Source organism: Zingiber officinale, chromosome 9B (assembly GCF_018446385.1).
Source record: "Zingiber officinale cultivar Zhangliang chromosome 9B, Zo_v1.1, whole genome shotgun sequence".
NCBI classification, from domain to species: Eukaryota; Viridiplantae; Streptophyta; class Magnoliopsida; order Zingiberales; family Zingiberaceae; genus Zingiber; species Zingiber officinale.
Window position 1 is genome coordinate 101,578,164 of NC_056003.1, and position 72,089 is coordinate 101,650,252.

Sequence of the window (72,089 nt, forward strand, 5' to 3'; positions counted from 1 at the left end):
TCAAGAGGCGGATCAAAGGCAAGAAGAGAAGCTAGGGTTAGGGTTTTCTGTACTCATTGTAAGCTTTGCGCTTGTATTTTATTTCCCTTTCCTTTCTTCTTGTACTGAGAGTCTTGTAGGGCTTCTCCGCCCTCGGTAGTTACTGAAAAGGAGTGTTTTCATAGTGGAGGGTGCGTGCGTGGTGTGGATCCTTGGACTAGTCACCTCTTGTGAGGTGGATACCAAGTAAACCAACCGTGTTAGCGTTGTGTGATTTGTTTCTGTATTTTTCGCTACACATCTTAGAAGAAACAAGCAACGTCGAGCAACGAGCGAGCGACGAGCTATTCACCCCCCCCCCCTCTAGCTACTTTTGGTCCTAACAAGTGGTATCAGAGCGAGGCCGCTCTTCACCGGAATCATCGCCGGAAGGGTCAAGCATATCAAGAAAAGCTAGAGGGTGAAGAAGTTGGAGCAAATTCTTCAAGTTCAAGACTTTATCAAGCTCAACTTCAAGATGCAATTCCAAGATGGGCTTGGATTTGACACAAGGGTGGCTCCACCATACACTTCTACGAGTTTCGATTCTTGGAAATCAAGAATCGAAAATTTTCTTATGATGGAGATAGAGCAATGGTTTGCTCTAATGGAAGGCTTCAAGGCTCCAAGAAATTCAAAGGGCAAAGTTCTAAAGAAAAGCAAATGGAGCCCGGAGCAAGTCCAAAGGTGCGAGGCCAATGACAAAGTGACCAAGCTTTTGGTCAATTTATTGCCAAGCACCATCCTTTGCAAAATTGGAGAGTTTGAAGATGCAAAGGAGCTATGGAGCAAATTGGCCAAGCTTCATGAAGAGATCCCTCCACTGTACAAGATCATGAAGAATCCAGAGGGTGACTCTTTGGAGCAAGACCAAGAGGAGGACTCGAGGTTGAGAGATGCTCAACCTCAAGAAGAGGAAATCCAAGAAGCTTCATCCTCAAGGGAATGCAACGAAGGAACAAGGAGGAGCATACTCCTTGTTTCATGTTCAAGATGATGAAGCCTCCACCTCTAGGATTGAGGGGGAGCAATCCTTGGTGACGCCGGATCAAGAAGAAGGAGAAGCTTCTACATCCGGGTCAAGTGAAGAAGAAGAAGATGGTGCCACCTCCGAAATTCAAGAAATAGCAAATGGAGGAGCAAGTGCCATCCCTACACAAGAAGGTATAAATGTTTCAATTAAAAATAAAAATTATATAATATGTTTTGAGTGTAGGGAAAGTGGGCACTACAAGAGCAAGTGTCCCAACTTGGCCAAGAAGAAGGGTCAAGTAACGCAAAAGGGCAAGGAGAAGCCCGAGGAGACCATTCCCGGAACAAAGAAGAGCAAGGAGCATATCATATGCTTCTCTTGCAATCAAAAGGGGCATTACCGGAGTCAATGCCTCAAGGGGAAGAAGATGGTCAAGGCTCAAGGAGGCATTAGTCAAGGGGGAGCCTCCAAGGTAAAGAAGAAGGTAACATTTATTGAGCCTACTCCTTTACATTATGGTAAAAAACATGATAGTTCTAATTTTTATCATTTTAATGCGATTTACCATAAGAATAGGAAGCATGAGGGCTTTAAGGAAAAGCATGTGGCCCTACATGCCAAAACTACTACACCTAAGGCTAGGAATGTAGGTAAAAGTCTAGGCAAGAACTCTAAGGATTGTAGCTACAAGCCTAGAAACAAAAATGCTCATGGACTTAATGGAAAACCAAAAACTAAGGACTTAGTGATGGAAAATCAAGTCTTGAGGTCAAGACTTGATAAAATGGAAAAGACCCTAAGAAGGATGGAAAATATCCTATTAGGCCAAAATGAGCATAGCCTAGGTCTAGGAGCACAAAGGTCATCCAATGGTCATAGAGGTTTGAGATACAAACCCAAAGCTAAAAAGGATGTGCCTAGTTATCATAGGGTTTCATATAGCTATGGAAAAAACCCTAAGTCTAGAGGTCAAGTCCAAGATACAAGGGAAGATATCCCTAGAAGTATCTTTGCAACCAAAGTGACTAAGACTTCTAAGAAGTCTAAGAAAGTCACTAACAAGGTCACAAGAGAGGCTATCCCTAGAGTTGACCTAGAAAATGTGACCAAGGCTTCTAAGAAGCTCAACAAGGTCACTAGGAAGGTATCTAGGGAAGTTATCCCTAGTGAGTACCTAGAGCATCCAAGGAGCACCAATAGGTGTTGGGTTCCTAGGAGCATCTTCTCTACCCCATAGATGGGTTAGAGAGTGTCAACTCCGATTAGAAGGGTAGTTAACCCAACTTTGAGGAAATTGACACTCAAGGAGCATTTTCAAGGGTTTTGTTAACCTTTGAAAATGAAATGGAATTATTATTTACTCCTTGAAAGAGTAAAATGTGCCTAATGGTGGAAAATTGATTTTATCTTAAAAAGGCATAAATTGGGAAAACCTAGAGAAATACCAAGTTGGGATTTTGGTATTCTCTTAGAAATTTTAAGGCACTCCGGGCCTTGATTTAAGTGCTACTCTTGTGGAAAAATGAAATATGCCAACATTTGAGGATATGCTTAATTTCGACTGGCATAAATTAATCAAGGGAATTAAAAATGTCAATTTAGGCTTTGGCATTTTCTTGAAGCACTTTAGGGCAATCTAGGTTTAAGTTGTAAGTTTAGCTAAGGTTTTAAGGATACTTAGATAGTTAATCTAGGTATATTTTATTTATGCTAAATCTTGCCATGATTGTTTGCCCATCATATGTCATGACATCATGTCTATTTTTGCGTTCATGTTTTGTTATGAAAAATCCAAAAATACCATGTCATGACATTCATACATCATGTAGTTATAGGAATCTTTCTTTTGAAAGTTATTTTATTTTGATGTATGCCACAACATTATCATGCATTAGTTTATTTCCTTGTAATTAAGGACTAATGGCGTTTAACAACACTTATTAACAAGTGACATCCTAGGTGGATGTCTAATATCTTTAAAATGCCTAGATAGACATGCATGATCCCCAGATTAGGGCAAAACCAAAATCTACATCTCACAAAGACTATAAGGTGACTTGTATGTGCTTTAGTGCACATTAGATACAAGTGAGATGTTAGGAAGATGAACAAAACTCAAGATGTTGATTTAGTGCATTCTTTTGAGTTTTAGGTTCATCAAAACACATAGTTATGTGGTTTCCCATCATTGGGAAAGCTAATGCACAAGTCATGTGCATTATGTCCAAGGAATATGATGGGATATTGGTTTTAAAAATGTTTTTAAAATGCTTTTGGAAAACCATGGTGAAGGCTATCTTTTGATAGTAATCACCATTGAATAGTTAGACACAAACTTGAAGAAAACGCTAAAGTTTTTGCAAGTTTTCAAGTTTGTGTCAATCTTTGAAAATATGATGTATTTTCATAGAAAGCTATTTTTCCATGATTAAGTATGCCCTAAATAATGTCTACACGAAATTTCATGATTTTTGGATTTTTGTAGAATTTTCTAGGGGTTTCTGAAGTTGACTGAAATGGAATTTCAGCAACTATTAGAGCTCCGATCGATCCATGGATCGATTGGAGTGCCCGAATCGATCCGTGGATCGATTCAGAAGGCAATTCTCCCGCGAGCAGAAGCTCGCTGGATCGATCAGCCGATCGATCCAAGTAGACTGAATCGATCAGTGAATCGATTCAGAAATGTTCAATCGATTGGAACCCAACTCCAATCGATCCAGGACGCTGATTTTGGCTGGGAAGGTCTGATTTCAGCACTCTAAACCTATTTTAGTCTAGGTAACCATTCCAAACCCCTAAAAATACATTTGTATACATAAAACGGGTGTTTTCGTGTGGAAAACAAGGATGGATTGGTTAAGGAAGGCTAAGTTGAAGTTTAGGTTGAGGTTTGTTTCAAATTTTGAATATTTGAACCTCAAAACTTCTAAATTTGGGTTTCCTAAAGGGTTAGGGATTCCAAGTCATTGTTGGTGCAATGACAGAAGTTATCACCATGTCTTTAGGGGGAGGGACTCTTTAAAGACATGAAAAATTATTTTTCATGAACCTTGGAAGGTGGTTAACCTTTTTTTTTAAGGAAAATGCTCATGTATGAGCTTTTGAACTTGAAATGGGGAGTGGATATCCTCATTATTTCAAGTGGGAACTCACGTGGTTATAAAATACTCAAGGTTGAGTATTTGTCTACAATGAGGGAGAAGTAAAGGATAAATGAAGGGTATGGGACCTTTTTTATCGTGTTGATCACAACGAGTGATGTTGTGAACAACGATGAGCAACTCTTCAGGGGGAGAGTCGTCAACAAATGGATTTGTTGATGTGTATCCAAAATTGGGGCATGAGTTGATGTATGGCCGAAGATGGGTTGATGTGTGCCAATAGGGGGAGAATGAAAGGACCTGTGAATGGGTGTAAGTTAGGCTTTCATTACCTAGAGGGAGTGTGCCCTCTTAGGGGGAGAATGAAGAGCTTAATTTATATGTTCATTACCCAGTGGCATGAAGATTGAGGCTATAGGATTAGCCTAACTTACATGTGGTATTGTAAGTGTTATTGTGGTATTGTCAAACATCAAAAAGGGGGAGATTGTTGGTGCAACATCCCTCAGGTCAAGGTTGACCTGGTTGACCAAGCTGAGTCTTGGTTTGAGTTTAGATGTTTGACAATAAGAAATTGATTGAAGATGAGTCAAGTAGGTCAAGGTTGACCGGATACTTGACTGGGAAGTCCTAACTGGGATGTTAGGTAGAATGGAAGTCCTGGTGAGTGAAGCCAGGCAGAAGGAAAGCCCTAGTGAGTGAAGCTAGGTGAAAGTCCTGGTGAGTGAAGCCAGGTGAAAGCCCTAGTGAGTGAAGCTAGGCAGATGGAAAATCCTAGTGAGTGAAGCTAGGTGAAAGTCCTGGTGAGTGAAACCAGGTGAAAGCCCTAGTGAGTGAAGCTAGGCAGATGGAAAACCCTAGTGAGTGAAGCTAGGTGAAAGTCCTGGTGAGTGAAGCCAGGCAAGGGAAAATCCAGATGGATCAAGGATGATCGGACATCTGGTGTTGGGAAGTCCAAGTAGGTCAAAGGATTGACTGGATACTTGGCACGAGGAAATACAGATAGGTCAAAGGGATTAACCAGATATCTGATGGAAGTCCAAGTAGGTCAAGGGAGTGATCAGATACTTGGCATGAATAGAAAAGTCCAAGTGGGTCAAAGGGATTGACCAGACACTTGGTGGGAAGTCCTAGTAAGTCAAAGGAGTGACCAGATGCTAGGCATGATGTACCAACAGGTCAAGGTTGACCGGATGTTGGTTTGAGAGGCTTGGGACTTGGTTTTGGGCAAAAACCAAGTGCTGGATCGATCAGTGGATCGATCCAGGAGATGGATCGATCAGTGGATCGATCCAGGCCTTTTCTAGCGAACAGAGAGCCTCTGGATCGATCCGTGGATCGATCTAGATGTCTCAATCGATCAGTGAATCGATCGGGACGATGCTGCTTCGCGCGATAAGCGCTGGATCGATCCGTGGATCGATCCAGGCGTTTTTCCCAGAGCACAGAGGCGCTCTGGATCGATCCGTGGATCGATCCAAAGCCTCCCCGATCGATTGGGAACATTCGAATCGATCGGGATCCGACCGTTGCGTCGGGTTTATAGCCGCAGGCGAACGTTGTCTTCGGTATCCCTTCACCGATTCACTCCAGATCTCTCGCCAACTCCTCCACAGCGCTCTCAAAGATCAGATTGCCAGTTCTTGAAGGATCTTGGAAGCTTTCCAAGTCAAGAGGCGGATCAAAGGCAAGAAGAGAAGCTAGGGTTAGGGTTTTCTGTACTCATTGTAAGCTTTGCGCTTGTATTTTGTTTCCCTTTCCTTTCTTCTTGTACTGAGAGTCTTGTAGGGCTTCTCCGCCCTCGGTAGTTACCGAAAAGGAGTGTTTTCATAGTGGAGGGTGCGTGCGTGGTGTGGATCCTTGGACTAGTCACCTCTTGTGAGGTGGATACCAAGTAAACCAACCGTGTTAGCGTTGTGTGATTTGTTTCTGTATTTTCCGCTGCACATCTTAGAAGAAACAAGCAACGTCGAGCAACGAGCGAGCGACGAGCTATTCACCCCCCTCTAGCTACTTTTGGTCCTAACATATGGATCCTAACCAGTTAGACCAAAGTTTTGTACTAAGTCTAGTGGATAGGACTATTTGGAAAACATCGAAGGCATAGTTACTCTAATGATGTCCAAGTGACTCACCATAACCCAGAAGTTTATCGAGAGAATGTCTAATTGTTGGACCCAAAGCTAAACTTGAATCTAATATAAAGTTAAACCAAACTCTAAAACTGAACCTAATTCATCTCACAAATTATAGGATTCCCTGATTGAAAACATATATCGGGTAAGATGACTAAGGACTTAATTAATATTAAATTAAAATTAAATTGAAATAAATTAAATTAATTTAAATTAATCAAAATTAACTTTACAAATTATTTTAAAAACTCTTTTAAAACTTTAAAAATTATTTTAAAAACATTAAAAATGATTTATTTTAAAAAACTTTAAAAATTATTCTAAAAACTCTTTTAAAACTTTAAAAATTATTTTCAAAATTCTTTTAAAAACTTAAAAAATTCTTTTAAAAACTTTAAAAATTCTTCAAAAAACTCTTTTAAAACTTTAAAAATAATTTTAAAAATTCTTTTAAAAACTTTAAAAATTATTTTAAAATTTCTTTTAAAACTTTAAAAACTATTTTAAAAATTCTTTTAAAAACTTTAAAAATTATTTCAACAATTATTTTAAAAACTTTAATTTTTTTTTTTAAATTTCTTTTAAAAACTTTAAAAATTATTTTAAAAACTCTTTTAAAACTTTAAAAATTATTTTAAATATTCTTTTAAAAACTTTAAAAATTATTTTAAAAACTATAAAAATTATTTTAAAATTTCTTTTAAAAAACTTTAAAAATTATTTTTAAAACTCTTTTTAAAATTTAAAAATTATTTTAAAAACTCTTTTAAAACTTTAAAAATTATTTTGAAATTTTTTTTAAAAACTTTAAAATTATTTTAAAAATTCTTTTAAAAACTCTTTTAAAACTTTAAAAATTATTTTTAAAACTCTTTTAAAACTTTAAAAATTCTTTAAAAAATTCTTTTAAAAACATTAAAATTTATTTTAAAAATTCTTTTAAAAACTTTAAAAATTATTTAAAAATTTTTTTTAAAAACTTGAAAAATTATTTTAAAAACTCTTTTAAAACTTAAATATTCTTTTAAAATCATTAAAAATTCTTTTAAAATCATTAAAAATTCTTTTAAAAACTTTAAAAATTATTTTAAAATTTCTTTTAAAAACCCTTTTAAAAATTTAAAAATTATTTTCAAAACTCTTTTAAAACTTTAAAAATTCTTTTAAAAACTTTAAAACTTCTTTTAAAACATTGAAAATTATTTTAAAAACTTAAAAATTATTTTAAAACTCTTTAAAAACTTTAAAAATTATTTTAAAAACTTTAGAAATTATTTTAAAAACTTTAAAAATTATTTTAAAAAATTTTTAAAAATTCTTTTAAAAAATTTTAAAAATTATTTTAAAAATAAAAAAATCTCTTAACTTAAAACTAATTTTGAAACTAACTTAAAAATTTATTAACACAAAATATGTTAACTTAAATTAACTTATGGTTTACGTTAAAACTAACCTTAAAATTTTATCAGCCTAAACTTAGACTAATTCTAGTTCCTACCTGTTGTAGGAAATCAACTGGATTTTGGACAGTGGTTGCTCTAAACATATGACTGGAGATCTTACCAAATTCACCCAACTTACTTACAAAAGCTTTGGGGTAGTTGCCTTTGGAAACAATAGTAAACTCAAGGTAATTGGTATAGGTAACATTGAGCTAAAATCTGACTTCATTATTACAAATGTCTTACTTGTTGAAAATATCAAGTATAATCTCCTAACTATCAGTCAATTGTGTGACACTAGGTATAAGGTTAGATTCTTATCTTCAGAATGTCTAATCAAGCACCTAGATAACCCTAAAATAAGTCTAAAAAGGTTTAGAAAAGACAACATCTATGCAATTAACCTAACCACTTCTTCAATTAAGTGTTATTTAACACAAAAAGAAGAAACGTGGTTATGACATAGAAGAATGTCACACACCAATTTCAGAAATATTAGCAAATTAAATGGATTAGTTAGAGGCTTACCAAAATTTCCTAACTTAGACTCAACCATATGTAATGCTTGTCAACAAGGCAAACAAACAAAATCTACCCACAAACTAATTAATCAATCTGAAACTAATTCAATACTAGAACTTTTACGTCTAAACCTGTTTGACTCCCATGGGGTCAAATCAATAAACGGTAGTTTATATTGTCTAGTAATAATAGATGACTACTCCAGGTTCACTTGGGTAAAATTCTTAAAAAATAAGGATGAAACCTTTGAAATTTTTACAAACTTTTGTAAACAAGTTGGAAACAAAAAAGATATTAAAATTAAAAGAATTAGATGTGATAATGGGGGAGAATTTAAAAATCATAACTTTAATAAATTGTGTCTTGCAAATGACTATCATCACAAATTTTCGTGCCCTAAAACTCCTCAACGAAATGGGATTATAGAAAGAAAAAATAGAACTTTACTTGAAGCCTCTAGAACTATGTTAAATGAATATAATCTTCCCAAATATTTTTGGGCAGAAGCTGTTATTACATCTTGCTACGTGCAAAATAGAGCAACCCTAAATAAAGTACATAATAAAGCCTTTTTCGAAGTTTATTATAATAAATAACCCAATATAAAATATCTTAAAGTATTTGGGTGCCCAACTTTCATCTTAAATACAAGGAAACATTTAGGAAAATTTACCTCTAAAGTAGAAAATGGAATTTTTGTGGGGTATTCACTCAACAGTAGGGGATACAGAATATATAATAAAGTTACATTAAGAATTGAAGCAACCACCAATGTAAAATTTGAGGAATCCAAACCAAACTTAGATCAAACCCAACTTCAACCAATTGAGTTCATTCAAAGTAGTAGTAATCAAGAAGGAACCAATCAAGTCTTAAATCTTGAAGTGGAAGAAAGAACTCAAGAAAATCAACCTCTTAGAACCATAAGAGTCAACCCAAATCATCTAATTGACCAGATAATTGGTGATTCAGACCTAAGGGTCCAGACTAGGTCATCCTTTAGGAGCCTAAGTCAAATTTCTTTAATTTCAAAAATCGAGCCTAAAACCATAGCTGAATCTCTACTTGACCCAGACTGGGTCATAGTCATGCAGGAGGAACTAGCTCAATTTGAGCGAAATTAAGTTTGGGACTTAGTGCCACCACCCAAAAACAAAAAAGTAATAGAAACAAAATGGGGTTTTAGAAATAAACTAAGTGAAACTGGGAAAATTATTAGAAATAAGGCTAGGCTAGTCGCCAAGGGGTTTAGTCAAGTTAAAGGACTTGACTATGATGAAACTTATGCCCCAGTAGCTAGACTAGAGTCCATTAGAATATTGCTCGGCTATGCAACCCATAAAGGGTTTAGACTATATCAAATGGACGTCAAATCAACCTTTCTAAATGGATTAATAAAAGAAGAAGTCTATGTAGGACAACCACCTAGGTTTGAAAATATAGAACATCCTGACTATGTATTTAAATTAAAGAAAGTTTTATATGGACTTAAGAAAGCACCTAGGGCATGACATGAAAGGCTAACTTCTTACTTAATATCCAAAGGGTTCAACCAAGGTCAAATTGACCCAACCCTATTTGTTAAGTTAATACAAGAGGATATTTTTCTAGCCTAGATCTATGTAGATGATATAATTTTTTGTTAAACTAATTCAGAATTTTTAGATGAATTTACAACTCTAATGGAACAAGAATTTGAAATGAGTCTAGTAGGAAAACTAACTTACTTTTTAGGATTACAAATCAAACAGACAAATGAAGGTAATTATATTTATCAAAAAAAATACACTAAAGAATTAATTAAAAATTTGGAATGGAAAATACTAAAGAAATAAAAATATCTATGGGAGTCAACACAATCCTAGATGAAGATGCCAATAGAAAACCAGTTGACGTAAAATACTACAGGAGTGCCATAGGTAGCCTACTGTACTTAACTACAAGTCGACCCGATATCTTATTTGCAGTTAGTATGTGTGCTAGATACCAAACCTATGCTAAAAAATCACATTTGACTCAAGTCAAAAGAATCTTTAGATACCTTAAAGGGACAACAAATGTAGGTATTTGGTATCCTAGAACTAATAATTTTGAATTAATAGGGTATTCTGACTCAGATTATGCTGGATGTAAATTAGACCGCAAGAGCGCAAGCGGTGGATGTCAACTACTAGGTCCATCACTTGTTAGCTGGTTTAGTAGAAAGCAACACTGTGTTACTCTATCTACAACTGAGTCAGAATATATAACCATAGGAGAATGCGTTGCAGAACTATTATGGATAATGCATACTTTAAAAGATTTTAACTTAAAACTTACAAATGCAAAAGTATTAATTGACAATATTAGTTCAATTAATTTAACAAAAAATCCAGTGCATCATTTCAGAACCAAACACATTGAAATTAGACATCACTTTATCAGGGATCATGTCACTAAAGGAGACATTGAACTCAAGTACATTGAGTCAAAGTCTAATTTAGCTGACATATTTACTAAACCCCTTCCTGAAAGTGAGTTTAGCAATCTATGTAGAAAATTAGGGATGCGTCTAATAGATTAGGAACTTTAAAATTGTTTTAAAAAATGGTTGTTTTCAAAATTCTAAGGTAAAATGCGTTTATGTTTCCAAAATTTCCTATTTTTAGAATTTCAAAAACAGTTTTAGCCTTAGACTAGGACAATCCCTTAGAAAACATGTTCCCCTAGGGCTAGTACTTGAGCATCTCGCCAACACCTTAGGATTCCCTTGTTTGTGATTATAAAATATAGAAATGGGTGAGATGAGTAGGCAAATTACCTGGACTTAAGATGCTTATGTCAGTGCATCGATATAAGTCTAGGCGTTAAATACCAAACAGATATTAATTAAGTTAAGTCATTCAGTTTAGTCAAACACTACCTGATGCTTAGACTTAACTTGACTAACCAAGTGAAAGCTGCTATCCTCTAATAGTCAGTAAGTAACTAACTGGTTAGATAGATTTTTGTAATGTCAGGTTCAGGAGGAGCTTAATCATTTTTTTTGAAAAATACTTTTGTTAATCAAACCTAAGTGTTTTAAAAATTTCTTTAGATTTTTCAAAATTAGTTTTGAAAGTTAAAAATCACTTTTGAAAATTAGATTTATGCTTTTAAACTTTTCAAAGGCAATTTTGAAAATGACAACTTTGAAACTTGGTTTTGAAAATTGATTTTAAAAGTTCGATCTTACTTAGTGTTGAAAATTGGATTTTACAAGTTCAAATTTATTTTGAAAATAATGAACTTATACACTTATGCTTGAAAATTAGAATTTCTAAACTTAGCTTTTATGAAGTTAGCTTTAATAAACTTATACTTGAAAATTAGCTTTTATAAATTTGTGGTTGTAAAAATTATCTTTTGAAAATTAATCTGCAAAAATTACTAAGTTATTTTGCTAAATCAGCTATTTTTTCAAAACTTAGCTATTTTACAAAGGTTAATAGGTAAATGGAAAATTGTCTATGTTTTTAAATTTAAACTTCCTCAAGACAATCAGACTTACATTTCTAGATTATTTTTACTTTGCATTTTTTCTATGTTAATCTTTTGATGAATGCCAAAGGGGGAGGGTTAGGAGGTTAAGTTAGTTAAACAAAACAAACAGCAAAAATAATAAAATTTAACTTAACAACCTTATGCTTATTTTACTTGCATACTTTTTCACTAACTTAATCAGGTTGTCATTGCATCAAAAAAGGGGAGATTGTTGGTGCGGTTAACACTAACGGTCTAACTCAAGTTTTGATGAATGGCAAAATAGGTTAAGTTAGTTTCATTGTTATCTAACACTCTGACCGAGTGTGCAGGAGAAGCCCAGACAAGTCGATGGGCTGATCTGATGTCTAACACGAAGCACGGCTAGGTCGACGGGCCGATCGGATAGCTGGCACGAAGTCCAAAAGGGTCGACGGGCTGACTGGACGTTTGGCACGAAGTCTAGCTAGGTCGACGGGTTGACTGGATAGTTGGCGCGAATCCCAGACGGGTCGAAGGGCTGACCGGACGTCTGATAGGTAAGTGAAGGTAAGTCACTGGAGGAGAGTGACTGTGAGAGCATGTTCCCGGGAGGGAAACTTAGGCGCCGATCCGACTTAGAACCATTTCGGAACTCTAAGTCGAGATCTTCACTAGATTCCGGTCTCGGAGAGACGAAATCTAAGTAATATTCTGCTTAATTTTAAATTGTGCTAATACTCTGTGTTGCAGGATATATTTTATATGCCTCCGGTGTAACACCCCACCCTCCTCACTACTGGTCTGTGAGGGCGGAGGGCTACTGGACTACTAACTTTACTTAACTATCCTTGTTCACATGTTGATAGAAATTCCTAAAATTCTCGGAGAACTCAAAACATACAATTAACTAGCAGCGGAAGACTAAATGACTCATCTAATACATTATACTCAACTCTTTGTTAATAAATTCTTATGCTAAATCCCAAGGCTTCAATAGTCCAGGCATCACACATCCATCCGCACCTCCTTGTCGCCTTCCTTTACTATAGCCTTTCCTTTCCTTTATCTGCAGTAAGAGGAAATGCATCTATAAGCAAAATTGCTTAGTAAGCGCTATCTAACTCACAAAACTCGAGTATGCATGTAAGCTGAAAGAAATCTAGAAACTGAATGCTCATCTAATAGCAAACGAAACATAGCATACTGAAATACTAAACATGTAAGAAAATCTAAACAACATGTCAGTATATAAGAAAGCTAAACTTGCTGAATTTTAAACTTATGTGAAGCTTATTTCTTTTGTTTGAAAACTTATACTTTAATACTTCAAAATAATAATCAACTTTCTTCTTGGACCCGACAACTGTAGTTGCTATGCGCGCATCCCTAACTAGACCCGAGATAGCTGGTCCCGAATCTAGTAGGGTTTACTAGGTTATCTAAACCTAGGGACAACTATGGGAGTCCAGCCCAAGGACAACTGAGAGTCCTGCATACTAGGTTATCTAAACCTAGGGACGACTAAGGGAGACCAACCCAAGGACAACTGAGAGTCCAGTACAGTGCCACTGATAAAAGTAAAATACTTGTTATCTTTTAATACTTCTAATATATAATGCCTCGGCATTTTAATAAGCACCTTGTATGCCAAAATCCTTAAAGTCTTGACTTTGGGATCTACTTAAGGCCTTGGCATTTTTCTTTCTTTTCTTTATCTTTCTTATACTTGTTAATACTTCTAATAAAAGAATGCTTCTTTAAAAATTGAAATGTTTAAACAAATTCTAACTTTGAAATACATAAACAAAAATCTGCATACTATACTAATCAAAATTCTGTATACTATTCAAATAAAGATTCTGCATTCGATGCTACACTATTTCTGCATACTATGCAAACATAAATTTTGCACTATAGTACTTAACCAAACTGCACTATAATCTTTTTCTTTAAAAACTGCATTATAAGTTCCACCAAAAATCTGCACTATAAACTTTAAAGAAATCTGCACCATAAGCTCTTAAGAATTCTGCACTACAAGCTCTAAAGAAATCTGCTCTAAAGAAATCTGTATTTTAAGCTCTAAGAAATCTGCACTACAAGCTTAATTAAAATCTGCACTATAAGCTTACATAAAAATCTGCACTATAAGCTTGATTGAAATCTGCACTATAGGCTTAATTAAAATCTGCACCTATAAACTTAATTAAAATCTGCACTATAAGCTTAATTAAAAATCTGCACTATAAGCTTAATTAAAATCTGCACTATGAGCTTAATTAAAATATGCACTATAAGCTTACATAAAAATTTGCATTATAAGTTTAATTAAAATCTGTACTATAGGCTTAATTAAAAATATGCACTATAAGCTTAATTAAAATCTCTAATATAAGCTCTACATAAAAATCTACATTATAAGCTTAATTAAAATCTGCATTATAGGCTTAATTAAAAATCTGCACTATAAGCGCTTAATTAAAATCTGCAATATGAGCTCTACATAAAAATCTGTATTATAAGCTTAATTAAAATATGCACTATAGGCTTAATTAAAAATCTGCACTATAAGCGCTTCTTATGCTTCGAATTCAAGAAGAACAAAGGTCCGAAACTACTCCTACTGCAGGTGAGAAACACTTACCTTGATTCTTGGACTCACAACCGAACAAAAAGGGCTTCTAGGACCTTGGCCGACCGCCGGAGATGATGCCCTAACTCCCTTTCATTTTCTGCCCGAGCTCCGCCATCGTACGCAGAAGAGAAGGGGAGAATGGTTTAAGTCACGGGAAAACAGAGCATCAACTTATCCCTTTTTATAACTTAATATTTCTGTTAACTCCTTAAATAAATTTGCTACATTTTCTAAACAGACAAGTCCAACATCAACTTATCACTTTTATAATTCAATATTCTGCTAACTATCTTAAATAAATTCGCTATCTTTTCTAAACAGACAAATCCAACATCAACTTATCCCTTTTATAATATTCTATTAACTATCTTAAATAAATTCGCTACCTTTTCTAAACAGACAAATCCAAGATCAACTTATTCCTTTTATAATCCAATATTCTGTTAACTATCTTAAATAAATTCGCTACCTTTTCTAAATAGAAAAATCCGTTTGCCCACCTGGTCAGCCGGGTTTTGACCGAGTCAAAGGTCGTGGGTTTAATTCTCGGCTTGGACATTTTTTTGTCAAAACTTCCTTCGTTTAGTAAAAATACCAAACGACCTCCAAAAATTACATAAAAATACTCTAAAAATTTCTAAAAATCTCTAGAATATTTCTAAAATATTTCTAAATATTTTTAAGAACTTTTAGAACTCCTTATGAGGAAAATTAGGGCGTTACAATCCCCCATACCTAATAAAAAGTTCGTCCTCGAACTTAGAATAATTCTATAGCATGTTCTCTACCTTGTACATGCATTAGTTAGCGTCCATAATCTAATGTACTAAGGAAAACCATATCAAAGGTATCTTAGGACCTCCTAACCTATTTTCAATGAACATAAGCATAAGCAGTGACATAAGCATGATAACATAAACGTAAGCATGGTAGATGAACTAAACATAATGATAGACTCGATCACAAGCATGTCCATATGCATAAGCAAGAACATAACATGAACATAACGTGGACCTAAACATAAACGTAAATATAAATATAACATGACTTGAACATACTTGCATGCATACTTATAAACATACTATTGTGGTGGCCTAGTTGCACTTAGTAGTACCGTAACATAAGTTGTTGATCAGACAACTACCCTAGTGCTAGGTTGGCAAGATCCGAACTTAGGACCGGAGTTCCCCTTTATTCTGGCGCGCTCACCGGGCTTAGGTCCCCGGATCATACCACCATCCCAGAACATATCTTGTTTGATTTTGGCGTGCTCACTAGGCTTAGGTCCCCAGATCATACCACCATCCCAGAACATATCTTGTTTGATTCTGGCGCGCTCATCGGGCTTAGGTCCCCGGATCATACCACCATCCCAGAACACATCTTGTTTGATTCTGGCGTGCTCACCGGGCTTAGGTCCCCGGATCATACCACCATCCCAGAACACATCTTGTTATGTAAAAGAAACTAAGCAGAATTCTTAACTTTATAAGCACTTCTAAACATCTCCCTATTCTGTACATATAATCTAATACTTCTAAGGATTTCTCTTTACTGTAAAGAATAAAAAAAGCATACTAAAAATTAAATACTTTCTTACTTGAAGACGGCAAGGTTGGTGTTGATGTGTGATGTTGGAGAATAGGAACTGCTCTGATACCAACTTGTAACACCCCACCCTCCTCACTAATGGTCTGTGAGGGCGGAGGGCTACTGGACTACTAACTTTACTTAACTATCCTTGTTCACATGTTGATAGAAATTCCTAAAACTCTCGGAGAACTCAAAACATACAATTAACAAGCAGCGGAAGACTAAATGACTCATATAATACATTCTACTCAACTCTTTGTTAATAAATTCTTATGCTAAATCCCAAGGCTTCTATAGTCCAGACATCACACATCCATCCGCACCTCCTTGTCGCCTTCCTTTACTATAGCTTTTCCTTTCCTTTATCTGCAGTAAGAGGAAATGCATCTATAAGCAAAATTACTTAGTAAGCGCTATCTAACTCACAAAACTCGAGTATGCATGTAAGCTGAAAGAAATCTAAAAACTGAATACTCATCTAATAGCAAACGAAACATAGCATACTGAAATACTAAACATGTAAGCAAATCTAAACAACATGTCAGTATATAAGAAAGCTAAACTTGCTGAATTTTAAACTTATGTGAAGCTTATTTCTTTTGTTTGAAAACTTATACTTTAATACTTCAAAATAATAATCAACTTTCTTCTTGGGCCCGGCAACTGTAGTTGCTATGCGCGCATCCCTAATTAGACCCGAGATAGCTGGTCCCGAATCTAGTAGGGTTTACTAGGTTATCTAAACCTAGGGACGACTATGGGAGTCCAACCCAAGGACAACTGAGAGTCCTGCATACTAGGTTATCTAAACCTAGGGACGACTATGGGAGCCCAACCCAAGGACAACTGAGAGTCCTGTACAGTGCCACTGTTAAAAGTAAAATACTTGTTATTTTTTAATACTTCTAATATATAATGCCTCGGCATTTTAATAAGCACCTTGTGTGCCAAAATCCCTAAAGTCTTGAATTTGGGATCAACTTAAGGCCTTGGCATTTTTCTTTCTTTTCTTTATCTTTCTTATACTTGTTAATACTTCTAATAAAAGAATGCTTCTTTAAAAACTGAAATGTTTAAACAAATTCTAACTTTGAAATGCATAAATAAAAATCTGCATACTATGCTAATCAAAATTCTGCATACTATTCTAATCAAGATTCTGCATTCTATGCTACACTATTTCTGCATACTATGCAAACATAAATTCTGCACTATAGTACTTAACCAAACTGCACTATAATCTTTTTCTTTCAAAATTGCATTATAAGTTCCATAAAAAATCTGCACTATAAACTTTAAAGAAATCTGCACCATAAGCTCTTAAGAAATCTGCACTACAAGCTCTAAAGAAATCTGCTCTAAAGAAATCTGTATTTTAAGCTCTAAGAAATCTACACTACAAGCTTAATTAAAATTTGCACTATAAGCTTACATAAAAATCTGCACTATAAGTTTGATTGAAATCTGCACTATAGGCTTATTTAAAATCTGCACCTATAAACTTAATTAAAATCTGCACTATAAGCTTAATTAAAAATCTGCACTATAAACTTAATTAAAATCTGCACTATAGGCTTAATTAAAATATGTACTATAAGCTTACATAAAAATCTGCATTATAAGTTTAATTAAAATCTGTACTATAGGCTTAATTAAAAATCTGCACTATAAGCTTAATTAAAATCTCTAATATAAGCTCTACATAAAAATCTACATTATAAGCTTAATTAAAATATGCATTATAGGCTTAATTAAAAATCTGCACTATAAGCGCTTAATTAAAATCTGCAATATAAGCTCTACATAAAAATCTGTATTATAAGCTTAATTAAAATCTGCACTATAAGCACTTCTTATGCTTCGAATTCAAGAAGAACAAAGGTCCGAAACTACTCCTACTGCAGGTGAGAAGCACTTACCTTGATTCTTGGACTCACAACCGAACAAAAAGGGCTTCTAGGACCTTGGCCGACTGCCAGAGATGATGCCCTAACTCCCTTTCATTTTCTGCCCGATCTCCGCCATCGTACGCAGAAGAGAAGGAGAGAATGGTTTAAGTCACGGGAAAACAGAGCATCAACTTATCCCTTTTTATAACTTAATATTTCTGTTAACTCTTTAAATAAATTTGCTACCTTTTCTAAACAGACAAGTCCAACATCAACTTATCCCTTTTATAATCCAATATTCTGCTAACTATCTTAAATAAATTCGCTATCTTTTCTAAACAGACAAATCCAACATCAACTTATCCATTTTATAATATTCTGTTAACTATCTTAAATAAATTCGCTACCTTTTCTAAACAGACAAATCCAAGATCAACTTATCCCTTTTATAATCCAATATTCTGTTAACTATCTTAAATAAATTCGCTACCTTTTCTAAATAGAAAAATCCTTTTGCCCACCTGGTCAGCTAGGTTTTGACCGAGTCAAAGGTCGTGGGTTCAATTCTCGGCTTGGACATTTTTTTGTCGAAACTTCCTTCGTTTAGTAAAAATACCAAACGACCTCCAAAAATTACATAAAAATACTCTAAAAATTTCTAAAAATCTCTAGAATATTTCTAAAATATTTCTAAATATTTTTAAGAACTTTTAGAACTCCTAATGAGGAAAATTAGGGCGTTACAATCCCCCATACCTTATAAAAAGTTCATCCTCGAACTTAGAATAATTCTATAGCATGTTCTCTACCTTGTACATGCATTAGTTAGCATCCATAATCTAATGTACTAAGGAAAACCACATCAAAGGTATCTTAGGACCTCCTAACCTACTTTCAATGAACATAAGCATAAGCAGTGACATAAGCATGATAACATAAACGTAAGCATGGTAGATAAACTAAACATAATGATAGACTCGATCACAAGCATGTCCATATGCATAGGCAAGAACATAACATGAACATAACGTGGAGCTAAACATAAACGTAAATATAAATATAACATGACTTGAACATACTTGCATGCATACTTATAAACATACTATTGTGGTGGCCTAGTTGCACTTAGTTGTACCGTAACATAAGTTGTTGATCAGACAACTACCCTAGTGCTAGGTTGGTAGGAGTCCGAACTTAGGACCGGAGTTCCCCTTTATTCTGGCGCGCTCACCGGGCTTAGGTTCCCGGATCATACCACCATCCCAGAACATATCTTGTTTGATTTTGGCGCGCTCACTAGGCTTAGGTCCCCAGATCATACCACTATCCCAGAACATATCTTGTTTGATTCTGGCGCGCTCATCTGGCTTAGGTCCCCGGATCATACCACCATCCCAGAACACATCTTGTTTGATTCTGGCGCGCTCACCGGGCTTAGGTCCCCGGATCATACCACCATCCCAGAACACATCTTGTTTGATTCTGGCGCGCTCACCGGGCTTAGGTCCCCGGATCATACCACCATCCCAGAACACATCTTGTTATGTAAAAGAAACTAAGCAGAATTCTTAACTTTATAAGCACTTCTAAACATCTCCCTATTCTGTACATATAATCTAATACGTCTAAGGATTTCTCTTTACTATAAAGAATAAAGAAAAGCATACTAAAAATTAAATACTTTCTTACTTGAAGACGACAAGGTTGGTGCTGATGTGTGATGTTGGAGAATAGGAACTGCTCTGATACCAACTTGTAACACCCCACCCTCCTCACTACTGGTCTGTGAGGGCGGAGAGTTACTGGACTACTAACTTTACTTAACTATCCTTGTTCACATGTTGATAGAAATTCCTAAAACTCTCGGAGAACTCAAAACATACAATTAACTAGCAGCGGAAGACTAAATGACTCATCTAATACATTCTACTCAACTCTTTGTTAATAAATTCTTATGCTAAATCCTAAGGCTTCTATAGTCCAGGCATCACACATCCATCTGCACCTCCTTGTCGCCTTCCTTTACTATAGCTTTTCCTTTCCTTTATCTGCAGTAAGAGGAAATGGATCTATAAGCAAAATTGCTTAGTAAGCGCTATCTAACTCAGAAAACTCGAGTATGCATGTAAGCTGAAAGAAATCTAGAAACTGAATGCTCATCTAATAGCAAACGAAACATAGCATACTGAAATACTAAACATGTAAGCAAATCTAAACAGCATGTCAGTATATAAGAAAGCTAAACTTGCTGAATTTTAAACTTATGTGAAGCTTATTTCTTTTGTTTGAAAACTTATACTTTAATACTTCAAAATAATAATCAACTTGTTGGTGCAACCTTAAGTCAAGGTTGACCTGGTTGACCTGACTCGAGTTGACCTGACTCGAGTTGTGTTTTGATGTTTGACGATGTTTGACGAGAAGAGAGTTGTATTCTTGATGTTTGACAAGAATAGGTGTTTGGGAGATTGTAGGTGCAACCTTAGGTTAAGGTTGACCTGGTTGACCTGATTCGGGAAAAGTCCAAGCAGGGAGCTTGGCACGCGAAAAGTCCAAGTATGGAGACTTGGCACTGGAAAAGTCCAAGTACGGAGACTTGGCACGGGAAAAAGTCCAAGCAGGTAGCTTGGCACGCGGAAAGTCCAAGTATGGAGACTTGGCACGGGGAAAGTCCAAACAGGGAGTTTGGCACGGGGAAAAGTCCTGGTGAGTGAAGCCAGGCAGTCGGAGAAGTCCTGGTGAGTGAAGCCAGGCAGTCGGGAAATCCTGGTGAGTGAAGTCAGGTGAAAATCCTAGTGAGTGAAGCCAGGCATTCGGTGAAAGTGGAAGTCCTGGTGAGTGAAGCCAGGCATTCGGGAAAGTCCTGGTGAGTGAAGCCAGGCAGATTGGAAATCCTGGTGAGTGAAGCCAGGTGAAAACCCTAGTGAGTGAAGCTAGGTGAAAGTCCTGGTGAGTGAAGCCGGGCAAGGGAAAATCCAGATGGATCAAGGGTGATCGGACATCTGGTGTTGAGAAGGTCAAGTAGGTCAAGGGAGTGACCGGATACTTGACACGAAGAGAAAAGTCCAAGTGGGTCAAAGGGATTGACAGGACACTTGGTGGAGAGTCTTAGCGGGTCAAGGGAGTGACCGGATGCTAAGCATGATGTACCAACAGGTCAAGGTTGACCGGATGTTGGTTTGGGAGACTTGGGACTTGGTTTGGGCAAAAACCAAGCTCTGGATCGCAGACCGATCAGAACTTCTCTCGATCGGTCCGGTGACCGATCGATAACAAACGAAGGCAAAGCGCATCGGTTACGTGAGCTTACTCGCGGGGACCGATCAGCATGAAGCCTGATCGGTCTCCACGACCGATCCGGACCCTCCCTGACCGATCAGAACGTTCCAACTTTCTGTGAAGCATTCTGATCGGTCTAGGGACCGATCAGCCCAGGGCCTGATCGGTCCCCAGACCGATCAGAAGGGTCCTGGACCGATCAGGGTGGAGCCTGATCGGTCCACGTTCGACCGTTGAGTCACAACGGGTTGCTCCGTCTTCTCCGCTGGCTTCTGTCTTCGCTGTGCAGGTTCGCAGGTTATAAAAGGAGATTAAGGCTTTGGTGCTAACTCCTCCCTTTTCCTTCTTCCTGTCCCTAAGTGCTGCTGTGCTTGAGCTTTGTTGAGCTTCTCCAAAGCTTCGCGTGAGCTTCCGGCTGGATCATCTGCTGTTGTAGGCGCTTGGAGCTGTTGCTTCTTCCAGTCGACGAGAAGGCAAGATTGTTTTTACACTTGTATTGTCTTCTACTTTCTTGTATTTCTTGTACATTCATCTTGCTGTTGCAAGAGTATTGTGGCGAGGTTTCTCCACCCATAAGGAGTTATTTTTAGCCGGTTTTCCGGGGACTCATCCACCGACGGATTGACTGGACTCGTCCACCTTACGGACACGCCGAGGAGTAGGAGCCCTAATCTCCGAACCTCGTTACATCGGTTTATTTGAGGTTTGTCTTCTTTTCCTTCGTTTCTACGTGTTATTTTCCGCTGCGCTAACCTAGTTTGTAGAAATGCGACGATTTGGTGTCGGCTATTCACACCCCCCTCTCTAGCCTCCGTACGAAGGATCCTAACACAACTTTGTTCTTGGGCCCGGCAACTGTACTTGCTATGCGCGCATCCCTAACTAGACCCGAGATAGCTAGTCCCGAATCTAGTAGGGTTTACTAGGTTATCTAAACCTAGGGACGACTATGGGAGTCCAACCCAAGGACAACTGAGAGTCCTGCATACTAGGTTATCTAAACCTAGGGACGACTATGAGAGCCCAACCCAAGGACAACTGAGAGTCCTGTACAGTGCCACTGATAAAAGTAAAATACTTGTTATCTTTTAATACTTCTAATATATAATGCCTCGGCATTTTAATAAGCACCTTGTGTGCCAAAATCCCTAAAGTCTTGACTTTGGGATCTACTTAAGGCCTTGACATTTTTCTTTCTTTTCTTTATTTTTCTTATACTTGTTAATACTTCTAATAAAAGAATGCTTCTTTAAAAACTGAAATGTTTAAACAAATTCTAACTTTGAAATGCATGAACAAAAATCTGCATACTATGCTAATCAAAATTCTGCATACTATTCTAATCAAGATTCTGCATTCTATGCTACACTATTTCTGCATACTATGCAAACATAAATTCTGCACTATAGTACTTAACCAAAGTGCACTATAATCTTTTTCTTTAAAAACTGCATTATAAGTTCCACAAAAAATCTGCACTATAAACTTTAAAGAAATCTACACCATAAGCTCTTAAGAAATCTGCACTACAAGCTCTAAAGAAATCTGTATTTTAAGCTCTAAGAATTTACACTACAAGCTTAATTAAAATCTGCACTATAAGCTTACATAAAAATCTGCAATATAAACTTGATTGAAATCTGCACTATAGGCTTAATTAAAATCAGCACATATAAATTTAATTAAAATCTGCACTATAAGCTTAATTAAAAATCTGCACTATAAACTTAATTAAAATTTGCACTATAGGCTTAATTAAAATATGCACTATAAGCTTACATAAAAATCTGCATTATAAGTTTAATTAAAATCTGTACTATAGGCTTAATTAAAAATTTGCACTATAAGCTTAATTAAAATCTGCAATATAAGCTCTACATAAAAATCTGCATTATAAGCTTAATTAAAATATGCATTATAGGCATAATTAAAAATCTGCACTATAAGCGCTTAATTAAAATCTGCAATATAAGCTCTACAGAAAAATCTGCATTATAAGTTTAATTAAAATCTGCACTATAGGCTTAATTAACAATCTACACTATAAGCACTTTTTATGCTTCGAATTCAAGAAGAACAAAGGTCCGAAACTACTCCTACTGCAGGTGAGAAGCACTTACCTTGATTCTTGGACTCACAACCGAACAAAAAGGGCTTCTAGGACCTTGGCCGACCGCCGGAGATGATGCCCTAACTCCCTTTCGTTTTCTGCCCGAGCTCCGCCATCGTACGCAGAAGAGAAGGAGAGAATGGTTTAAGTCACGGGAAAACAGAGCATCAACTTATCCCTTTTTATAACTTAATATTTCTGTTAACTCTTTAAATAAATTTGCTACATTTTCTAAACAGACAAGTCTAACATCAACTTATCCCTTTTATAATCCAATATTCTGCTAAGTATCTTAAATAAATTTGCTATCTTTTCTAAACAGACAAATCCAACATCAACTTATCCGTTTTATAATATTCTGTTAACTATCTTAAATAAATTCGCTACCTTTTCTAAACAGACAAATCCAAGATCAACTTATCCCTTTTATAATCCAATATTCTGTTAACTATCTTAAATAAATTCACTACCTTTTCTAAACAGAAAAATCCGTTTGCTCACCTGGTCAGCCGAGTTTTGACCGAGTCAAAGGTCGTGGGTTCAATTCTCGGCTTGGACATTTTTTTTTCGAAACTTCCTTCATTTAGTAAAAATACCAAACGACCTCCAAAAATTACATAAAAATACTCTAAAAATTTCTAAAAATCTCTAGAATATTTCTAAAATATTTATAAATATTTTTAAGAACTTTTAGAACTCCTAATGAGGAAAATTCGGGCGTTACATCCGGACTAACATTTGCTTGCAGGAAGGAATCTCCGGAAAACTAAGTGTCCGGACACCCGGGATGATTCCGGGCGCCCGGAGGTCAGGGCGCCCAGGAGGGATCCCGGGCGCTAGGAGGTGAAAATTTATCCTTAACATCATTTCGCCACGTGGAGCTCCCTGGTTGGCTCGACTACGTCATAATCAGGGCGCCCTGAAGGTTGCAGGCACCCCGAACCTCCTATATAAAGAGGGTCAAGGCTGAAGCTTCAAAAAACAACTGACAATCTGCTCTCCTGTGCTCCTGCCACGCTGTGAAGCTACTCCGACCACGCGCTGTTCTTTTGTTTTCTTCCTTTTGTCGGTATTGCTTTTCTATTAGCATTCCTGTAATTTAGTTTGTTATCAAATATTCGAATTGCTAGTGGATTACCCATCGAAAGCACCATTGTGTGCGGGCCTTGGAGTAGGTGTCGACAAAGGCTCCGAACCAAGTAAAAAATGACTCGTGTTATCATTGCTTTATCCTTTTGCATTTACTTTTCCGCTACGTACTCTTTCGATAATTTTTAATCGATATTCACCCCCCTCTTGCGAACTCTACAATCCAACAGCTTACTCGAGAAGAAGACCAAAAAATAGATCTGGGTGAGCCATATTTCGGATGATCACGATCACCCAGGCGATCGGAATAGCAGAAGAGCGAAAAGATGCTAGAATTGCTGCTGGAGGTGCCTTCAAAGTGAATTGAAGGCACCCCCGCACCTTCACCGTGGAAGGCGTCGTCCATGCCTGGAAGACGCCTTTGATAAACAGTATGAAGGTGCCTTCCAGCCCTATGGAAGACACCTTCGACCAGGCTAATTTTACCGTTGCCAAGGGATAAAGCTTTATCCTTTGGCGCCTCACTGGAGGCGTCTTTCAACCTGTTGGAGGCGTTTTCTAACTTGTTGGAGGCGCCTTCCACTCACAGATAGGATTTTTCAGGAGCTATAAAAAGACCTCTGGAGTTAGGAAATAGATAACAACTTTAGTATCAACTCCTATATTCTTTTCCTAGCAACTGTATGAGCGTCTAACAATTGTAAGAGGTTTCTCTGCCTACACGAATGAGATCTTTTAGAGCTTTTTATTGTCCTTGAATTAACAATCGCCAAGGTTATAACTAAATAAATAGTGTGTTTCATTTTTTTAGTTGTTAATTTAAGTTATTATTATTATTACTTTTAATTTGAGTTGAAAGAATAAGAAAGGTATTATTTTCTTTTCAAATTATTCACATCTCCCTTTTACCGGCCTACAAGAGTCCTAACACTTTAGAAATCAAAACGATTTGTATACTAAGTCAATTAACTATTTTGCTTTACTCTCAAGATAAACTTTTTCTTATTATTTTTATGACATCGATGTTTTGATAACCTAAGCTTATCTAAATGTTCATATATTGTGTATGATGCATATAAACTTTGCATAGAAATTTGGCATAGCATGTTTTCTATATCCAAGTCTGTGGGTACTACATAGATTCAGTTAGTGATGCTTGTCAATTAGGCATAGGACCCTCCCAAACAATGGGGAAGGGAATACCAGTGTGATCGAATTCACCATTGTACAGTTAGAAGAGACTATATGGAAGTAATTTCGTCTAATATTTGCATATGGATTTCTGTACGGTTTCATTGTTAAAAAAAAAAGCATGAAAATATGTGAAATCAAAGAATATTGTATTTACGGTAGGTTATAAGTTTATTTTGTTTTTGGTTGGAGAAATGAAGCAACTATATCAAAGCCACAGTGTACTTCATTAACAGTAGTTGTGCCTTGTTTTTTAGGAAAAGGTTACTTACTATGACATAGCTACTGACAAAAGAGCTGAATTTGAAAAGGCTATAGCTGCATATATCAAGGGAGAGGTTTCTCATCATTTATCTTTAGTCTCTTAGAAAATTGCATAACCTTAATAATCTTTCTTTTTTTGTTAAACTTGGCAAGAAAACGGAGAGTTCTCTAATGAATATGATGACTTTGAGTGATTGGTAAGGTTATCGGATATGTCTCTACTGTTTGTAAATTATATCAGTGCATTTAGGATTAGAGATTGCCCTTTATCTTCTTTCAATAGGATATTTCTATGACCATCTCCAAACTGACTTTAATGCAACATCATTATATGCATTATATGGAAACATAAGAACTTGTTTTTTCTAAACTTTAAACAAAGTCAAACATTAGCTCTAAACAAAATACTGAAATAGTCAAAATATAAGCTGCTTCATCATAATGTATTGATTATTGATTATATAGATGTTGCATCTATTATTAATTTATTGTCTTTGTTAAATATGTTCATTGGATTTAATGTATTGATTATATAAGTTGCTTCATCATAATGATAATATAATAATTTTCTTTCTCACAGATGAACGTGGAAAGAAATTGAACGTGGATACTTATATTTTCTGAGAAGATGTAATATTACCGATAAGATTCAATCCAAGAAGAATTTTTTACTTTTGTATAGACTTAACATAGATCCAAAATATATAAATTATATATACATATTTTATGTTTGAATTGTATGACATATTTCTGATTTGGTCAATTGTATTATACTTTAATGGTATTTTAATTGATCAATTATATTTTTATGGCATTTTAATTGACGTTATTTATAAGAGTTTAATTTTGTTGTGTAAATATAATAAACAACGATTTTATAAATAAATTTATATTTTATTTAAAAATTGTATTTTAAATAAGACAATGTGTTTTTATGCATTTAAAAAATGTTGCCTTTACTAAAAAAAGACAATGTTTTTTAAGCATTGTAAAAGTATTATCTTTGCAAAAAAAATATATTTTTTAAGTATTATAAAATCATTGCTTTTATTAAAAAAATAACAATGCTTTTTAAACATTGTTTTTAAACGAATTTTTAACAACGTTGCTTTTAACAATACCTTTTTAGCTATGTAGACAATGTATAAAAAATATTATCTTTCAACTTTTTCCTTGTAATACCTTGTGCCTTATATGGTGAAGAGAAGAGAAGTCAAAAGAAGAGAGAGAAAAGCGATAGAGAAAAAAAATTAGGATGACGTTTTTCTTCTAAAGAAAAAAAAAGAGGTTGCATGCATAAGAGAGAGGTAAAAAAGAAGAGAAAAAGAAAAAAGAACAAAGAAAAAATCATATTTAGCAAAGGGGTAAAAGAAAAAAAAGATGCATCATTTGGACATTTTCACAATTTAGTATTAGTTGATTAACGAATAATTTTACAAAGATTTTTCCATAAACATGTACATAATTTTAAAATATTGCATCTAACTTTGATCTTTATTGAAAAAATAGATTTATTTTAAAAATAATTTTAAAATTTAAATATTCATTTTAATTTTTTTTTCATATATAGTTAGCTTGTGATATGTTAAATGGGCATTAAACAAATGCTCAAATTCATGTCAAATATTTGTTTTTCCATAATAAATGCTTACAAGTCATAAACACGTGAATATGGCAGAGCATAAACAATTGACAACTCCACTTTAATATACACACACACAAAAATCGTAATAAATGATACATAAAATGATAATCACATAACTTATAAATTAGTATATGAAAAAAAATCGTAAATACATGCCCCATCCACAAATAAAAAAAATCCCCAATTAAAAAAAATATTCGTTTCTAGGAATCAAATTTACTTGGTTGTTATTTTCGCACACTCCCCTAAGCACAAGTGCTCAACCCTACTTAATTGTTGTTTATCTCCCCCCGCAAAACAAAAAAGCTAACGGCACTCTCTTGACGACCACCCAAATCTCCGTCTCGCGGGCCCAACAGTGGCGTCCGAGTCAGCGTCATTCGGGTAAACAAACGAGTGTTGCCGCAGAAATACAATATATTTATATCTAAACACGAAGGTGAATTCCTACGCCAGGATGACGCCACGTGTCTCAATCTTAGAAACGGGTTTTGGAGCCGAGTCGAGCCGGCTCTCCTTTAAAATCTCATACCCACCCCAGTGGAAGACACACATACTGGACACTCCCCATCGGCTGCTGCTCCGCCATGGCGTCGCCTCCTTCGGCTCTGCTCGTCGCCATCGTCGCTTGCTCCCTTCTTGCCTGTGCTGTCGCCTACATCCGTCCGCCGCCAAGTCGCCCCCTCTACGTCCCCCACGCTAACAGCATAGACTATCTCCTTCCCGAGCAGGTACATCATTCGCGCGCTAGCTATAGCTCGAACCATTTCGTAGAAATTTGGGTCGGTTAATTGTCACGACTGTTCTCGTCCAGGTCCATATATCTCTTGTGGGGGCAGACAGAATGAGGATAAAATGGACCACCGAGGACGACGGCCCATCGGTGGTGGAATACGGCAGCCAGTATTCTCTCAAGGCCACCGGCTCTTCCGACGACTACTCCTACCTACTATTCTACCGCTCCCCCCACATCCATGACGTCGTCATCGGCCCATTGAGTCCCAGCACGGTGTACGACTACCGATTGGGCATGAACTCCGCTCGCAACTTTTCATTGAAGACCCCACCGAACTCCTTGCCCTTCAATTTCGCCGTCGTCGGTGCGCGCCTTCTTTCAATTCCCACCTCTTGCTGTGGTTTTTTTGGTATGAAAATGGAGTATGTTGAGTTCGTCGGTGTGAAACAGGGGATTTGGGTCAGACCGTGTCGTCGGGCTCGACCCTGGACCACTTGGCTGCGGCGGACTACGACGTGCTGTTGCTCCCCGGCGACCTCTCCTACGCAGGCGTAGAACAGCCGCTGTGGGACTCATTCGGCCGGCTGGTGGAGCCGCTGGCGAGCTCCCGGCCGTGGATGGTGACGCAAGGAGAGTACGAGACAGAGAGGATCCCCCTCATCCACCCGAAAAAGTTTGTCGCGTACAATATGCGATGGCGCATGCCGTACGACGCCGACCCGGCCACCTCCTCCGGCTCCAACCTCTTTTACTCCTTCGACGTCGCCGGCGGAGCCATCCACGTGATCATGCTCGGCTCCTACGCCGATTACGACACGGGGTCCCCGCAGCAGTCGTGGCTGGCGGCTGACCTAGCGAGGATGGAGCAGCAGCGGCCGCAGTGGGCGGTGGCGGTTATGCACGCGCCGTGGTACAACACGAACGACGCGCACCACCTGGAGTTCGAGGAGATGCGGGTGGCGTTGGAGGCGATGCTGTACGAGGCGCGGGTGGACGTGGTGTTCTCCGGGCACGTGCACGCTTACGAACGGTTCGCGCGCGTTTTCAATGGCAGTTCCGACCTGTGCGGGCCGGTGCACATCACCATCGGCGACGGCGGGAACGTAGAAGGGCTGGTGACCGACTTCCTGCTGCCTCATCCGGCGATCTCGCTTTTCAGGGAGGCCAGCTTCGGGCACGGCCGGTTCGAGGTGGCGAACGCGACGCACGCGCTGTGGACGTGGCACCGGAACGACGACAACGTGGCGGTGGCGGCGGACCAGGTGTGGATCACCAGCTTGGCATCCGATCCGAACTGTCAAAGGAAACGGTGAAACCCCATCGATCCTCCAAAAAAAACTAATGGAATTGAAATTAATTAGTAGTTGTAATTCTTTAATAATTGAAAATCCATCTCGTTATCGGCTGAATCCGGAGATGTATTAGAATAATACGTTCCTAAGTTGTTGGAAAGTTCATTCATAATCGATTCTGAAGTAGCATCTGTTTGATCTGCTCAAATTTGTAATTGAAGTTGACATATAGAAGAGTCTATAATAATTATTATCTTCTTATTTTCTCTTCTTAATTGCCACGTGTATTAGATAATTTATTATACCTTCAATATATATAATATGTGTATTGTATATATAGACTGATACGGTAAGGAGAAGGGAAGGGCATTTCGGATATTTGACATTGGTTTAAGTGGAAGTACTGTTCACCCTTGAAAAAAAAGGAGAGGCGGGTTCCTTTGGAGAGGGCGGTCATGAAACAGGAGGGGGGAAAGGTTTTGGGATGCCGCCGCCGAGCACGAAGGAAACTTGGGGGGTTTTTTCCGCCGCCGCAAAGAGGAGAGGCTTCTGCCTCGTCCTCGCGCCTCTCGCCAGCATCCTCACGACCCCTCCCCGTTTTTCCTCCCTCGCCGAAGGCCACGATCTAAGGCACTGCCGAAGTCACCGCCGCTCCTCTCCTATCTGATCTTCTCCGCCGCCTTGCGCACAGGGGGTGCTTCTGCTGTCTACTACCACCACCATGGACAGAAGCCAAGGCTTCTTCTGGATACCTCGTTACTACCGCCGGAGAGATCCGTCGGCGATGAGGGGCCACCTCCTCCCTTCTCCTCCGTCCTCGGTGCCTCCCGCCGTGCCGACGGCATTGGATGCCGTCGCCGACGCCTCCAGCAGGCGTCTACACCTCCTCGCACCATAGCCACCGCTGAGAGCACGCCATAGCCGCCTCCGGTAGCCAGCGCTGCCACCTCTGGCAGCCACCGCCACAGCCGCCTTTGACAGCCAGTGTCTCCGGTGTTCAATGCTGTCACCTCTGGCAGCCACAACCGTAACCACCGACACCTCCTAGTAGCCGTCGTCACCCGTCGAGCAGCCGTCGTCCGAGGGCTCAGGTATCGTACTATGCCCTATATTCCGGCCTGCGAATCGAGAGTGTGTTCAGCCTTCGTGTCGTTATTGTATCCCGGCCTGTGAGCCGATAGAGCATTCGACCATTGTGCCATTGCTGCATATCGGCCTGCGAGCCGAGGCTGTAGTCGTACTGTGCGTCGCTTTACAGATCCATATCGTACCTGGCTTCGAGCCACCAAAGCCAGTCACTCGCCTGGTGGACATTTATCTACTATTCAGGGTCACGATGCCTCAATCAGCTCACCCATCTATCCGAGCCCCCCCGGGGGCCAGGGTACGTTCTTGCACTCCTTATTTGCGCATTTATTTCTCTATTATTATTTGGCTGCTCATATATTTGCGGGACCCACCTCGAACATCGAGGTTCCAGGGATCGGAGTAATCCGGTCGTTGGCTGCAGGTGTTGTTGACCAGAGGACTCCGGACGACTTAGTCAACATAGAGGACAGCTCACCATCTGGGTCATGGAGATGCAGTCAACCTTCTAGACACATCATTCCAGCATCCCCGTCTTCCCAGATTCCGGACAGGATCATAGATCAATTTGCCACGTGTCTAGTGTATATAGAGAAACCCTTAGCTGAAAAATATAGAAAGTTTACCACAATGATACAAGGAAAAGGTGCCTTCTCAATTTACTATATATATATATATATATATATATATATATATATATATATATATATATATATATATATATATATATATAAAAAAGAATCAAGTTTCCTCTTAAATAAATTAACGGATTATTTTTTTTATAATAGATGGTTAATCTAAGAATATTAAATTGAGGAATCGTTTACTATAAATACTTTCTAATTTATCCGGATAGTTGATAAAAAATTTTCGTAGAACCTGATAATTGATTTCAATACTTTATTTTGTCTTCTTTCATTCACAAGAATCTTTCATGATATTGGAGATGTCATCGCCACCAACATCTATGATTTTTTCTTCAACATCATCAATCACTGAGCCAAATCCCGATATGAATCATCAAACTCCAATTTCTATTTCTCTACTAATTTTTGTCATTTTGTCTAATCTCAATCCCCTTCCAATAGAGATCAGATTCTTTGGTTTGCAATCATTAGTCCTCTCCTAGTCCTTTCCTAAATTTGTAAGTCGGATTACGGTCGAAATCCGATCATAATTATCTACGATCTCCTTTAGATTCATCTTCTCACCTAGGTTATACTTTGGGTTGAGGTAGGAAAGCCGGAGGTCACCGATGGTGGATGGGCCACCCTTAGTCGGCACCATACAATCCACTCAACCATCAGCGGCCTCCAGCCACTTGCCTCTGGCCGTTTGTCTCAACTCAAATAATAACTTAGATGAGAAGGTGAATCCAAGGGAAATCGCAGTCAATTTTGATTGGATTCCAGTCACGATTTGATGTGCAAATTGAGAAAGGAACCAAGAGAGAACTAGAGATTGTGAATCAGAGAATCTGAACTCCTTCCAACACTTCCTTCCATGAATCAATCCCTTTCTGTTAAGATGGACCAAAATAACTATTTGATTTGGAAAAAATAACTCCTTAATGTAGGGATTGCTAATGGCTTAGAAGAGTTTATAGATCGTGCTCGTACGTTCTTGTCCTCTTAAATTCCTTGATCTCAACCATCTGATTGTTAATCCTAAATGCACCTCTTAGCAACGCTAAAATATAATAAGTTGAGGTTCACCCGGGGCGGTGTAGAGATTAAGGCATGTGATATTGTCATATAAAATCTTGGGGGTTAGAACTCGACATGTCCGAGCACACCTCTCCTCTCTTGTCTTACCTTCTGCACTAATGGCTAGTAGTGACTCATAATTTACCTCCTATGTATTGGCCTTGGAACGGGTTGACAAGAGTGTTGGGGGCAAGTGTATCGACTTTTGCCACATAAAATATAATAAGTTGGATTTATTCATCCTTAACTGAAGGACTCATAACTCAAATCGTTGGGTATTTAGCAGCATGCGGTCGGAGGTCGGAGGTCGTTGGTGGTTGGTGGACCGTCCCTTAGTCAGCACCATACAGTCTGCCCAACCACCTGCGGCCTCCGACTACCTATGTCAATCCAAACTATAACGTAGATAGAAAGGTAAATTCAAGGGAGATCACAGTCAATTTTGACTGGATTCCAACCACGATCTGACGTACAAATTGAGAAAGGAACTAAGAGAGAACTAGAGATTACGAATCAAAGAATCTGAACTCCTTCCAACACTTCCTTCCATGAATCAATCCCTTTTTGTTGTAACGACCCGACCCCTCAGTCCCTTGGGCAGCCACACTAGTGGCCCAACTGGCGGCCCCTTGGCGTTTCTTTGGGCGGCCACAATGGCAGCCCAAATTGGCGACCCCTTATGCCGTCAACCGACGACCCTCGGTCGTATCGTTACTCACTAGGTCTTTTCACCCCTGGCCAGTGAATTTTTGCCTTCCCCAGGATTCAACGGAGGTATGAATAATCTCTATTGTAACTATAGTTACCCTGCCATTTCACTTCCTCGTTTCTTCTACATCGGCAGTGTTTGACTTGAGCGTCGGAGGACCATCGCCGGGGAACCACTCCCTGGCTCGGCACTGACGTTGTTGTGGTTGTAGGCTTCACTAACGGGGAGTCCACCAACGGTCAACGAGAATGTCATATCCCAACATTCATCGCCTCGACTCTTGGATAGGATCACGTAACTTATTGTTGAGCTATGAATACAAATTAGAAAGGCAAGAAACTGCTTAATTGACTTTCCTTTAAAACAATATTGTTTGTTTGTCAATGACTAAAAACCACCCTCAACCAAGATAGTATCAATTTCTACACCATCAATCTTTCCAAAAACTCCTCAATCAAAATCCGTTATACCCTACTCCTCTCAAAATGGTCTTGTTGACAACCCTCCGACTATATAGTTTTACAACCAGTGGAAATCTCCACAGAATAAGACCACTCAGACCTCAAAACCATACTACTAAATTTATCTCAAACTCAGACACACTGTAAATATTTGTTATCATAGACCAAATCTTCATTACATAATAATTTTATTATTACGGATATGTCTTCCTCTGCCACTAGTTCTACTATGTTTGGTTTCATTGCTACAGCTAATACAATAAGTGATCCTAATTGGTATATGGATTCAAGAATAACTGGCCACTTTATTCCTCATTTGAATATGTTGGATTCTGTCATTTTTTTTATTAGCATTGAGCGTGTAATAGGATTACACTGGTGGTGGTAAGAACATTTTAATATATTAATAATAATTTTACCTATCTATTTTAAATCTATCAAGTTATCCAATATTTATCATACTCCAGCCATATTTAAAAATCTCATTAATGTTTTTAGTTTCATTATAATAAAGTTTATGTTGATTTTCATTCCATATTTTTCTTGGTTAATGATCAGGTCACATACGGTAATTATTGGTGAATCCTTGATCATGGTCTTTATTGAATCTAGGCTCCATCACTGTCGCCCGTTTCATCTCCTACATTGTCTTTATGTCTTTTCAAAGGTCATGTTCTTGTTTCCTCCGATCCAAATCTCTGGCACATGGCATCTTGGTCATCCATCTTTTGAAGTTGGTAATCAAATTTAAGTCTTGTAATGTGTATGTGAACAAGTCGACTTTTCTTGATTTTTGTAATTCATAAACTTCAATATGTTTTATCAAACTATCGAGCACTAATAAATTTGAATTTGTTGACCTATAGGTTCTTGATGATTATTGATAATTTTATAAGATTTTTCTTAGTTGTATTTGTTACATTCTAAAGATGATGTATACACCAATTTTGTTATCTTTTACAATATGGTGTATAATCAATTTAATATCTCTGTTAAAAATGATCATTTTAACTAGAGTGGAGAATTTTTTATTGTACTTCATCAAAAATTTTGACATGCTATCGAAATGAGTCTCTCTCTTTTGGCTTACTCTTATATGTCTCTCAAATTTTGACCATATGTATTTTCTATAGTCGTGTTTCTCATTAATTGATTTCTCACAAAAATTGTATAGCTCAAGATTATAACTTTTATCGAACTTTAATTGTGCTTGTTTTCCCTTTATACATCCCTTCAATTCAAATAAGTTGGAATTCGGGTCATGCCTATGTGTATTTTTTTTGCTACAACTCTAAACACAAAGGCTACCTCTATTTTGATCATTCCAATTCCAAATTGCAAATCAAGGCTCGGATTATCTCATACCAAGATGGCTCATGTGAGAGCAAGACCAGTGTACGTCGATTGTTGGATAGACTGGGGACAATTTTATCTCAGTGAATCAATCTGTAAGTACCCCGGGATAATTTTAATATGGTCAACCAAGTTCAGTTAGGTCTTGTTGTATTTCATTCTTGCGTCTAAGTGTGCAGGAGCATAGGAACACAAGAAATCGAGCTGAAGACGCAGCTAGCGAGAAGGATGGTACGGAAGGGAGTTGACGGGCTTGGTGGATCAGAAGGACGAGGTGTTGCGGAAGAGTACACCAATGGTAGAGAAGGACGTGCGCGACGTCCGAGGGATGAAAGCTAGGGAGGAAGTCTGCTCAAGGAGAAGGCCAGAGTTAGGTTCAGGTGAGCTTAATTCCAGATGGTCGGAGCATCACCCAAGCGAATGGAACGAAAAATAGTTAACAAGAGAAGTTAACCATTTCCAGATGAACAGTGCTGAAGGCGCCCTCAAAGGCTTTGAAGGTGCCTTCTATGAACAGTACTAAAGGCGCCTTCAAAGGCTTGGAAGATGTCTTTGATGAACAGTACAAAGGCATCTTCAAGCCCTTGAAGGTGCCTTCCGGCGGCTGTTAGCGAAGATAAAGTTTTATCTTTGCACGGATAAAACTTAACCGATTGAAGGTGCCTTGAACCCTCTTGAAGGTGTCTTCCACCCACGTCTAAGATTGTCCTGGAGTTATAAAACAAAACATAACTGTAAATACAACTCTTTTAATCATTCCTAGTCTATTTTCTAAGCTATCAAAGTCTGTAAGAGGCTTCTTCGCCTGCAACGAAGAAAATCTACTAGTGCTCTTCATTGCCTTGGATTGACAACCATCTAGGTTGTAACCAAGTTAATTTCTTGGCCTCTTCTATTTTTAGTTGTTCAATTTTTTTTGTTATAATTGTGCTACTAATCAAAGTTAGAAGACCGGGAAAGGTTAATTTTTATTTTATAGGCAATTCACCCCCTCTTGTCGACCCCGCTACACCAACAATTGGTATCAGAGCCAGAATGTCTCATAAGGACTAACCACCGACTGAAGCACCGAGATGATGGCCGAACCAAGCATCTATCCATCAACGTTTGAGGGGGAGTTCAAGTTTTTGAAACATAAAATGGAGGTCTTCTTCAAGACAGAGTTTGACATCATGTTAAGTATCAAAAATGGTTTCGAAGTACTCAAAACAACAAATGGAAAAGAACTCGAGGAATACCGATGGAGCAAACAATAAAGAAACGAATTCATGGCAAATGGTAAGGCTGAATTTCATCTACTTAATGTTCTACCGGCGCAGGAACTCGAAAGAATCGGCGACTATACATGTACAAAAGAACTTTGGAAAAAGTTCTTGGAACACCACGAAGCGTCAAGAAAGAAGAATCCGACCCTTTGATGGACATCGCTTCGTCATCAGAGGAATCCTAGACTGAGGAAATCAACAACATAGCCCTAATAGCAAACCATCAAAGATAAGATGAAAGCAGCTCAGAGATGAGCATCGATGAAGGGGGAGGATCATCAGAGGAAAGTTGTGATGAAGGGGGAGTATCAGAACACGAGGTAAATAAGGTGTGTGCACTATCTCCCAAGCAATCTTACAAGTTTATCAAAATGCTTTCTAAAAATATGTGCAATTAGAAAAAGAAAATGCTAAATAAAAATGACCTTAGCCAATTCATGTCCCCTAGAAAAGTATGATAATTTAAAAATAGAAAATGAAAAATTGAGAATAAAAATCGAAAAGTTGGAAAATAACCATGCATGTTCTAAATACTATCAAAAAATAAGATTTAGAAATTATGGTAAAATCAACTGGTACATGAGAAATCACCAGGGACAAATTAGAAAAATTCTTAAAAATTAACTACCTCCCAAATATATGGTTAACCCAGTAGGACATAATTTATTTTGGGTTCCTAAATCTTATTTAGATAATTAAATAAATTTTTGTTTGCATGCTAGAAATTTAATTTACCTTATTTATTCTTGTCAATAAAATTAATAATTTTTGTTAAGCACCCCTAGATAAATATTCCAAACTTTTAAAAAGTTTATTTTATTTTTTCTCAAATTTTTTTTTATGTGATCAAAGGAGGAGGAATAGGTACAAGTTCAAGGGGAGGTAGGATTTAGAATTTTTAAATTCTTTGTTTTCAAGCAATTTATTTTTTTTACTTATTTTGCAAGCAACTTATTTTTTTACTTAATTTTGCAAGCAATTTGTTATCACTTTTATTTTATTATAATTTTTACCCTTACTTGAACTTGAATTGATGCACATCAAAAAGGGGGAGATTGTAAGTACCCCGGGATAGTTTTGATGTGGTCAACCAAGTTCAGTTAGGTTCTGTTGTATTTCATCCTTGTGTCTAAGTGTGCAGGAGCTTAGAAACACAAGAAATTGAGCAGAAGACGCAGCGAGTGAGAAGGATGGCACGGGAAGGGAGTCGACGGGCTCGGTGCATCCGAAGGATGAGGTGATACAGAAGAGTACACCGGTGGATCAGAAGGACATGCATGACATCCAAGGGATGAGAAGTCGGGGAGGAAGTTTGCCTAAGGTGAAGGCCAGAGTTGGGTTCGGATGAGTTCAATTCTGGATGGCCGGAGCATCACCTAAGCAAATTGAGCGAAATATGGTTAACAATGGAGGTTAACCATTTCTGGATGAATAGTGTTAAAGGCATCCTCAAAAGCTTTGAAGGCGTCTTCTATGAATAGTACTAAAGGCACCTTCAAAGGGTTATAAGGCGCCTTCGATAAATAGTCCGAAGGCACCTTCCAGCCCTTAAAGGCGCCTTCCGATAACTGTTAGCGAAGATAAAGTTTTATCTTCGCACAGATAAAACTTAACCGATTGAAGGTGCTTTAAACCCTCTTGAAGGCATCTTCTACCCTCGGATAAGATTTTCCAAGAACTATAAAAAGGCCCTTGGAGCTAGGAAATAAAACATAATTGTAACTACAACTCTTGTAATCTTTCCTAGTCAATTTTCTGAGCTGTCAACATCTATAAGAGGTTTCTCCGTCTGCAACGAAGGAAATCCACTAGTGCACTTCACTACCTTGATTAACAATCATCTAGGTTGTAACCAAGTTAATTTCTAGGTCTCTTCTATTTTTAGTTGTTCAATTTCTTTTGTTATAATTGTGCTACTAATTCGAGTTAGAAGATCGGAAAAGGTTAATTTTTATTTTACAGGCAATTCACCCCCTCCCCCTTCTTGCTAACCCCGTTGTACTAACAATTGGTATCAGAGCCAAAACACCTTAGAAGGACTAACCACTGACTGAAGCTCCCCGATAATGGTCAGACCAAGCATATATTTGCCAACATTTGAGGGGGAGTTCGAGTTTTAGAAATGTAAAATGGAGGTCTTCTTCAAGACGGATTTTGACATCATGTTAAGTATCAAAAATGGTTTTGAAGTACTCAAAACAATAGACGGAAAAGAACTCGAGGAATACCAATGGAGCAAACAACAAAGAAAAGAATTCATGGCAAATGGTAAGGCTGAATTTCATCTACTTAATATTCTACCAGCACAGGAACTCAAAAGAATCAGTGACTATACATGTGCAAAAGAACTTTGGGAAAAATTCTTGGAACAACACGAAGCGTCAAGAAAAGAAGAATCTGACCCTTCGATGGGCATCGCTTCGCCATCAGAGGAATCCGAGACCAAGGAAATCAACAACATAGCCCTAATGACAAACCATCAAAGAGAAGATGAAAGCAACTCAAAGATGAGCATCGATGAAGGGAGAGGATCATCATAGGAAAACTGCGATAAAGGGAGAGCATCAAAACACAAGGTAAGTGAGGTACGTGCACTATCTCCCAAGCAATCTTACGAGTTTATCAAAATGTTTTCTAAAAATATGTACAAATTAGAACAAGAAAAATACTAAGATAAAAATGACCTTAGCCAATTCATGCCTCTTAGAAATGTATGATAATTTAAAAATAGAAAATAAAAAATTGAGAATAAAAATTGAAAAGTTGAAAAATAACCATGCATGTTATAATTACTATCAAAAATCAAGATTTAGAAATTATAGTAAAATCATGGTTCATTAAAAATTACCAGGGATAAATTAGGAAAATTTCTAAAAATTATGTAGCTCCTAAATATTTGGTTAATCAAGTAGGAAATAATTTATTTTAGGTTCCTAACTCGTGTTTAGATAATTAAATAAATTTTTATTTGCATCCTAGAAATTTAATTTACCTTATTTATTCTTGTCAATAAAATTAATAATTTTTATTAAGTACCCCTGGAGAAATATTCTAAATTTTCTAAAAAGTTTATTTTATTTTTCCCCAATTTTTTTTTTGATGTGATCAAAATGAGAGAAATACGTACAAGTTCAGGGGAGGTAGGATTCAAAATTTTTAAATTCTTTGTTTTCAAGCAATTTGTTTTTTTACTTATTTTGCAAGCAAATTTTTTATCATTTTTATTTTATTATAAGTTTTACCCTAACTTGAACTTGGGTTGATGCACATTAAAAAATGAGAGATTATAAGTACCCCGGGGTAGTTTTAATATGGTCAACTAAATTCAGTTAGATCCTGTTGTATTTGATCTTTGTATCAAAGTGTGCAGGAGCTTAGGAACACAAGAAGTCGAGCAGAAGACGCAGTTAGCGAGAAGGATAGCACGGGAAGGGAGTCCACGGGTTTGGTGCATCCGAAGGATGAGATGCTGCGGAAGAGTACACTGGTGGATGAGAAGGGCGTGCACGACGTATGAGGGATGAGAAGTTGGGGAGGAAGTCTGCTCGAGGAGAAGGCCGGAGTTGAATTCAGGTGAGCTTAATTCCGGATGGTCGGAGCATCACCCAAGCGAACGGAGCGAAAAATAGTTAATAAGGGAAGTTAACCATTTCCAGATGATCAGTGCTAAAGGTGCCCTCAAAGGCTTTGAAGGCGTCTTCTATGAACAGTACTGAAGGTGCCTTCAAAGGCTTAGAAGGTACCTTCGATGAATAGTCCGAAGGCGCATTCCAGCCCTTAAAGGCGCCTTCTAATAGTTGTTATCGAAGATAAAGTTTTATCTTCGTACGGATATAACTTAACCAATTGAAGGTGCCTTAAACCCTCTTGAGGGCATCTTCCACCCTCGAATAAGATTTTCCAAGAACTATAAAAAGGCCCCAGAAGCTAGGAAATAAAATATAACTATAACTACAACTCTTGTAATCTTTCCTAGTCTATTTTCTGAGCTGTCAATGTCTGTAAAAGGCTTCTCCACCTGCAATGCAAGAGATCTACTAGTGCTCTTCATTGCCTTGAATTAACAATCATCTAGGTTGTAACCAAGTTAATTTCTGGGCCTCTTCTATTTTTAGTTGTTCAATTTCTTTTGTTATAATTGTGCTACTAATTTGAGTTGAAAGATCAGGAAAAGTTAATTTTTATTTTATAGGTAATTCCCCCCCCCCCCCCCCCCCCCCCTCTTATCAGCCTTGTTGCACTTAGAGCTGTCAGATGGGTCAACCCATGGTCGGGCGGGTTGGCCCATGGTGGGCCAACTATTTGGCGGGGCAGGGCGAGCCGGCCCGTCAACTTGGCGAGTTGAGAAATTTCAAACTCAACCCAATCCAAGGCGGGTTGCGGGTTTGGCGGGCCAACTCACGGGCCCATTACATTTTTTTTAAAAAAATAAAAAAATATTTTATATTTTTAACATTTTACTTCAAAAAGGTTTCATCAATCAAATGTATCTATAAACATGCATTTTAAATATAAATGGATACAAGAGAGTACTTATGTTGGATGAAAAATACTATTTTTTTTTCAAAATTATAACAAAGAAAGATAATAAATTGACATAAAACTTAGTTTACATATGTTTCTCAACCCGCGGGCCAACCCAAGTCCGTCGTGGGTCGTGGGCCTAGGTGGGTCGGCCCACAGCAGGCTTGGGTTGATAAAATTCTAACACAACCCGCTTAAAATGTTTGGCGGGGCGGGCCAACCCGACAAGCCCAACCCAAATTGACGGCTCTAGCTGCACTAACACAACCAACGTTTTACCATCTGAATCCATTTAGCTACATGCTCAAGTGTGTAATGAATGCATTAATATGTGGATTTGAAATAGTCAACGATTAATGTAGAATCTGTAACTGCCCAAGTGAAATAGCCGACCATTGATGGTCAACGGCTGATGTTTCGAATCGGATGGGTAAATACAGTAAATGGCTTTTATTCATCCATTTAATATTATTTACTATTGCCAAGGGTCTGAGCACCTTTATAAGAAGGTTATGACCACAAACAAAGGAAGACGACACATAAGCAAAAGAGACGCATACTCCTTCCATCTTGTTCACTCGTTCTTTTTCTCTGTCGTGTACTCCGCTCAATAACTCTTCTCATGGTAGCATTCGGGTACACACTTAGTTTGCCATGAACACTCAATGTTTGGTTGTCTACATGGTCTTCCAGTCATATCCTGAGAAATAGACGTCAAATGTGATATCGACACATTTGTTTTAAGGAAACTGTGTTGAACACAAGTCTCAAAATCTCTCTTTCCCTACTCAGACTCGACAGTCGAGTGATTGGGTCAATCAACTTGGCAGTCAAGTAGCAACAACCCATTCAAACTCAACAATTGGGTGACTCGGTCGACTCTGCACTAGACTTCCTGACTCAAACTTGGTAGTGCTCAACAAGAATACTCAGCATCCCACTCAAGAGCACTCGACGTCCCAACTCAGCACTTGACTTCCAATTTGGGCTCAGGAAGCACTAGGGTCTCTCAGACCGAGTGAAAATCAGAACTCAGTTGTATCCAACGACATCCCACTAGGACTCGAGAAGTCCACTTGGTAATTCGACAGAAGACTACCAAATTGGCTTGGCACTCAACCAAGATGGAACTCTGCCTTGCTTGAGCACTTTGCAACTCAAGCTTTTGACAACTTGGCCTGGACAACTCATGGAAACTCGCACAACCTAATCAGTCCAGTCTGGCAGTTTGAAATTATCATCTCAAGCCATCTTAACTAAGATAAGTTTGAATTTTGATTCTATAATATCAAATTCAGTAGATCTCTTGTAACTCCAATAAATATCTCCGATAATATGTTAGACCCCGTGGTTGTTTTGATGTGATCAACCAAGTTAGGTTAGGTCCTGCTTGTTATTTGATCCCTGTGTCTAAGTGTGCAGGAATTTAGGAGCACAGGAAGTCGAGCGGAAGACACAACTAGCGAGAAGGACGACACGGGAAGGGAGCCGACGGGCTCGGTGCATCTGAAGGACAAAAGAGCCGCGGAAGAGTACACTGGTGGATGAGAAGAACGTGCGCGGCATTCGAGGGACGAGAAGCCGGGTCGGAAGTCTGCTCGAGGAGAAGGCCAGAAATTAGGTTCGGGTGAGCCCTATTTCGGTTTGCCGAAATCACCCAAGCGATCGGAGATTCAGAAGAAGAAGAAAAAGGGAAGCTAGAAGTTATTTATACCATGCAGTGTTGGAGGCGCCTCAGACTTATCCGAGATGCCTCAGTATTGGAGGCGCCTCAAACTTGTCTGAGGAGCCTCAATGTTGGAGGCGCCTCAGACTTGTCCGAGGCGCCTCAGACTTGTCCGAGGCGCCTCAGACCCAGCCGAGGCGCCTTCAAGGGTAATGGAGGCACCTCAAACCCAGTAAAAATAAACGTTTGCAATCAGATAAAGCTTTATCCGATCAAACTTCTTGGAGGCGCCTTCAACCCTCTTGGAGACCCCTTCAACACTCGAGATAGAGTTTCCAGGAGCTATATAAAGGCCTCTGGAGCTAGAAAATAATCATTCAACTCTTTATTAAGTTCCTAGCAACCTCTGAGCATTCTAAGTGTGTAAAAAAAGACTTCTCTGTCTACAGTGAAGGAGATATTCTAGTAGAGCTGTTCGACCGCCTTGGATTAACAATCCCCTGGGTTGTAACTAAGTTAAAATTCTGTCTCCTCTTTATTTCTATTCTTTTATTTTTATTAGTGTTGCATTTTTGAGTTGAAAGTCTTGAGGAGGGTATACTTTCATTTGCAGGCAATTCACCCTCCTCTTGCCAGTCCTGCTGAACCAACAAGTGGTATCAGAGTCAGACCGCCTCAGAAGGACTGACCGCCGACTGAAGCACAAAGATCAAGATGATGGCCAGAACCAGTATCCATCCCCCGAAATTCAACGGAGACTTCGCGACGTGGAAGCGTTGTATGGAGGTATTTTTTAAGACTGAGTTTGATATTCTTCTTGTTATGAAATTTGATTTTGTAGCCCCTAAAAATAAGAAAGAATACAACTGGATGAAGAAGGAACAAGCCAATTTCGTGGCCAACGAAAAGGCGGAATTCCACCTGCTCAGCGTCTTGCCGCCCCAGGAGGTATGTCGGATCGGAAGTTACGACTCCACTAAAGACCTCTGGGAAAAATTCCTAGAGCTCCACGAAGGCACCTCAGAAGCAAAGTTAGCAAAGCGCGACATCCTCCGGACTCAGTTGACAAATCTCCGGATAAACAACGACGAGAAGGTAGCGCAACTCCAAATTAGAATCAAGGAGCTGATAACGCAACTAACAAATCTCGATGAATCAGTAACGAACCGAGATTCCATCTGGTATGCATTCAACGCCTTCCCAAGAACTCCAGAGTGGGCGTCCTTAGTAGATGCTTACTACATCTCTAAGGACTTTGAGGTAAGTAGTTTAGAAAGTTTATTTTCTACATTTGAATTTCACGAGTCTCGAATTGCAGAACCTATAGAGAAGTCAAAACTCAACGTTGCCCTACAAGCCGAGATGGACGATCCCGACTCCGAAGCATCCATAAACGAATCTGAAGCGGCACTACTGGTAAGAAAGTTAAATAAATTTATTAAAACTAATAAATTTAAATCACAGTCGAGGAAGCATCAACGCAACAGAAGGACGGTTCGATGCTATAACTGAAACGAGGAAGGGCACATCAAGGATGACTGCCCCAAGTTAAAGAAAAAGCATAAGGAGAAGCCTCAGAGACCGACGTCCTCTACACGTAAAAATCTGAAGGCTACATGGGACGATTCTTCATCCTCCGAGTCAGAAGTCGACGCCTTCTTTGGAGTAGTATTGATGACCAACCATCTCTTTAAAGATGACTCAGACTCAGAGATGAGCATAGATCAAGGGGGAGAATCAGAAGAGGAAAGCTATGATGAAGGGGGAGCATCACCAAGTGAGGTAAGTAAGGTACGTGATCTCACCTCCACTCAATCGTTTCAATTTATCAAAGTACTTACAAAAGATTTAGCAAAATTTTAAAAAAATGCTAAATTAAAATTAAAATTAGAAGAATCATATCCCTTTGAGTTATTTAACAACTTAAAATCAGAAAATGACAGTTTGAAAATACAAATTGAAAATTAAAAAATTGTTGCATGTTCAAAAATAATTGTTTTTCAAAAATCAAAACTTAAAATTTATGGAAAGCTAAATTGTATATAAAAAAACATCAGGGACAACGTAGAAAGATTCCCAAGACTTATTTATGTACCACCCAAATATTTAGCTAACCCTGTAGCAAGGAACCTATACTGGGTTCCAAAATCTTTACTAGGTTAAAATTCTTTAAGTTAAGGCTTTCAGAAGAAATGAAACAGTGAGTTTCTTTATGAGACTTTGTCTAAGGAAGTGGTTGTTGCTTCAATAACAAAGAAGTCCTAGTGCCTCACCACGACCTGGAAGCCAAAATATCAAAATAAAATATTTAATTAACTTTCTGATAAAAGCATTAAAATTAGAATTATATAATGCTTTCAAAATTTTTTTAAACATTTTATTGGAAATTCTTCAAAAATATTTTTGAACTCAGAAATTTTTTTTCCTTGGATAAAATTTCTATTTTAGAAATATTCTCAAATAATATTTTTTTTCCTAAGTTATGATTTCTTCTTAAATTAGAAATTTTTTTTAGAAAATTCTTAAAAAATTTTCTCTTAACTTAGAATTTTTTTTTTTTGAATAGTTTACTTAAAAAATTATGTTTTTAAACTTGAAAAATTTTACTTAAAACATTTTTTTTAGAAAATTTTTTAACTTGAAAATTATTACCCCATTTTTTTTATGTGATCAAAGGGGAAGAAATATGACAAGTTTATGGGGAGTTAATATTTTTTTGTTAACTTTACTTAGTGTTGCAAATTCTTTTATTGCAACCTTTTGCCTATAATGTTAGTTTTGTAATTTATTTAAATTACTATTTGTATGTTTGTTTCCCTAACTTGAACTTGGGTTGATGCACATCAAAAAGGGGGAGATTGTTAGACCCCGTGGTTATTTTGATGTGATCAACCAAGTTAGGTTAGGTCCTGCTTGTTATTTAATCCCTGTGTCTAAGTGTGCAGGAACTTATGAGCGCAGGTAGTCGAGCGAAAGACGCAGCTAGTGAGAAGGATGACACGGGAAGGGAGCCGACAGGCTCGGTGCATCCGAAGGATGAAAGAACTGCGGAAGAGTACACCGGTGGACGAGAAGAACGTGCGCGGCGTTCAAGGGACGAAAAGCCGAGTCGAAAGCCTGCTCGAGGAGAAGGTCGAAAATTAGGTTCGGGTGAGCCCTATTTCGGTTGGCCGAAATCACCCAAGCGATCGGAGCTTCGGAAGAAAAAGAAAAAGAGAAGCTGGAAGCTATTTATATCATGCGGCGTTGGAGGCACCTCAGACTTATCCGAGGCGCCTCCGTGTTGGAGGTGCCTCAGACCCAGTCCGAGGTGCCTTCAAGGGTAATGGAGGCACCTCAGACCCAGTAAAATTGAACGTTTGCAATCGGATAAAGCTTTATCCAATCAAACTTCTTAAAGGCGCCTTCAACCCTCTTGGAGGTGCCTTCAACACTCGAGATAGAGTTTCCAAGAGCTATATAAAGGCCCCTGGAGCTAGAAAATAATCATTCAACTCTGTATTAAGTTCCTAGCAACCTCTGAGCATTCTAAGTGTGTAAAAAAAGGCTTCTCTGCCTACAGTGAAGGAGATATTCTAGTAGGGTTGTTTGATCGCCTTGGAGTAACAACCCCCTGAGTTGTAACCAAGTTAAAATTATGTCTCCTCTTTATTTCTATTCTTTCATTTTTATTAGTGTTGCATTTTTTAGTTGAAAATCTTGAGGAGGGTATACTTTCATTTGCAGGCAATTCACTCCCCTCTTGTCGACCCCGCTGAACCAACATAATATTGTAGAATATATCCAATAAATTATTCTTTCCTTGATATGGTCCGTATATAAGGATCTAGCGGGCTAAACACGCGAAAAGTATAACGAAAAGCAAATTAGATCCTCTCCAGAAGATCCATGCGAAGGAAAACCATATACTAAGTATTTTTTGAGAGTTATACCTTTGTTGCATTCCCTTTGCAATCTCGACAATAACTTTTCTTTGGATACAGATCTCAGCGCAATCAAGTGTTCGCGCCTCTACGGTATCCACAAAAACATGTTTCGTCCTTCGCACGAACACGACTTCAGAGAAGAACCATCTTCTTGTGCTAGCAAGCAAGAGTGGTTCGGCCAAGATCAATAAGAGAAGAGGAAGAAGAAGATGACAAGTTTCATCTATAAAATACATTAACATAATTCCTTTTATATTCATCCCATGAATACCAAGGATTTTTGCCCTTTAATCTTCCTCTTATTAATGCATGATTAATCCAATTAACCATCATTGTCTTTTCATCTTTCTTAATGCATGATTAACCCAATTAACCATCATTGTCTTTCCATGAATGAATGGATTCAATTGAGTGTAACTCAATGAGTCTAACTCAATGAGTCTAACACAGATTAGACTCTATCCAACGCAATGAGTTTAACTCGGATTGGACTTATTAATCAATAAGTCTAATCATCTTATAATTGGCTCTTAGGGCTAATACTAACAATCTCCCACTAGCACTAGTGACAATCATTACAAAGATAACACCAACACATTGGAGTAACCCATTATTCTTAAGATCTTTAGTATTTTAGTCAAACTATTAAAATACACATCTCCAAACCAACATGTTCTTTGTGTGTGACCCAATAGGCTCTCGTAACTTTGGCAATGTATCTAAAACTATTTTAGATATATAAACAATGAGTGACATCTAGCAAGACATCATTGCTGCCCAAGTGATGAGAATGTTGAAATCCGACTTAATCTTTTTGTGTTTATTATCTTGTATGACTCAGTTCTTCTATCCTTGATATCTAGATTGATCAATAAAGCATAGACCGTATTATCTTCTTATCAATCTTTGTGTTTCTTGATCTTTAAGTAGACACACTCAAAACAAATAAGCTCAATATCTCATATTGACTCATTTCAGCATCACCATGCATTTTTTATCCTACTAATCAAGGGGCCCACAGATATTGCTTCCGTCATATGGAAGAGATAGATCTTATCTACATCATTCACATCTCTCTGCATAAGTTATTGCATACCCAGTGATCGACTTTATAGTCCACCTTGTTACAGGTGACGTTTGTTGATACGAAAGTATATAATGTCTTATGTAGGGAACCATAATGACTTCAGGAATAAGGACTATTCATACCAATAGTCACATGAAAATATTTATGACACTCATATAACGATCCATGAAATATTCTCATGGTGGGTCATTCAGTATATATTCTCTAAAATATACCAATGTGTCAACCTGATATCTCATATCCATGACTTGTGAGATTAAGTCATCCATTGACCTACATGTTAGTCTCAACGTATTAATATTGTCCTTGTATATTAATGCTTGATTAGGAATAGTTAAGAGTAGTGTTCTATGTATATTTACAATATCTCACTATCAATTTAACCAATTGATATATATTATAGATTAGAATCTACTACTCTATGATATCATTATACTTATTCATTCAAAACTAAACTGAAATAAATATAATAATCAACTTTGCCTTTATTAATAATGAAATATGATACAAAAAGAGCCCCTTTACAATCATCTCATAATTGCTATTAGGGCTTACACTAATAATCTCCTTATGTCACTAGTGTCAATCACTGGAATATCTAATATCCATTGACCTAATGTGACCATCATGCTTCCTCTGTGCCAAAGACCACTCAAAGGATCCACAATGTTAGCATTGGTCGATACTCTTTATATCCTCAACTCTCATCTATCGATGATCTCTTGAATGAGATGGAACCGCTATAGTAGCTAATACCCAGCACCACCATTTTAGTAAAATACATACCCTGACTGCGATATGAAATCATCCTTATCAATTTGAAAGCTAGCATTGATGTAACCCTTTACAACAAGCTCTTCATTACCTCCAAAGATCAAAAATAATCTTGAGTTTTTCTCAAATACTTAAGAATATTCTTGACTACTGTCCAGTGACTTCATCTAGATCTAACTGGTAGTACAATTAGCAGTTAGAATTCAACTCGTTCATTTGCCACAAAGTCCAGTTGCTCTTTCTTTGTCCAAAGGTACTCTAATTTTTGTTCATCTTTTTGATCTTTTGGAGCTTCAAAATCATATTTAATTATCAATAAAATTTTAAAGTTAGTTTTAAAAAAATACCTCCATGCATTTTTTCCATAACACAAATTCTCCCTCAAACTTCGGCAGATAGATGCTCGGCCCGGCCATTACCTCGTTGCTTTAGTGGCAGTTAGTCCTTTCTGAAGTGTTATGGCTCGATACCACTTGTTGGTGCGGCGGGACCGATAAGAGAGGGTGAATTTCCTACAAAAAAAAAATTAAGCCCCTTTCTCGTCCTTTGGATTTGATTAGACTAGCACACTAATAATAATGAAGTTAATTGAACAACTAAATAAAAGAAAGTAAGAGGACAATTCTATTTACTTAGTTACAACCTATGTGGTTGTTAATCCAAGGCGTTGAAGAAAGTTCCACTAGAATTCTCCTTTGTAGCAAGTGGAGAAGCCTCTTATAGGAAAGCTCAAAAGAAATACTAGGAAAGTGTAAAATGCTTGTTGTTCAAGTTTATGAATATTTCCTAACTCTATGGGTCTTTTTATAGATCTTGGAAAATCCTATCCGAGACTGGAAGGCGCCTCCAATGTGGCAAGTTTTATCCGTGCAAAGATAAAACTCTATCCTCACTAACAGTTACTGTTTGCTCACTCTAAGGCGCCTTCAAAGGGTTAAAGGCGCCTTCCACCAAAAACGCGAGAGGGTGCCTTCAATGGGTTGAAGGCGCCTTCTACCAGAAAAGCGCGAGGGCACCTCCAGCATCATTGGAGGATCCTCCAGCAACTGCACAACTCTTTGTTTGCTCTTCCGATACTCTGATCGCCTGGGTGATTTTGTCCATCCGGAATTGGGCTCACCCGGACCCAACTCCGGCCTTCTCCTTGAGCAGCCTTCTTTCCCGTCTTCTCGTCCCTTGGACCACCATGCACATCCTTCTCGTCCATCGATATACACTTCCACAGCATCTCGTCCTTCGGATGCACCGAGACCATCGACTCTCTTCCCATGCCATTCTTCTTGCTATCTACGTCTTCCTCTCAACTTCTTGTATTCCTAAGCTCTTACACACTTAGATACAAGGATCAAACATAACAAGACCTAACTAAACTTGGTTGACAACATCAAAACTACCCCGAGGTACTTACACAATGTGTAGTGCCGAGGCACCTCCAATCACATTGAAGGCGCCTCTAATGAAGCATAGTCGTTGGCTGACCATTGTAACGTGGATAGAACTTTATCCACTTGTAGGTACCCTGGATGGCTTTAGAGGTGCCTCCAAGCCACGTCAGCATAACGGTAATTTTTTCCAAGAGACTAAGGGTGTAATTGAGCCGAGCCGAGCTGAACTCTTGAATGTTTGAGTTTGACTCGTTTATAATCGAATCAAATTTGAGATTTATTTAACGAATATATTCATGGCTCACAAGCTTATTCGAGCTTTTATCAAGCCTAAACAAGCTTAATAAATATAAATTATAAATTTAAATATTCATTAAAAATTAAATTATATATTTAGAGAAAATTATAATATTTTTATTAAAATTTATAATTTTATTCTAATAAATAAATTTAATATATTTATCTATATTTTTCATAAGTAGAATGTAAAATCTATGAATTTAATATCAAAACTATTATTTTTTTCATTTAAAAGTTGATTCATGAGCTTATTAACGAATATATTCACGAGCTAACAAGCCAAGTATTGTGAAGCTTGAGCTTAGTTTGTTTATCTTAACGAGTTTCATTAAACGAGCTCAAACGAGCTTTTATCGAATTGAGCTTCCAATAGCTCATGAGTGGCTTGGTTCATTTACACCCCTACAGGAGGTTATAAACAGCCCCCTGGAGGTAGGAATTAAACAACAATCACTGTATTCAATTCCTAGTTAGTTTTTGAGCTTTGAAAATTTGTAAGAGACTACTCTGACTTCACAAAGGGGTTATTTTAGTAAAGTTTTTCAACTTTCTTGGATTAATAACCACCTAGATTATAACCAAGTAAGCTCTTAAGCCTTCTTACTATTTTTCTTATATTATTCTCTTTAATGTTATTTTTTGATTATCTAATACTGTGTCCTTATCAAGTTCAAAAAAAAAGAAATTCTTCTAACTTTTTTTTAGAGCTATTCATCCCCTTTAGCCTGCCGACAACGATCCTATAATATTCTTACTGTGCTCTTCTATATCCATGATATCATTATCGCTTGCAATAGGTAGAGTCTCATTAATTTATTGCTTGATTTTTTTAATATACAATTTACTTTGAAAATTTTGGACTACGATTTTGGGTATTAAAGTACATCACTCTGATAATAGTTTGCATCTTAGTCCAACAAAATGTTGTTGATCTTTTGGAGAAGATTGACATGTTTGACTCTAAACCTTCAAACACTCCTATGTCTTTTACTATTTCATTATCTCTATATGATGGTCTTCCCTTAGAAGATGGCTCAAACTATTGTAGCATTGTCAGTGGGCTTTAGTATTGCACCATGACACGACCTGATCTATAAATAAAGTATGACAGTTCATTTATTCACCTATTGTCTCGCATTGGCAATCTGTTAAATGGATCTTGAGATATTTACACGAAATCTTATACTTTGGTTTATCTATTTTCCCTATTTTCTCTTGATCTTTAGTGTGTTATACTGATGTCAATTGGGCTTCTTATCTGGATGATCGTTGTACTACAAGTGGCCATTACGTATTTTTGGAAGGTAATCTTGTTTTGTGGGCCTCTTCGAAGCAAAAGATTGTCATGTTCTACTACCGAATTAGAGTATCATGTTGTTGCCAATGGAGCTACTAAAATTGCTTGGTTAGAATCTTTGTTTTGTAAACTTCAAGTTCCTTTGGATCTTATACTGTGCATTATTTGCAATAATATAAGCACTATATATCTTTTTGCGAATCCAATCATGCATGCTTGAACCAAGAACGTTAAAATTGATTACTATTTTATTGGAGAATGCTTTACACTTCAAACTCTACTTGTTCAGTATACTCATTCATCTCATCAGCATGTGGATATGTTAACTAAAACCCTATCAGCTTTCAGATTTCTCTCTTTATATTCCAAACTTAATATTCTTCATAGACACTTGAGTTTGAAGGGGGGTGATCGCATAGGATATAATAATTAATGGTTACTTGATACTTATTATCTTCTTAGTTAAAAAAACATGTGAAACTACCATATTAACGCCCCCAGGCCACCCACTTCAATGGGGAGAGAGGTAAAGTGAGGAAATCCAAGTGGCAAGTGTCTACAAGGGTCTAGAGATGGTAAATCCTTTACTGAGTTTTGACCTTCCGACAATTATAAACTTATCCTAAGTACTGTTGTATTATTTAAATCAAGTTAAAATTAAAATAGAATATGCCAGCACTTAATGAATATGCTTTGAATCAAGTCAAAATCTAGATGTATAATTTAAGGATCAATGGCATGATTTTAAGATCAGATTAGTTTCTCTTATTGCTATATATAGGCATGTATAGCTTATGCTTGTAATCAAGTTTTAGATTTATTAGCAATATGAAATAAATTGATTCTCAATTTTTTGTATCTTCCTCATTTAAGCTATTGCTATCGAGTGTTCTCTTTTACCTCTTCTTCATTTAAACGCTATCAAAGTTGTATCGGAGTCAAGTTAGCTTCTAGCTCATTTTTTTTAATAGTAAAATATAACAAATAATTTTAATATTGTTTGGTTTGGTCCCAAATTAGATGAGAAACTCGATTATAATTATTGGCAGATAATGATGTCTATACATTTGAAAGCTCAAAATCTTTGGAGCTCTATTGATCCAGGTCTTTCAGAAGGAGAGGTTGCAAACTCTCAACGTCGAGATCAACTTGCGCTGGGACAAATTCATCAAGGAGTAGATTATTCAATTTTTGGCATGATAGCAAATGCCAAGACGACAATGGAGGCATGGGACATCTTAAAACTATCATACAAAGGAGTTGATCGAGCACAAAAATCAAAGTTGCAATCGCTACGAAGGTTATACGATCGATGTGAGATAACCTCTACAGAAATAGTCAAGCAATATTTTTCACGTCTTATTGATCTTGTCAATAAAATGAGATTATATGGAGATAAAATTGGAGACGATGCCATAGTTGAGAAGATTCTTCGAACCGTACCATTGAAGTATGATCATGTGGTGGCCTCAATTCAAGAATCACATGATATTGAACAGTTGACTATAATAGAAAGTCATATTGACAGGATCGAAGCAAAGACGGAAACACCAGCAAATGAAGAAGCTTTAAAGAGTCAGGTTACTCTTAACATGACTGACTCTAGTCAAAGAGAAGAAGGATTCAATAGAGGTCGTGGAAGAGGAAGAGGATATAAAGGAAAAGGACGAGGTAATTACTCAAATCAAAGAAGAGGTGGAGATAATGTCAAACAAGATAAGTTTTTGATTCACTGCTATAATTGTTGAAAATATGGGCACAAAATTACAAATTGTAGATACAAGAAATTCAACAATCATGGCAACCAAGCAAATATTGCTGGAAATTATGGTGAAAACACTAATGAATCTGAAACTTTACTATTGGCCAGTAACAGTAACATATAATAGTAACCTACATATGAGAACGTCTGGTTTTTGGATACTGGATGTAGTAACCATATGTGTGGAAGAAAAGAGTTATTCTCAGAGTTAGATGAATTAATTCAGTCAGAGGTTACTTTTGGAAATAAGACAAAAGTACCAATTTTGGGAAAAGGTAAAATTTATATTCAGCTAAAAGATAGTTCTCAAAATTTTATATCTGATGTATTTTATGTTCCTGAACTTCACAAAACTTATTAAGTATGGGACAATTATCAGAAAATGGTTATAAAATATGCATTACTCAGGGCTATTGCACCATAACAGATGGAAAAGGGAAATTGATAACACAAGTAAAGATGTCTCAAAATTGATTATTTCCTTTGAAAATTCAACACAAATTTCTTTCTTGCTTTAATTCTGAGATTTTGGATGATAATTGGTTGTGGCATATGTGTTTTGGGCACTTTCATTTTTCTGGGTTAAATTATTTAGAGAGAAAGAAGCTTGTTTTTGAGTTACTTGATATTATGAAACCTAATCATGTTTGGAAGACTTGCTTAATTGGCAAGAAGAATAGAGAACCTTTTCCTGTAGGAAAGTCATGGAGAGCCACAAAACAGTGAGAACTTGTTCATTCATATTTGTGCACAGTTGAAGTTCCATCACTTGGAGGTAATAAGTATTTTATTACTTTTATTGATGATTTAAGTCAAAAAACTTGGGATTATCTTCTACATCAAAAGTCAAAAGAATGTGATATTTTCAAGCAATTTAAGTTATTTGTTGACAAATAAAGTGGACATGAAATCAAAATCTTAAGAACTGATAGAGGTACAGAATAGATTGTTTGTGATGATTTTTTTAAAGAAGCATAGTATTCAACATCAAATGACAACTAGATACACTCCACAATAAAATTGGGTGGCTGAGAGAAAAAATAGAACTGTTATGGACATGATAAAATGTATGTTGAAATAAAAAAAAAATCTGCCCAAGCATTTCTGGGCAGAAGTTGTATCTTGTGGTATTTATGTCTTGAATAGGTGTCCAACAAGAAGTGTTCAAGATAAGACACCTGAGGAATCTTGGAGTGGAAGAAAGTCAACTATCAAACATCTCAAGATCTTTGGTTGTTTGGCATATGCACATATACTAGATAAGTTAAGGAAGAAACTTGATGATAAAGGTGAGAAATGTATCTTTATTGGCTACAGTAATACATCAAAGGCTTATAAGCTATATAATCCTGAAACTAAGAAAGTTATTATAAGTCATGATGTGATTTTTGATGAACATGGTAGTTGGAATTGATCCATTGAAAAAGAAAAGTCAATTGTTATTTCTGATATTCCCAATGACTTTTTGGATGAGCAGCCTACTCAAGATAATATTCAAGTTTCTGTACAATCTGAAGCACCAATTAGGAGATCACAATGCGAGCGTTGATTACCATCTCGCTTGCAAGATTACATATTAAGTAATGATAATGATCTGTCTGATGAGGAAATTGTTCAATTTGCTCTTTTTGCATATTGTGATCCTATATCTTTTGAGGATGTTGTAAAAAAGACTCATTGGTTAAAGGCAATGGATGAGGTAATTCAGACCATTGAAAATAATGGTACTTGGGAATTGATTGAATCTCCAAGAAAAGACCCAGTTGGAGTAAAATGGGTGTACAAGACAAAGTATAAGTCAAATGGTGAAATTGACCATTTTAAAGCAAGGTTAGTTGCAAAAGGTAACAAGCAAAAAGCAGGTATTGATTACTTTAAGGTTTTTGCTCCTGTAAGTAGACTTGATACAGTTCTCATGCTTATTTCACTTACTGCTCAAAATAATTGGAAACTGTATCAAATGGATGTGAAATCTACTTTTCTGAATTGCTTCTTGGAAGAAGAAATATATATTGAACAACCCTCAAGATACATGAAGAAAGGGAAAGAGAATAAAGATTACATTGTTGGTTGCTACTCGGAAAACCTAGAGGTTCCACTGTACAAAAATTTGTACAAAGATCTGAACCTTTTCCTAGCTACCATGTGTTCTTTTAAATTAAATTTTGGATCGCCTGCGGAACTTAACACGTTTGATCCAAAATTTAATCTATTTGTTCTTTTAGGTTTTGACTTGGATCTCCTGCGGAACTTAACACGTTCGACCCAAGTCACCTTAAGTTATTAATTCCATTAAATATTAATTTCCATAATTGGTTCCCAGTACTGACGTGGCGAGGCACATGGCCTTCTTGGATATGGGAGCAACCACCACCGACTAGACAAAACCTTTTATGGAAAGCTAATATTTAATTTCCTAAAATAACTTTAGGTTAACCGAAAAGAACAATCAAATCACAAGGAAAAGAAAAACAAAAGAACACTATATCGAAAACAAACTCGAAACTCTAGAATCGTATGCCTCTTGTATTTAGTATTATTTCCAAGAATAACTAGTATGATGCGGAAAGAAAAATTACTAGTTATACCTTTTAGAAAAACCTCTTGATCTTCTACCGTATTCCTCTTCTAACCTCGGACGTTGTGTGGGCAATGATCTTCCGAAATGAGAACCACCAAGCACCTTCTTCTTCCTTACAAGTTTCGGCCATCAAAACTTCTCCTAGGATGAAGAGGTTCGGCCACCACCACCATGCTCCAAGGGATGCTAGAAAAGAGGCTTCTTTTCTCTCCTTCTTCTCCTTCTTATATCCGGCCACCAAAGCTATCTCCACCATGAGAAGGTTTCGGCCACACAAAGGAGAGGAGAGGAAAGAAAGGGCCGGCCACACCCAAGGAGAAAAGAGAGGAAAAATAGAATAGAGTTATTTACCATGAAGTCTCCTCTACCCCCTCTTTTATAATCCTTGGTCTTGGCAAATAAGGAAAATTTAATAAAAACTTCCTTAATTCTTTTGCCATTGAAAAAGAAAATTTATTTAATTAAAAATAATTTTCTTCTCATCAATTCATATGGCCGGCCATATTAAAGCTACAAACAAGGAGAGTTTTAATTAATTAAAACTTCCTAATTTGTCTCTAGAAATTTATAAAAAATTTCTCCAATAATTTTCATCCATTCATGATTGGTTAATAAAAAGGAAATTTTATAAATTAAAATCTTTCTTTTAAACATGTGGATAAAAAGAAAGTTATCTCTAAAAATTAAAATCTCTTTTAATCTACAAATAAGGAAAAATATCAAATCTTTTCTTAATCTCTTGTAGAAACTTATAAAAGAGAATATTTAATTTTTAAACTCTCTTTTAAATCATGAACATGGTTAAAAAGGAAAGTTTTTTTTAAATTTAAAATCCACCTTTTAATCAACAAATAAGGAAAGATTTCAAATTTTAAACTCTCTTTTAAACATGTAGATGATTTACAAATAAGGAAAGTTTTTACCAAAAATTAAAACCATCCTTTTAATCTACAAATAAGGAAAGAGATTAATCTCTTCTCTTAATCTTTTGTAGAAATCTATAAAAGGAAATTTTTAATTTTTTAAACTTTCTTTTAAAATCATGATATCCACATAAGAAATAATTTTAATAAAAAACCTTTTTAATATTCTAGTGGCCGGCCACCTAAGCTTGGGACCCAAGCTTTGGTCGGCCACCAACATGGCTCATCCACTTGGTCTTGGCCGGCCCTAGCTTGGGTTCCAAGCTAGCTTGGCCGGCCCCATTGGATGGGTAAGAAGGTGGGTATGTGGTGGGTATAAATATCTATATACAAGAGGCTACGATAGGGACCGAGAGGAGGAATTGGTTTTGGTCTCCCGATGAAATTAAGCATCCCGTGTTCGCCCCGAACACACAACTTAATTTCATCAATAATAATTCATTCCACTAAAGAACTATTATTGAACTACCGCACCAATCCCAAATTACATTTTGGGCTCCTTCTTATTATGAGTGTGTTAGTCTCCCTGTGTTTAAGATAACAAATGTCCACTAATTAAGTAAGTTACTGACAACTCACTTAATTAATATCTAGCTCCAAGAGTAGTACCACTCAACTTCATCATCATGTCAGACTAAGTCCACCTGCAGGGTTTAACATGACAATCCTTATGAGCTCCTCTTGGGGGCATTCTCAACCTAGATTACTAGGACACAGTTTCATTCTATAATCAACAACACACACTATAAGTGATATCATTTCCCAACTTATCGGGCTTATTGATTCATCGCACTAAATCTCACCCATTGATAAATTAAAGAAATAAATATCAAATATATGTGCTTGTTATTATATTAGGATTAAGAGCACACACTTCCATAATAACTGAGGTCTTTGTTCCTTCATAAAGTCAGTATAAAAGGAACGACCTCAAATGGTCCTACTCAATACACTCTAAGTGTACTAGTGTAATTATATAGTTAAGATAAACTAATACCTAATTACACTACGACCTTCCAATGGTTTGTTCCTTTCCATCTTGGTCGTGAGCTACTGTTTATAATTTATAAGGAACCAATAACATGATCTTCTGTGTGTGACACCACACACCATGTTATCTACAATATAAATTAATTGAGCAACTACATTTATCATAAATGTAGACATTTGACCAATGTGATTCTTATTTCTAGATAAATATTTATACCAAAAGCTAAGCTTTTAGTATACACTCTAACAATCTCCCACTTATACTAAAACACTAAGCTGTCATATCTGCTGCCATACATCTGATTCCCATGCCTTTCAAAAAACTCTTGCCTTAAGGACCTTAGGTTATCATCTAATGCAATCTAGGCGGCAACAACTTCTCCTCGTTATACAATTTCTCGTATTGGGTAGTACTTGCGCTCTATTGTGTTTATTTGCCTTATAGACTCATGGTTTCTTCGAGTTTGTTACTGCACCATCATTATTACAATAAATTGTAATAATCTTTGGACAAACTAGAAATCATATCTAAGTCTATCTTGAGGTAATTAAGTCATTCAGCTTTTATGGCTACCTCAGAGGCTTGCCATATACTCAGCTTCTATGGTGGAGTCCAGAAAAATACCTATGCTTATCACTCTTCCATAGTTATGACTTTTCCTCCTAAAGTAAACACAAAACCCCGAGATCGACTTATTATTGTCCCTATCCGATTCGAAGTCAAAATCCGTGTAACCCACAGGGACCAAATTAACTGCCTTGTAAGCTAGCATATAATCTCTAGCGCCTCTAAGGTACTTTAATATATGCTTTCCTGCAGTCCAATGTCCTTGTCTAGGGTTACTTTGATATCTGCTAACTATGCCCTTGGCAAAACAGATTTCTGATTTCGTGCATAGCATACATTAGGTTGTCTAACTGCCGAAGCATAAAGAACTACCTACATGTCCTCAATCTCCTTTGATGTCATCGGAGACATCTCTTTAGATAAAGACACTCCATGCTTAAAAGGTAAGAAACCTTTCGAGGAGTTTTGCATGCTTAAAACGAGCAAGAATTTTTCGATGTATCAAGCTTGGGATAAGTAAAAAAAAAATTTTTCTTTCGATCCCTTATTACTTTGATATCAAAAATATATACACTCTCCCAAGTCCTTTATATCGAATTATTTGGACAACCATACCCTTACTTCTGACAACATTTTGATATTGTTTCCAACTACCAAAAATGTTATCTACGTATAGTATAAGAAATACCACCACGTTTCCATCACACCTTTTGTATACACAAGACTTATCCATTTACTCAATAAATCCATAGGTCTGGATTACTTTGATAAACCGGATGTTTCAAGACCTTGAAGCTTTGCCTCAGTCCATAGACTGATTGAGCTTGCACACAAGATGCTCTCAGCCCTTTGCAATGAACCCTTCTGGTTGCTTTATATGGATGATTTCATCAAGACTTCCATTAAGGAATGCTGTCTTGACATCCACTTGCCAAATAGATAAAAGAATCCGGATAGACTTAAGCATGGCTACGAGTGAAAAAGTTTCCTTTTTCATCAAGCCTTGCTTTGAAAGTTACTACCTTCCTTTCTATCCCTCTTTTCCTATTATAGACCTTTTTACACCCAACGGCTTTTACATCATTTGGTGGTTCTACAAGCTTCCAGATTTTATTAGAATACATATATTCTAATTCTTTTATTCATTACTCTTTGCTAAGATGTTGCATCTTTATCTTGGAGTGTTTCGTCATATGTCCGGAGATCAGGTTCTTGTCCTCCAGGGATCGAGTCCAAAAACTCTCCCAAAACATGAATCTTTTTAGGTTGCCTAACAACCCTCCCACTACGACAAGGCACTTTATGCAATTGTGTATCATTTGTGATACGTGTTGCAGTTTCCTTGTGGTATCTCATCTTGTACAGTTGGTACTAGATTAGACATGCCTTTTATTATTTCCTTAAGAACAAATTTTCTTATGGGCACATGGTTTATTACATAGTCCTTTTCTAAAAATCGGTCATTGATACTAACAATGACCTTCTGATTTTTAAGACTATAAACCTACTTTCATTTCACTAGGATAACCCACAAACAAGTGAATTCCTGTCCAACTTATCATTGTCTCTTTTCTGCATATGTGCTGGACTACCCGAATCCGAATATGCTTCTAAATAGGCTTACGCCTATTCAGCAATTCTATATGAGTAGAGAGTTCTGACTTTAGAAGGTACTATATTCACTCCCGTTTCCAGAGTATATCCTTAAAATGATTTTGATAATATTCTTAATAACTCATCAATCTACTTATATCCATAAGAGTCCTATACCTTCCTTTTCCTACACCATTCTGTTGGGGTGTACCAGGTGCAGTTAGTTGGGATTGAATCCCTACTTCTGATAAACGACTCCTAAATTCTCCCAAGAGGTACTTGCCACTACGATCTTACCGTAGTGTCTTGATACTTTTACTTTGTCGTTTCTCCACATCAACCTCGTTCTCTTTGAACTAATCAAAGCACTTAGACTTGCGGCACATCAAGTAAATATATCCGTATCTCAAATAGTTGTCTATAAAATAGATGAAATATTTGAAACAACCTCTTGCCTGGATGCTCATAGGATCACACAAATCAGAATGAACCAATTCCAATATATCTTTGACTCTATACCCCTTAGACTTAAAAGCTTCTTGGTTATTTTTCCTTCCAAGTAAGACTCATAGGTTGGAAAGATTTCCACTACTAATGAACCCAAAAGTTCATCAGCTACCAATGAATCATACTCAAGTTAATATAACCTAGCCTTAGATGCCAAAGATATAATTGGTTCATTTTAGAAGGTTACTTTCTCTTAAAGTTAGAAGATATGTTACTAATTTTCATTTGTTGCATCGTGAGAGTTATTGGATTTATAAATTGCCAACCAACGTACCAGAACAGATAACTTCCCTCTTTTTCTTAATAACAACTTTGTTATTAAAAGAGGCAGAATATCAAGTTCTTTGAATATTTTAGAAACTGGAAACTAGTTCTTTCTAAACTTGGTGCGTAAAGACAATTACTCAAAAATTCATATTTTATTCTTATCAAAAGATAAACATCTCCCACTGCAACAGCTACCATTTTTACAGTAGTGCTCATGTGGACGGTGTTTTAATTTTCATTTAGTTGCCGGATTTCCTGGAACCCTGCAATGAATTGCGGACATGATTAATGGAATCTGTATCTACACTCCAGGTTCTGGTAGATAACACCACTAAACATGTTTCAACTAATGAATTAAATACACCTATGTTGTTCTTAGTTCTAAGAAGACAGTCTACCTTAATGTCCAAGTCCTATTTCCAATCATTACAATTGGGACTACTAAGCCTTTTCTATAGTATGACTACTAGGGGATTGACAAATATTTAAATCCTAAGAATCACAAAAATATTTGGTCAAGATCAAATCCTTAAAAATCCCCATGAATTTTGTATGTCACGATAGTGTGGACGTATACAAAATTGAAGAGGAGATTTTATTCATTAATTTTATTATCTCGTCAACTTTACTTTATGACGAATAAAATTAATAGTTGATCTGTCTTTGATCAAATATTTGGTCAAAAACTTTTGAATTTAAAAAAAATATTGATTCCTCAAACAATATTATTTAAATTCACCAACACCTCAAACACCGTGAATTTTGCATGCCACGTTAGTGTGGACGTATACAAATTCAACATTTGTAAAAGGAGGGTTTTAACCCATTAATTTTATTATCTTGTCAACCTAACTTTTTGACAAATAAAATTAATAGTTGGTATCATTTGGTCACACAAATAATAGCAGTGACTCCGATGGGGAGGATACTATTAGATGTGTCTAAGTGTATACCATTACTTGACACTAAGTCCATTAATAAGATTATGCCCCTTCCGTTGGGGAAGATCACACGCTCTTAATTAACTTCCTATAGTCATCCAAAAATGGAAGTCTGTTCTAGTGATCCACAAACAAGCTCATCCGTTATGGAGGAAGGCACTCAGAGCCAACGCGCAAGCTTGTTTGCATCACTTACAAACCAGTAATGGAGACCATGGGATTTACTTAAAAATCCCTCTCCCACTTAGTTATTTATAAATGAGGAATTTTAACTATGCTAGCCTACTAAATATGTAAACTAACATGCACACACAATATAAAAGCAATAAATAGAAAATCTAATTTTCAACTATTATGGCTTTTATCTCTTGTTGTCCTCCGTGTGTTGTCATCCCAAGCTGCTGCCATATTGCCACCGGGTCTAGCTGTCGCATCCATCTTGCTCCTAGTTCCGCTGCGCCTCTAGTCCTTAGAAGGTTCCACGCTTTGCAAGATTCGATCCGCGACATAAATAGAATTTTACATTTTGATCCTATATTCCTCGAAGGAATGTACATGTAAACTAGATCGAACATAAAATAAAATTTACATCCATCGATCCTATATTCTATAAAAGGAATGTACATGTAACTAGATCAAAAATAAAATCCTAATAAAACTAAATACAGCTCCTGCTGTATTTTATAATACAATCATGCACAAACAATAAAATGCCCTTGACATGTCCAAGGGTCCAATCACACACATAATAACTATAAGCCATAATAGTTAGATCCTGCATCCACAAAGTTAGCACATCCTACTATTATCCTGCCAAAATTATGTATGACATGTGCATAATTAAACTAATACCAAATATACAGAGGCAAAACCCTAGCTCTGATACCAATTGTTGGTTGCTACTCGGAAAACCTAGAGGTTCCACTGTACAAAAATTTGTACAAAGATCTGAACCTTTTCCTAGCTACCATGTGTTCTTTTAAATTAAATTTTGGATCGCCTGCGGAACTTAACACGTTTGATCCAAAACTTAATCTATTTGTTCTTTCAGGTTTTGACTTGGATCTCCTGCGGAACTTAACACGTTCGACCCAAGTCACCTTAAGTTATTAATTCCATTAAATATTAATTTCCATAATTGGTTCTCAGTACTGACGTGGCGAGGCACATGGCCTTCTTGGATATGGGAGCAACCACCACCGACTAGACAAAACCTTTTATGGAAAGCTAATATTTAATTTCCTAAAATAACTTTAGGTTAACCGAAAAGAACAATCAAATCACAAGGAAAAGAAAAACAAAAGAACACTATATCGAAAACAAACTCGAAACTCTAGAATCGTATGCCTCTTGTATTTAGTATTATTTCCAAGAATAACTAGTATGATGCGGAAAGAAATATTACTAGTTATACCTTTTAGAAAAACCTCTTGATCTTCTACCGTATTCCTCTTCTAACCTCGGACGTTGTGTGGGCAACGATCTTCCGAGATGAGAACCACCAAGCACCTTCTTCTTCCTTACAAGTTTCGGCCATCAAAACTTCTCCTAGGATGAAGAGGTTCGGCCACCACCACCATGCTCCAAGGGATGCTAGAAAAGAGGCTTCTTTTCTCTCCTTCTTCTCCTTCTTAGATCCGGCCACCAAAGCTATCTCCACCATGAGAAGGTTTCGGCCACACAAAGGAGAGGAGAGGAAAGAAAGGGCCGGCAACACCCAAGGAGAAAAGAGAGGAAAAATAGAATAGAGTTATTTACCATGAAGTCTCCTCTACCCCCTCTTTTATAATCCTTGGTCTTGATAAATAAGGAAAATTTAATAAAAACTTCCTTAATTCTTTTGCCATTGAAAAAGAAAATTTATTTAATTAAAAATAATTTTCTTCTCATCAATTCATATGGCCGGCCATATTAAAGCTACAAACAAGGAGAGTTTTAATTAATTAAAACTTCCTAATTTGTCTCTAGAAATTTATAAAAAATTTCTCCAATAATTTTCATCCCTTCATGATTGGTTAATAAAAAGGAAATTTTATAAATTAAAATCTTTCTTTTAAACATGTGGATAAAAAGAAAGTTATCTCTAAAAATTAAAATCTCTTTTAATCTACAAATACGGAAAAATATCAAATCTTTTCTTAATCTCTTGTAGAAACTTATAAAAGAGAATATTTAATTTTTAAACTCTCTTTTAAATTATGAACATGGTTAAAAAGGAAAGTTTTTTTAAAATTTAAAATCCACCTTTTAATCAACAAATAAGGAAAGATTTCAAATTTTAAACTCTCTTTTAAACATGTAGATGATTTACAAATAAGGAAAGTTTTTACCAAAAATTAAAACCATCCTTTTAATCTACAAATAAGGAAAGAGATTAATCTCTTCTCTTAATCTTTTTTAGAAATCTATAAAAGGAAATTTTTAATTTTTTAAACTTTCTTTTAAAATCATGATATCCACATAAGAAATAATTTTAATAAAAAACCTTTTTAATATTCTAGTGGCCGTCCACCTAAGCTTGGGACCCAAGCTTTGGCCGGCCACCAACTTGGCTCATCCACTTGGTCTTGGCCGGCCCTAGCTTGGGTTCCAAGCTAGCTTGGCCGACCCCATTGGATGGGTAAGAAGGTGGGTATGTGGTGGGTATAAATATCTATATACAAGAGGCTACGATAGGGACCGAGAGGAGGAATTGGTTTTGGTCTCCCGATGAAATTAAGCATCCCGTGTTCGCCCCGAACACACAACTTAATTTCATCAATAATAATTCATTCCACTAAAGAACTATTATTGAACTACCGCACCAATCCCAAATTATATTTTGGGCTCCTTCTTATTATGAGTGTGTTAGTCTCCCTGTGTTTAAGATAACAAATGTCCACTAATTAAGTAAGTTACTGACAACTCACTTAATTAATATCTAGCTCCAAGAGTAGTACCACTCAACTTCATCATCATGTCAGACTAAGTCCACCTGTAGGGTTTAACATGACAATCCTTATGAGCTCCTCTTGGGGGCATTCTCAACCTAAATTACTAGGACACAGTTTCATTCTATAATCAACAACACACACTATAAGTGATATCATTTCCCAACTTATCGGGCTTATTGATTCATCGCACTAAATCTCACCATTGATAAATTAAAGAAATAAATATCAAATATATGTGCTTGTTATTATATTAGGATTAAGAGCACACACTTCCATAATAACTGAGGTCTTTGTTCCTTCATAAAGTCAGTATAAAAGGAACGACCTCAAATGGTCCTACTCAATACACTCTAAGTGTACTAGTGTAATTATATAGTTAAGATAAACTAATACCTAATTACACTACGACCTTCCAATGGTTTGTTCCTTTCCATCTTGGTCGTGAGCTACTGTTTATAATTTACAAGGAACCAATAACATGATCTTCTGTGTGTGACACCATACACCATGTTTTCTACAATATAAATTAATTGAGCAACTACATTTATCATAAATGTAGACATTTGACCAATGTGATTCTTATTTCTAGATAAATATTTATACCAAAAGCTAAGCTTTTAGTATACACTCTAACAATTCAGACCATTGAAAATAATGGTACTTGGGAATTGATTGAATTACCTCCAAGAAAAGACCCAGTTGGAGTAAAATGGGTGTACAAGACAAAGTATAAGTCAAATGGTGAAATTGACCATTTTAAAGTAAGGTTAGTTGCAAAAGGTAACAAGCAAAAAGCAGGTATTGATTACTTTAAGGTTTTTGCTCCTGTAAGTAGACTTGATACAATTCTCATGCTTATTTCACTTACTGCTCAAAATAATTGGAAACTGTATCAAATGGATGTGAAATCTACTTTTCTGAATTGCTTCTTGGAAGAAGAAATATATATTGAACAACCCTCAAGATACATGAAGAAAGGGAAAGAGAATAAAGTTTACAGGTTAAAGAAAATTTTATATGGTTTAAAACAAGCATTGAGAGCATGGTATAGTTGTATTGATTCTTACTTTCTTGAAAATGATTTTTTAAGATGTCCTTATGAACATGATTTGTATGTTAAACATACTAAATCTGGTGATACACTTATAGTCTGTCTTTAGGTTGATGACTTGATCTTCATCGGAAATAACTTAAAGTTAATCACAGAATTTAGGGAGGCTTTAGTTAGTAAATTTGAAATGATAGATATAGGCTTAATGAGTTATTTCCTAGGGCTTGAAGTTATTTAGATGGATGATAGGATCTTTGTCTCACAAAAGAAATATGCTTGTGGTATTTTGAAAAGGTCTAGAATGGAGTGCTCAAAATCGATTTCTACTCCCGTGATTGAAAAGATAAAGTTGTCCAAAGATGAAACTGGTAAGAGTTTGAATATTATAGCTTATAAAAGATATTTGGTTGCTACGAGGCGAGATATTTATTTTGGAGTTGGGGTACTTAGCGGGTTTATGGAGAAACCAAAAGAGTGTTGGTGCGGGAAGCATCAGACGATCGAACCCAAGTTTTGATAATGGCAAAGGGTTCAAAGTTAAGTCGTCTTGTGATCTAACAAGTTCATGGAGCTTGCAGGAAAGTCCTAAGCGGTACTTAGGCAAAAGTCCTAGCTGTGGTTAGGCAGGCGGAAAACCCTAGGGGGTGGTTGTTAGGACCTTCGGATAGCGGCTAGAGAGGGGGAGTGTAAATAGCCGACCCCAAATTCACGTTTCTTCCTACAATTTGAGTTAGCTTAGCGGAAATAAAAGATAGAAACGAAAATGGAGAAGATCAAACCTCAAACGCGACGATATAACGAGGTTCGGAGATGATACTCCTACTCCTCGGCATGTCCGTAAGGTGGACGAATCCTATCAATCCGTCGGTGGATGAGACCCCGGAAAATCGGCTAATAAAAACTCCTTCTGGGTGGAGAAACCTCTCCACAATCTCTCTTGTAACAGCAAGATCAGCGTACAAGAAATACAGCAAGAAGCCAAGAACAATATGAATGTAAAAACACTAGTTTGCTTGCCTTCTTGTCGACTGTTGATGAAGCAGCAACTTCACGGATGCCAACCCAGCAACAACTGATCAGTTGGAAACCCAGCCGAGGAAAGCTCACACGAAGCTTCAGGGATGAAGAGCTCAGCAAAGCTCAGATCGCAAGGAGGAAGAGTCAAGAAGAAATCCCAACAGTAGAGGCCCTCCACCTTATATCAACCTGCGAAGAAGACAAAGAAGAAATCTAGCCGTTGTGTCTCAACGGTTAGGCCTGGACCGATCAGGCTCCACCCTGATCGGTCCAGGATGGGTCTGATCGGTCATGGGACCGATCAGGCCCTACGCTGATCGGTCCCCAGACCGATCCCAACTCTAACAGAGAGTTGGTTGCGATCCCTGATCGGTCTGTGGACCGATCAACCTTCTTACTGATCGGTCACCAGACCAATCAGATTACTCACAAAAAGTTTCTGTGTGGTTACTGATTGGTCCACAGACCGATCAGATGACCCAGTGTTTCACTGGATCGGTCAGCAGACCGATCCAATTACCCAGCCTTAAACCTAAAGCCTTCCTGATCTAGAGAATGAGCTACCGAGCCCTCTCTGACCTAGTCCGGAGAACGAGCTACCGAGCCCTCTCTGACCTCGTCCGGTCCAGAGAACGAGCTACCGAGCCCTCTCTGACCTAGTCCGGAGAACGAGCTACCGAGCCCTCTCCGACTCCATCCAGTTCAGAGAACGAGCTACCGAGCCCTCTCCGACCTCCCATGACAAGCTTCCATACTTGGACTTTTCCCCGTGCCAAGCTCCCTGCTTGGACTTTTCCCGTGCTAAGATCCCTGCTTGGACTTTTCCGTGCCAAGTCTCCATACTTGGACTTTTCCCTTGCCAAGCTCCCTGCTTGGACTTTTCCGTGCCAAGTCTCCATACTTGGACTTTTCCCATGCCAAGCTCCCTGCTTGGACTTTTCCCGTGCCAAGCTCCCTACTTGGACTTTTCCGTGCCAAGTCTCCATACTTGGACTTTTCCCGTGCCAAGCTCCCTGCTTGGACTTTTCCGTGCCAAGTCTCCATACTTGGACTTTTCCCGAATCAAGACAACTCAAGTCGGGTCAACCAGGTCAACCTTGACCAAAGATTGCACCCACAATCCCCCAAGTTCCTATTCTTGTCAAACATCAAAATATAACTTCTCCATTCTTGTCAAACATCAAAATATACCTCGAGTCAGGTCAACTCGAGTCGGGTCATCCAGGTCAACCTTGACCTAAGGTTGCACCAACAATCTCCCCCTTTTTGATGTTTGACAAAAACCATAATCAAGTTAGGTTAAGCCGATAACATAACTTAGGTTTTCCAATGGTTCTCCAATGTTCTTCCTCGAACATTCTCTTAACATTCTCCCCAAACTTCAATGTTCTTCCTTGAACATTCTCTGGACATTCTCCCCCCTTTTGACACACATCAAAAAGAGTGAATCAAGGTCAAGAGTTTCTTCTTAATGAAAGTCCCATACCTTTCATTGAAACCCTTAATTTCCTCCTTGATACTAAAATCAACAATCAACTTAGTGATAATCCCATATCACTCATCCTCAGAAATCTTGACGAGTAAAAACTCCCCCTAAAGGTCAACTCCCCCTTGACCATTAGGTAAAACTCCCCCTAAAGGTCAACTCCTCTTTGACCATTGCACCAACAATGTTTTGGAGAGTTTCAACCCTTTAGAAATCTACAGCACCAACTTCCATAGCTGAAATTTCAGACAACAGTCGAAAATTAGCATTTTGGCACGCTCTGATCGGTCACCAGACCGATCAGGACTCCACTGGATCGGTCACCAGACCGATCCACACTTCCCTGGATCGGTCCAGTGACCGATCCAGACTTACCTGGACCGATCAGGATCCCCTCTGATCGGTCCACAACTCTCTGATAAGGATTTCTGATTTTTCTCCCGAAATTCAGAAACCCCTAAAAAATTACAGAAAATTCCAAAAATTGTAAAATTTTGAGGATGCATTTCTCATAACATATATTATCATGGAAAAATAGTCTTCTATGAAAATAACTTTCATTTTTAAATCTTGATACAAAGTTCGAAAGACTTTGAAATAGCTCAAGGTTAATCCATCTTTGTATCAACTTGCTCAATGATGAATGCTATCACTAGAAAAGCTTCATCAAGGTTTTTCAAATCAATTTTGAAATGATTTTAAACCATTCAATTTAGGACCACAATCTTAGGACTAAATGTACATGACTTGTACACAAGTTTTCCCTATGATCCTCAATTTCGAATTAGGCTCATCTAGGTACAAGAACTATGCACCTTGATCCTAACTCATCATCCTAATATCTCACACACATCTAAGGTGTATCAAACACATCCAAGTCAATTTTGATGTGAGATATGGGTTTAGGTCATCTTAAGCTAAGTTCTCATGCATTTTATAAACAACAATTAGATTTCCATATCAAATTGTGTTTTTATCCTTAAATCAATTTAATTGATCATAAATGCAAGAGATGATGACATGGCATAAAATAATATCATAAGTGGAAATATGTGCCAATGTCATGATGTCATGGCATAAAGTATGAAACTTAAATAAGACATGACATATAACTAACCTAAGTATTATCATGATATTTCAAATGATAATAAGTTAAATATGATATCATGACATGACATATGACAAACAATGTATGGCAAATAACATATAAAGGTATAGAAAATACCTAATTCTAGCCTTAGTTGCCATTTTTGATAATTTTGATCATTTTACCATAAATTCTATATTCCTAAATGTAATAGACCTAAAATCATATACTAAAGATTTTTAGATCACTAAGTGCCAATTAGATTGACCCTAGAAAACTCCTCAAATGTGGTTGGCACATCCTAATCACCTTAGGAAGAATTTTAAATTTCATTTTCAAGGCTTGATTACACCTTGAAAATTCTAAAATGTCACCTTTTGCCATGAGTAGGTTAACTACCTATCCAATTAAGGTTGGCACACCCTAAACCATCTAGCGTGAAGGAATCACGCTCCTAGGAACCCAATACCTATTTGAGCTCATTGGGTTCACTAAATATTCACTAGGGATGACTTCCCTAGCAACCCTCCTAATGACCCTCCTAGGCTTTAAAGCCTTGGTCATTTGGGACTCATCAAGATCAACTCTAGGGGTGACTCCCCTTGTGACCTTGGTGATGGTCTTCTTAGCCCTAGGTCTTGTTCCATAATCGAATGGAACATTATGATAAGTGGGCTTGACCACTTGAGACTTAGGTTTGTGACCCAAACCTCTCATGTCCTTGGGCTTTGATTTTTGACCCTTAGACCCTAGAGTTGAATTCTCCAAATTCTTAAGAGCCTTTTCTAAAGTGTCAAGTCTTGACCTCAAGATTTGTTTTTCCTTCTTTAATACCTCAAGCTTTAATTTTCCATTTTTCTTTGAGGTATTCCTAGGCATATGTCTAGTTGTTTTGGGATTCCTATCTAGGTTTTCCTTAACCTTAGATGAGTTAACTCTAGGGTTGACATTTCTAGCATCGTCCTTATCTAGGCTAACATGTTTGACACCTAAACACATGTATCGGTTTCTATGGTTCTCATGCTTATCATTATTGACAATTGCAATAAAACTACTAGCATGTGTCTTATTAGAATTGCAAGAATGTGTCTTAAAGGATACCTTAGGGTTTGCCTTAGCTCCCCCCATAGATGTGTTTGGTCTCTTGTCCTTGTGAGGTTGCCTCCCCCTTGGACATTGACTCCTATAATGTCCCCTTTGCTTGCATTGGAAGCACACCACGAGCTCCTTGCCTTTGCGTATCGGGACGCCGACTTTCTTGACTTTTGGTGCCGGTGGAGTCTTCCTAATCCTCTTTGGACATTTACTTTTGTAATGCCCATATTCCCTACACTTAAAGCACATTATATGTAATTTACTTGAAATTAAGTTGCTTGAGTTACCTAGGGTTGAGGATGGATATAAGCTCTCTCCTTCATCCCTTCCGGAGGTAGAGGCTTCTTCTTCTTGCTCCAGTCTTGAAGAAGAACTCTCCTCCTCTTCTTCCTTAGATGTTGAGTAGCCCTCAACTTCTAATTCCATACCTCCATGATGTGAGCTGCTTGGCTCACTTGATTCCTCTTCATGACTTGAATTGGAGCTCTCCTCATGGAACTTAGCCAAGTTATTCCACAACTCCTTGGCATTGTTGTATCTACCTATCTTACACAAGATATCATTAGGTAATGAAAATTCAAAGATTTTCGTTACCTCGTCGTTGATTATGGATTGGTGGATTTGTTCCTTCGTCCACTTCTTCTTTTCGAGAGGTTCTCCTTCTTTATCCACCGGAGGAATAAAACATACTTGTACACAATTCCAATTTACTAGGTTAGTCATAAGAAAATAATTCATTCTTACCTTCCAAAACGCGAAGTCATCGCGATCGTAGAGGGGTGGAATCGTGACGTCTTCTCCAAGTTGATCCATTTTCTAGCTCGTGCTCCCCCGGGTGTTAATCCGACGAAGAGCGACCTCGCTCTGATACCACTTGTTAGGACCTTCGGATAGCGGCTAGAGAGGGGGGTGTGAATAGCCGACCCCAAATTCACGTTTCTTCCTACAATTTGAGTTAGCGCAGCGGAAATAAAAGATAGAAACGAAAATGGAGAAGATCAAACCTCAAACGCGACGATATAACGAGGTTCGGAGATGATACTCCTACTCCTCGGCGTGTCCGTAAGGTGGACGAATCCTATCAATCCGTCGGTGGATGAGACCCCGGAAAATCGGCTAATAAAAACTCCTTCTGGGTGGAGAAACCTCGCCATAATCTCTCTTGCAACAGCAAGATCAGCGTACAAGAAATACAGCAAGAAGTCAAGAACAATATGAATGTAAAAATCATAGTTTGTTTGCCTTCTTGTCGACTGTTGATGAACCAGTAACTTCACGGATGCCAACCCAGCAACAACTGATTAGTTGGAAACCCAGCCGAGGAAAGCTCACACGAAGCTTCAGGGATGAAGATCTCAGCAAAGCTCAGATCGCAAGGAGGAAGAGTCAAGAAGAAGTCCCAACAGTAGAGGCCCTCCACCTTATATCAACCTGCGAAGAAGACAAAGAAGAAATCTAGCCGCTGTGTCTCAACGGTTAGGCCTGGACCGATCAGGCTCCACCCTGATCGGTCCAGGATGGGTCTGATCGGTCATGGGACCGATCAGGCCCTATGCTAATCGGTCCCCAGACCGATCCCAACTCTCACAGAGAGTTGGTTGCGATCCCTGATCGGTCTGTGGACCGATCAACCTTCTTACTGATCGGTCACCAGACCAATCAGATTACTCACAGAAAGTTTCTGTGTGGTTACTGATCGGTCCACAGACCGATCAGATGACCCAGTGTTTCACTGGATCGGTCAGCAGACCGATCCAATTACCCAGCCTTAAACCTAAAGCCTTCCTGATCTAGAGAACGAGCTACCGAGCCCTCTCTGACCTAGTCCGGAGAACGAGCTACCGAGCCCTCTCCGACTTCCACGTCCGGTCCAGAGAACGAGCTACCGAGCCCTCTCTGACCTCGTCCGGTCAAGAGAACAAGCTACCGAGCCCTCTCTGACCTAGTCCGGAGAACGAGCTACCGAGCCCTCTCTGACCTAGTCCGGAGAACGAGCTACCAAGCCCTCTCCGACTCCATCCAATTCAGAGAACGAGCTACCGAGCCCTCTCCGACCTCCCATGCCAAGCTTCCATACTTGTAATTTTCCCCGTGCCAAGCTCCCTGCTTGGACTTTTCCCGTGCCAAGCTCCCTGCTTGGACTTTTCCGTGCCAAGTCTCCATACTTGGACTTTTCCCGTGCTAAGCTCCCTGCTTGGACTTTTCCCGTGCCAAGCTCCCTACTTGGACTTTTCCGTGCCAAGTCTCCATACTTGGACTTTTCCCGTGCCAAGCTCCCTGCTTGGACTTTTCCGTGCCAAGTCTCCATACTTGGACTTTTCCCGAATCAGGTCAACTCAAGTCGGGTCA

The 72,089-nt window shown here is 37.5% G+C and overlaps 1 protein-coding gene across 1 annotated transcript; it reads left to right on the top strand.

Moving 5' to 3' along the window:
- The first annotated feature begins 28,189 nt into the window (after window positions 1–28,189).
- Window positions 28,190–30,321, top strand: LOC122023240 (probable purple acid phosphatase 20). Its single transcript, XM_042581313.1, has 3 exons — window positions 28,190–28,472; window positions 28,559–29,417; window positions 29,865–30,321. The coding sequence occupies exons 1-3, from the start codon at window positions 28,217–28,219 to the stop codon at window positions 30,319–30,321; spliced, it is 1,572 nt and encodes a 523-aa protein (XP_042437247.1). The 5' UTR covers window positions 28,190–28,216.
- The last annotated feature ends 41,768 nt before the right edge of the window (window positions 30,322–72,089 follow it).

What these genes read in the sequence shown, in the direction of transcription:
- LOC122023240 (XM_042581313.1), top strand. Translation starts at nt 28,217, where the DNA reads ATGAGGATAAAATGGACCACCGAGGACGACGGCCCATCGGTGGTGGAA. An exon ending in CTTCAATTTCGCCGTCGTCG is followed by an intron (nt 28,473 to 28,558) that starts GTGCGCGCCTTC and finishes GGTGTGAAACAG; the next exon opens with GGGATTTGGGTCAGACCGTG. An exon ending in CCGAACTGTCAAAGGAAACG is followed by an intron (nt 29,418 to 29,864) that starts GTGAAACCCCAT and finishes GTCATGAAACAG; the next exon opens with GAGGGGGGAAAGGTTTTGGG.